Source organism: Diceros bicornis, chromosome 17 (genome assembly GCF_020826845.1).
Source record: "Diceros bicornis minor isolate mBicDic1 chromosome 17, mDicBic1.mat.cur, whole genome shotgun sequence".
In the NCBI taxonomy this organism is placed as follows: domain Eukaryota; kingdom Metazoa; phylum Chordata; class Mammalia; order Perissodactyla; family Rhinocerotidae; genus Diceros; species Diceros bicornis.
Window position 1 is genome coordinate 14,114,386 of NC_080756.1, and position 72,089 is coordinate 14,186,474.

The following is a 72,089-nucleotide window of genomic DNA, read 5'->3' on the forward strand; positions in this document are numbered from 1 at the left end:
TCTTTAATTCTGGACATTTTGATTATGATGTGTCTTGGTGTGGGCCTCTTTGGGTTTATCTTGTTTGGGGCTCTCTGTGCTTCCTGTACCTGGATGTCTGTTTCCTTCCTTAAGTTAGGGAAGTTTTCATCTATTATTTCTTGAAATAGATTCTCTGCCCCCTTGTCTCACTCTTCTCCTTCCAGGACACCTATAACACGGATGTTAGTGCGCTTGATGTTGTCCCAGAGGTCCCTTAGATTGTCCTCACTCTTTTTAATTCTTTTCTCTTTTACCTGTTCACCTTGGGTAATTTCTTCTAGTCTTTCTTCCAGCTCACAGATCCGTTCTTCTGGATCATCTACTCTGCTTTTGAGTCCCTCTAATGAATTTTTCATTTCCAGTATTGTATTCTTCATTTCTGATGGGTTCTTTTTTATATCTTCCATTTCTTTGTTGACATTCTCACTGAGTTCATCTATTCTTCTCCCCACATCAGTGAGCATCCTTAACACTCTTAGTTTGAACTCTCTGTCAGGTAGGTTGCTCATTTCTGTTTCACTTAGTTCCTTTTCTGTGGTTTTGTCCTGTTCCCTTACTTGGAATGTATTCTTTTGCCTCCTCATTTTGCCTCTTTCCCTGTGCTTGTGTCTACGTATTAGGTAGGGCAGCTACGTCTTCTGCTCTTGGATAGGTGACCTTATGTAAGTGATGCCTTAGGAGGCTTCCAGTGTGCTTCCCTCAGTTCTCAATGTTCCAGGGGTGGCCCCTATGTGGGCTACGTGTGTCCTTCTATTGTGGCCTGTTAGCTATCCCTGTAGGCTCCCAGGGAGGCTGAGTTATGCTCCTGGCCAGCTGTTGTAATGCTCAGCTGCTTGTAGTTGTTGTGGGCCCGTCAGTCTCTTTATCAGGCGTGGGGCGCCCCAGCACAGTTGGCTCTAAGTTCTAATACCACAGTTGTGTTGCAGTATTTCTTTTAACTGAGTAGGCCCCCAGCATGGCAGGTTGTTAGCCTCAGGGCCTTACAATTGCTGTAAGCCTCTAGCCTATTAGGTCTCTTTTCAGCTCTCTGAGGATTGCAGCTGGCTGGGGCTGGCCTCAGGCACAGGAGCTCCCAATTGTTTCAGGCTTTGGAAGGTGGGGCAAACCTCCTATGTGGGTCTTTGAGAAGCACAAGTCTTCTGCAGCTGACAAGCCCTGTTGCCCACAGGTCCACACACACAGTCAACATAGTCCTGCCCCGTGTGAGTGTCCCGACCTCCTCAAGCGGACCCAGTCTCTCCACGGCGGGAGCCCCACACACTCCGCCACCGCCCCACACTCTCCACCCGCTCCTTGTGCACACCCTGCCCCCTTCAAGTCGGCTCAGTTGCCAGGCTGCAGAGAATCCAGTCACCAATCTATGCAGGCCCACACGTTGCCTGAAGGCTTGTTGTTGGGTGGAGCCAGTCTCTAGGGTGGGCTGCCTGCCCTGTCTGAGCTGGATTAAATCCGTGTTCTAGCTGGTGGAGCAGACCCTGGGCTAGCCGGCCTCAGGAAGAACTTCAATGGCGTCTGTGTCAGCACGCTCACACCAGGCCACAACAATGGCCGCCGCCAATGTCCCAGTCCCTGGAGAGGTCTCACCCCTCACCGAGATGCACTCAGGGCCTATTAGGTGAGTCTCTTGTCACCAAAGCACTGTGCACCTTTCTTGTGATTTTAGGATGCTTTCTGGAACGGGTGAGTTTGTGTGCGGGCCCTTTAAGAGACAGTTTTAGTTTCTTTGTGAACCGGGTTTTCTGGGGGTGCTCCCCAATGTTTTAGTAGCAGGCAAAGTCAGATATTATGCCGCTGGTCTCGATTGTGCTGGGTCCACAAAATGCCCACATCGGGGGCGCTCCCCGGCTCAGGACCCCGCGCCTCCAGGGAGGGTGCGTACCTGTGAGCTGCTCCCGGCGGCCGTGAAGCTGGCGGCTTGTGAAGGCGGCGTTTTGCCTCTCCAGAAGGGAGTCTCTGCCTCTTCTACCCCAGTTAGGATTGTCCGTTGTTGCAGGAGTTCCTCTTATCCAGTTTTCAGTTCTGTCTCAGGGGTAATTTTTCCACGAGTAGTTGTAAATTGGCTGTGTTCACGGGAGGAGGTGAGTTCAGAGTCTGCCTACGCTGCCATCTTCAATTTTGCCTTCCCATAGCTGACATCTTTTTAAGCTAATGGCTGAGATCTCCCTCTCTCTCTTTGGTAGTTTCTGGTAATTTTTTTTTCTACTGTGATTTTATTTTCATTTTTTTGTTTACTTTTGTTAAGTATTAGATAAGACAAATTCCATGACATATTTCCATTATATTAACTTTTCCCCAAATTTTTGCTTTTGTTTTTAACATAAGCCATGGATGTCTATTTCATAAAGTGAAAAATAACATAAAATATCAATACATTTTTATATTTAGAATGTTCCAAATTATGACTCTTAGCAACCTACTGGGACTGACTACCCTACCAAGAACTCCACAAATAGATTCAAGGTAACAACAACTTAAATTTGAATAGGTGGTTGTGGGGTCTCAACTTCAACAGAAATAAAGACATTTTGGAAATTTGAGTACTTGCCTAGCGTAGTAATATCCTAAAGCATTGTAGAATGATGGTTCCTGTCCGAGGTACACATGGAACATCATCTGGTGTCTTCACATGCTTTGTACATGGTAATAATATTGAGTGGAATGATGCTTCTGAGGCATCTAAGGAAAAAGCTGTATTACACTGATCGTGGGAGAAAATTTTCAGAACTACAGAAAATATTGAAGTGTGTATAATATTTTTAATAGAAAGCCTTTTATGTAAAGCCATTGCTCTTTTGAAAATTTGAATTTCTTTGATGGCTAAGCTAGAGATTAGTGCTGACTGTCAATTTATTCCAAATTCATAGAGCTACCTATTAATTGATAGAGAAATGTATTTAAAAAGCCACATCTGAATCGTTAAGTTCCCCCAAATCCATATTTCTACCAAAACCTATGGTGAAGTGGAAGACAATGCCATAGAGTGGTTAAAACTATAGGCTTTAGTTCAAATCCCAGATTCTCAACCTTCTACTAGAGTCACATTAGAACAGTTACTTGACGTCTCTAAGGTTTACTTTTCTCTGTTCTAAAATGTGGACAATGGTAGTGTCTATCTTTTTTTCTTTCTTTTCTGTTTTTTTTTTTTTTTTGTGGGGAAGATTTGCCCTGAGCTAACATTTGTGCCAATATTCCTCTATTTTGTATGCAGGTCACTGCTACAGCATGGCTGCGAACAAGTGGTGTAGGTCCATGCCCTGGAACCTAACCCAGGCCGCCAAAGCAGAGCACGCCAAACCCAACCACTAGGCCAGGGGGCCAGCCCCCAGTAGTGTCTATCTTATAGGATACTTTTGAGCATTAAATGAGATAACAGGAGTAAAATATCAAAAAAGCCATTTCTTATTGTGTTAATAAATTATATCCATTATAATAATATGATAATGGTAAATTATATCCTTTTCAAGAAACAGGGGCTTAACTGGTCAGGATAGGTATTTAATTGATAGGGTTAGTATAACTGGGACTGTAAAAATGTTGGCCATTATACTTGAAATCTCTTTGCAGCAATGCCAACTTATTCCCATTCCTCTTATGTCCAGTGGCATCTTCAGCTATCTAGATCTGTGAAGATCAGATTAAGCCAATCAGAACACTTGGCAGCAGATTGTTAGGAGTGGGCTACCATCAACTCCATGTGCCCTGGATATCTCTGAGTATGTTGTGATAAGAAAGAAGAGTACTTGTTTTACGTCAAAGTTTAGGAAAGCTAGCCAAGACTTGATCTAGCCTTTACACAATAAGCATTTACAAATGAATTTGGGAAGGAATGTATCACTTTCTAAATGATCTCTTCCAAAAACAAGTCATATTCTTCTGAAACTGTTCATCTAAGCTGGCTTTATGTTGATACTTGGAAAACACTCCAAGTCATAGATAAGCAAAGGAATGAGATTACTGATTCTGCAGCTGGACTCTTTGAATGTTCAATTTCTAAATGTATAAGTTGGTGAGTTTTATCCCTCCTGTCACCACTGCAGATAAGAGTAAAAAAAAACAGCTTTACCTGCCTAGTATTCTCAGGATAATATCAGAGCAGTGCTAGGGTGAGTAGACAATAAAGTCAGTGAGGACTGATCTGTCACTCTTGGGCATTCATTCCTCTATCCTCTCTTTCTAAACCCCCAGAGGTTGTGGAATTTATGGATTACAAAACTAAACAGGTAGTCTTCTCGCAATGCTGCTTCATGCAAAGAGTTTAAAATAAAATTCAAAATTAAAAAAATAATTTTTTAATAAGCCAAATAAAGAATAGTTCTATTATGACTTGGCTTCTCTGGCCTGAGGATCATATTTGTCACTTCTTTTAACTCATTCAGAGGGTCACAAACCAAGCTTCTTCCCATACACATCACTAGACAGTATAGCTGAATCTTTTAATGAGTTCCACCCAGCTGAGGAAAATATCCACTGCAGGGGTAGGGGAGGCAAGATTACAGACCAGAAAATATACGATGCAAAGAAGAATTACCAGAACAGAAACATCAAGAATTTAAAATAAGTATAATTTTCTCAAAAAGATAAGAATGATACTGGCAAAATGAAGGACAAAACATTATAAAAATAACTATGAAAAAATACACTGAAAAACATAATAAATGAAATAAAGAATAAAATAGATGTGGCTAACACCAGGAGAGATAGAAACAAAACAAATATAGTGAGCTAAAAGATCAGATCTGATAAACTCCCATAAAGCAACAGAAAACAATAAAGGTATTAGATTAAATTGATAGTTAGGTAGATAGATAGATAGGCACCAAAAGATAAATGCACATTCCAGATTAAAGCTAGATAATAAGAGTTATAGGTGAAGAGAAGGGGACAAAAAAAGAAGGAAATAATAATATATTTCCTATAGTAGAAAAAGTTGGATATCTCTGAGTATGGTGAGAAAAGATAGATAAAGAAAATAGACACCTTAAGAAGTCAGATATGTAAATGGAGTGGTAAAATAAAAGAACACATTGGAAGACTTGCCACACAAAGAACAAATTTGGTAACACTTTTGAAAGAAATGCTTATATAAGAGGATAAATAAACCCAGAAGCATGATGCAAATAATATGAAACATAAAAATTATAATATAAATTATACTAATCACTATAAAGTATACTTTTATCTTTTTAAAAAGTAAGATTCAAAGAAGAATAAAGAAAGAAAATCTACATCCATAACCAGAAATAAAATTCTAGAACACACATACATTGTGGAGTCATGAAGAAATACCAAAGTAACATAAAAAAGATAATATATTTGTTGTGAATCAGAAAGAAACAGGAATGTATAATTTTAAGAAATAAGTTGAATCTTAAGTTAAGTTATTGCTCGTGAAAATAATATAGAATTTGTAACTTGTAAATCAACAAAATAAAATTATTCATGCATGTTGGGGCCGGCCCGGTGGCGCAAGCGGTTGAGTGCGCGCGCTCCGCTGCGGCGGCCCGGGGTTCGCTGGTTCGGATCCCGGGCGCGCACCGACGCACTGCTTGGCAAGCCATGCTGTGGCGGCGTCCCATATAAAGTGGAGGAAGATGGGCACAGATGTTAGCCCAGGGCCGTCTTCCTCAGCAAAAAAAGAGGAGGATTGGCGGATGTTAGCACAGGGCTGATCTCCTCACAAAAAAAAAAAAAAAAAAAAAAAAAAAAATTATTCATGCAATGAAAGATAAAAAAGTAATAACAATTAGAATAGATGAATATAGAATAAGATGGTAGAAATTTGTCCTACTATAATAGTAATTATAAAAAGACTATATCAGTGAATCCCATAATAAAAAAAAGACAAGTGGTAAAAAAAAAAAAAAAGGCGGTGAGTAGCTGAGGAGAACAGTAGCCAGGGGTTAGATGTGGATCATATGCTTTCAGGGCTCCATCAGGAAGCCCACCCAGGAGTGCTGGGGAAACCTCACCTACAGATCCTCCCAACTGATCTACAGGCACCCCCAGTGCTCCACAGGCCTCAACCACACTCGCTTCCACCCTGTGGCTTGCTCTCTGTCATTCCTCTGACAGTGCAGAAAGTGAACCTTTGCAAATGTCCGATGAGCATGTGCAGAAAGGTGGCCTACTCTATGGGACTGGAAGAAAGCACATAAGTGTGAACATTCAGTGCTGCCCTAGGGAGCGCAAACAAGAGAGGCTGTCAGCTTCCAGCCCGGCTTTGCAGGATCCAGAAAAGGAATACAATCTTAAAAACTTTCCCATAAGAGGGAAAGGAAAAGTGAAGCAGGCATATGCATAAAGAAAGATCTGACAGAGCCTCAGAATCCTTAACAGGGCAGAAGGAATGTATTTCTCTCCCCTAGAAAGTCAGTAAAGACTGCAGAAAGTGACTGCTTCTTCAAAGGTGGTGACACCAATGTGAGACTTCTAAGAACATGAAAAATTAGGAGACATGACACCAATAAAAGAATAATAATTTTCTAGTAGCGACTCCAAAGAAATGGAGCTCTGCAATTTGCCCAATAAGAATTCAAAATAGCTTTTAGGGAAGCTGAGTGAGCTACAAGAAAACACAAAAAGACAATTCAAAAAATCAGGAAAGCAATATGTGAACAAAATGAGAAGTTTAACAGGAAGATAGAAATCATAAAAAAGAAATTCTGGAGCTGAAGAATACAGTGAATAAAATGAAAAATACAATAGTGAACATCAACAGCAGACTGGACAAAACAGAACAAAGAATCTATGTAGTACAAGACAGATCATTTAAAATTATCCAGACGAGAAGAAAGAAAGAAGGATGACAAAGAGTGAAGAAAGCCTACATAAACTATGGGATACCATTAAGAGAAACAATGTATGCATTATTAGAGTCCCAGAGGAGAAAAGAGACAGAAAAGAGCAAAGGAGAAAAAGGTAGAAAGCTTATTCAAAGAACTAATGGCTGAGAACTTCCCAAATCTGGGGAGAGATTTGGACATTTGAATTCATGAAGCTCATAGGTCCCTTCCTAATTTCAACCCCAATCTTCCCCAAATCAAATAAAATCAAAGTCAAAGAGAGAATTTCCAAAGTAGCAAAAGAAAAAAATTCCTCACATATGAGAGAACCCCCATAAGGCTATCAGTAGATTTCTGAGCAAAAACCACGTAGGCCAGGAGACAGTAGGACCATATACTCAAAGTGTTAAAGAAAAAATTCCAACCAAGAATATTTCAATAAAGTTGTCCTTCAAAAATAAAGGAGAGAGGACATTCTCAAACAAAGAAAGCTGAGGGAGTTCATTACCACCATACTTGCCTTACAAGAAATGCTGAAAGTAATTCTTCAAATTGATATGAAAAGATACTAATTGGTAATAGAAAAACATATGCAAATATAATACACTAGTAAAGCAAGTATATAGTCAAACTCACAATACTCTAAATCTGTAATATGGTATTTTGTTAATCACTTAACTCTAGTATATAGATTTATGGACAAAATTATTAAAAATAACTGTAGCTACAAGAATTTGTTAGTGGATGCACAGTATAAAAAGAGCTAAATTGTGACATCAAAAGCATAAAATATAGGGAGAGGAATAAAAGGATAGTGTTTCTATGCTATCAAAGTTAAGTTGTTATCAGCTTAATAGACTGTTATATCTATAAGTTGTTTTATGTGAGCTTCATGTAAACAACAAAGCGAAAACCTACAGAAGATGCACAAAAAATAAAGAGAAGAGAATCAAAGCATACCGTCACAGAAAGCCATCGATTCCTCTACTCAAAGGAATAGAAAAGAGGGGAAGAAAAGAACAAAGGAACTACAAAACAGCCAGAAAACAATTAATAAGATGACACGAGTAAGTCCTTACATATCAAAAATTAATATATATGTTAACTATCAATGTTAAACATTGGACTTGAAGTATACTTTATACCAAATGGACTGAATGGACATACACAGATCATTCCTCCCAACAACAGCAAAACACACATTCTTCTCAAGCACACATGGAATATTCTATAGGATAAATTATACATTAGGTAATAAAAAAATCTTAGAAAATTTAAGAAGAGTTAAATCATATGAAATATCTTTTCTGACCAGAATGACATGAAACTAAAAATCAATAACAGGAGGAAAACTGGAAAATTCGCAAACACGTGGAAATTAAACTACAAATTCCTGAGCAACCAATGGATCAAAGAAGAAATTAAAAGGGAAATCAAAAAGTATCTTGAAACAAATGAAAATGGAAAAATAACATAGAAAAATATGGGATGTAGTAAAAGAAGTTCTAAGAGGAAACTTTCTGATTCTAGTGCCTACATTAAGAAAAAAGAGAAATCTCAAAAAATAATATAATTTTACACTTCAAGGAACTATAAAAAGAAAAATAAACTAAGCCCATTTTATCAGAAGGAAAGAAATAACAAATATTGCAACAGAAATAAATGAAATAGAGACCAGAAACAATAGAAAAGATAAAAAATGAGCTAGTTCTTAGAAAAGATAAACCTAATTGGTAAACCTTTAACTAGACTCACCAAGAAAAAAAGACAGAGGACTCAAATAAATAAAATTAGAAATGAAAGAGGAGACATTACAACTGATACCACAGAAATATAAAGGATCATAAGAGACTACTATGAACAACTATACCGACAAATTGGACAACCTATAAGAAATGGATAGACTCCTAGAAACATACAACCTTCCAAGACTGAATAATGAAGAAACAGGAAATCTGAACAGATCAATTACTAGAGAGGAGATTGAATCAGTAATCAACAACCTCCCGACAATCAAATGTCCAAGCCCAGATGGCTACACTGGTGAATGCTAAAAACATCCAAAGAAGAATTAATACCAATCCCTCTCCAAGCCTTCCAAATAATAGAAGAGAAGGAAACACTTCTAGACTCATTTTACGAGACCAGCAATACCCTGATACCAGACAAGGACAACACAAGAAAAGAAAATTACAGACCAATATCCCTGATGAACATAGATGCAAAAATCCTGAACAAAATATTACCAAATCGAAGTCAACAATACATTAAAAGGATCATACACCATGATCAAGTGGGGTTTATTCCAGGGATGCAAGGATGGTTCAATATCTGAAAATCAATCAATGTGACAAACCACATTAACAAAATGAAGGATAGAAATTATATGATCATCTCAATAGATGAAGAAAAAGAGTTTGACAAAATTCAACACCCATTTATGATAAAAACTCTCAAAAAAGTGGGTATAGAAGGAACGTACCTCAGCATAATAAATGGCTTGTATGACAAGCCCAAAGCTTTCATAATACTCAATGGTGAAAAGCAGCAAGTTTTTCCTCTAAGATCAGAAAAAAGACAAGAATGCCCACTCTCACCACTTTTATTCAATATAGTATGGGAAGTCCCAGCCAGAGAAACTAGGCAAGAAAAAGAAATTTAAAAAGGTGTCCAAATTGGAAAGGAAGAAGTAAAACTGTCACTATTTGCAGATGACATGATTTTATATAGAGATAATCCTATAGACTCCACCAAAAAACTATTAGAACTAATAAATTAATTAAGCATTGTTGCAGGAATATAAAATCAATGTACAGAAATCTGTTACATTCCATACACTAATAACAAACTATAGAAAGGGCAATTAAGAAAGCAATCCCATTTACAATTGTATCAAAAACAATAAAATACCTATAAATAAATTTAACCAAAGAGGTGAAAGACCTGTACACTGAAAACTATAAGACATTGATGAAAAAAATTGAGGAAGACACAGATAAATGGAAAAAAATCTGTGTTCGTGGATTGGAAGAATTAATACCGTTAAAATGTCCAGGGGCCGGCCCGGTGGTGTAGCTGTTAAGTGCACACATTCCTCTGCGGCGGCCCAGGGTTCACTGGTTCGGATCCTGGGCATGCACCGATGCACTGCTTGTCAAGCCATGATGTGGGGGTGTCCCATATAAAGTAGAGGAAGATGGGCACAGATGTTAGCCCAGAGCCAGTCTTCCTCAGCAAAAAGAGGAGGATTGACATCGGATGTTAGCTCAGGGCTGATCTTCCTCACACACACACAAAAAAAGTCCACACTATTCAAAGAAATCTACAGATTCAATGCAATCCCTATCAAAATTCCAATGGCATATTTCACATAAATAGAACAAACAATCCTAAAATTTTTACAGAACCACAAAAGATTCTGAATAGCCAAAGCAATCTTGAGAAAGAAGAAGAAAGCTGAAGGCATCACACGCCCTGATTTCAAACTGTATTACAAAGCAATAGTAATCAAAACAGTATGGCTTGGCATAAAAACAGACATGTAGTTCAATGGAAAAGAGTAATGAGTGCATAAATAAACCCATGCATATATAGTCAATTAATTTATGACAAAGGAGCCAAAAATATACAATGGGCTAAGTACAGTCTCTACAATAAATGATGATGGGAAAACTGGACAGACACATGCAAAAGAGTGAAACTGGATCACTATCTTACACCAAACACAAACATAAACTCAAAATGAATTAGAGACTTGAATGTAAGACATGAAACCATAAAACTCATAGAAGAAAACATAGGTAGTAAGCGTTATGACATAGATCTTGGCAATGATTTTTGGGATTTCACACCAAAAGCAAAGGCAACAAAAGCAAAAATAAACCAATGGGACTACATCAAACTAAAAAGCTTCTGCACAGCAAAGGAACAATCGACAAAATGAAAAGGGAACCTACTGAATGGGAGAAAATATTTGCAAATCATAAATCTGATAAGGGGTTAATATCCAAAATATATAGACAGCTCATATAACTCACTAGCAAAAAGCAAACAATCCAATTAAAAAATGGGCATAAGGGGGCTGGCCCCGTGGCTTAGTGGTTAAGGGCGCGCGCTCCGCTGCTGGCAGCCCGGGTTCGGATCCCAGACGCGCACCGACGCACCGCTTCTCCGGCCATGCTGAGGCCACGTCCCACATGCAGCAACTGGAAGGATGTGCAGCTATGACATACAACTATCTACTGGGGCTTTGGGCGAAAAATAAATAAGTAAAAATAAAAAATAAATAAATAAATAAATAAAAAATAGGCATAAGATCAGAGTAGACATTTTTCCAAAGAAGACATACAGATGGTAAACAGGTGTATGCAAAGATGTTCAATGTCACTAATCATCAAGGAAATGCAAAACAAAACCATGATGAGATATCACCTCACACCTGTTAGAATGGCTATTATCAAAAAGACAAATAACAAGTGTTAGCCAGGATGTGGAGAAAAGGGAACCCCTTGTGCACTGTTGGTGGGAATATAAATTGGTGCAGCCACTACGGAAAAGAGTATGGAGTTTCCTCAGAAAATTAAACACGAACTACCATACTATCCAGCAATTGCACCTCACATCTGGATATTCATTCGAAGAAAATGGAAACACTAACTCAAAAAGATATATGCACCCCCATGTACATTGCAGCATTAATGAGTATAGTCAATATATGGAAACAAGACAAGTCCATTGGTGAATGAATGGATAAAATAGATGTGATACATATATATATATACACATATAAATACACACACACACACACTGGAATATTATTCAGCCATAAAAAAGAATAGAATGTTGCCATTTGCAACAACATGGTTTGAATTTGAGATTATTACACTAAGTGAAATAAGTCAGATAGAGAAAGACAAATATCATACGATCTCACTTACATATGGAATCAAAAGAAAAAAAAGCACACAAGCTCGCAGATACAGAGAACAGATTGGTGGTTGCCTGAGGTGGGCAGTTGAGGGCAGGCCAAATTGGTGAAAGGAGTCAAAAGTTACACACTTTCAGTTATAAAATAAATGTCATGGGATGTAATGTACAGTATGTTGACTATAGTTATAATAGCGTAGGCATATTTGAAAGGTGCTAATAGAGTAGATCTTAAAAGTTCTCATCACAAGGGAAAAAAAATTCTGCAAATATGTAGTGTCACAGATATTAACTAGACTTATTGTGATCATTTCACAATATGTATACAAATATCAAATCACTATGTTGTACGCCTGAAAGTAGTATAAAGTTGTATGTCAACTATACTTCGATAAAAATAAAAGCTGAAGTGAGGCTCTTATACGCAACATAAGTCGAGTCTTGTTTTTTTTTTTTTTTAAATCCATTTAGCCCCTCTGTGCCTTTTGACTGTAAATTCAAACCATTTACAGTTAGGGTAATTATTGATATGTAAGGATTGCTGTTGTCATCTTACTAATTACCTTCTGGTTGTTTTGTATTTCTATTGTTTATTTTTCTTTCTGTTTCTGCTACCTTTGTAAATTTGTGATTTTCCATAATATTATGCTCTGCATCCCCTTTCTTTATTTTTTGTGAATCTACTCTGGATTTTGCTTTGTGGTTACCGCACGGCTTACATAAAATATCTTAGAGATAAAATAGTCCGTTTTAAGCTGACAGCAACTTAACTTCGATTGCATACAAGAGATCCATCCTTTTACTCCCCACTCTTATATTTTTGATGACACAATTTAGTTCTTTTCATGTTGTATATTCTTTGACAGATGATAATAGGCAGTTTCGTTGTTTGTTTTGGCTGAGGAAGATTCACCCTGAGCCAACATCTGTGCCAATTTTCCTCCACTTTATATGTGGGTCACCACCACAGCATGGCTGACCAGTGGTCCAGGTCCACGCCCAGGATCCAAACCCGTGAACCTGGGCCACCAAAGCGGAGTGTGCTGAAATTAACCACTACGCCACTGGGCTGGCCCCAAGTATAGTTATTTTTAATACTCCTTTCCTTTAACCTTTATAATACGGTTATTATATATATAACCTAATAACAGGATACACCATCCTATTTCAGAACTAGAGTTTTCTAAATTTGAGTGTATATTTAGCTTGACTAGAGTGTTGTATACTTTCACATGTTCTCATTTCCCTAATCAGTGTCTTTTCATTTTAGCTTGAAGAACTCCTTTCAGCATTTCTTGCAAGGCATATCTAGCAGTGATGAACATCCTCAGCTTTTGTTTGTCTGGGGAAGTCTTTATTTCTCCTTCATATAAGAAGGATAACTTTGCCAGATAGCGTATTCTTGACTGGCAATTTTTTCTTTCAATACTTTGAATATGTCATTCCACTCTCTCCTGGCCGGTAGGGTTTCTGCTGAGAAATCTGCTGATAGCATAATGGGGTTTCCTTTGTAGATGACAATGTTTTCTACTCTGGCTACTTTTAGAATTCTCTCCTTATCTTTGATTTTTGACCATTTCATTATAATGTGCCTTGGAAAAGGTCTTTTTGGGCTGAGATAATAAGGTGATCTATTAACTTGGTGAACTCAGACGTCTAATTCTCTCCCAAGGTTTGGAAAGTTCTTAGCTATTATTTCTTTAAATAAACTTTCTGTCCCCTTCTCCCACTCTTCTCCCTCTCTTCTCCTTCTGGAACTCCAATTATTCTGATATTTGTGCATTTGATTGAGTCCTAGAGATTACATAGGCTTTCTTCACTTTTTTCATTCTTTTTTCTCTGTTCCCGTCTATTTGAGTCATTTCCATTTTTTTTTTTATCTGAGTCACTTATTCTGCCTTCCACATGATCTGCCCTGATGCAGATGGTCTTTACTGCATTTTTCATTTCATTCATTGAATTCTTCAGCTCCTAAATTTCAGTTTGGTTCTTTTTTATGATTTCTATCTCTTTGATAAATTTCTCATTTTGTTTATGTGCTCTTTTCCTGATTTAATTGAATTGCCCATGTTTAGCTCATTGAGTTTCCTTAAAACAGATATTTTTAATCTTTTCCTGCTAGATCACGAGATTTCATGCCTTTGAGCTCAGTTATTGAGCTATTATTTTTATGTTTTTGTGTTGACATGTTTTCTTGATTCTTCACGTTCTTTGCAGTTTTGCATCAATGTTTTTACATTTGAAGTAGTAAACACTCCTCAAATTTTTACTAGTTGCCTTCAGGTGGGGTATATTTTTCATTGATCCTGTTATATTTGGAGTTGTCTCTGACCTAGTATTTATACACCTACATCATATTTCTTGCTCCCTACTGTGGCAAAATTCTTAAGCTTTTATGTCTTCTGTGGATCTTACAACTCACCCGGCAGGCTACTGGAAATCTGTCTCTTTTGTCTCTAGAAGATTGTGCTATAGCTCAAGTTTGTGTTTTCTCCTTTGCCCACAGATCCTAATCTGTTTTTCAGATGGCACTATGTTTACTGGACTGGCTCTTCTGCTGCTCTCAGAAGCATGCACAAAGAGCTGGCTGCAGGGTGTTGGGATGTTTAGGCTTAGTACTTGGGGTGTTGGAAGTGTCTATGGGGCCAGTGGGGAGATCCTTGGGTGAGGTTCTCTCAGAGGCTTGTGGGTGGACCACCTGCTGAAATCCTTCATGCTGTCAGCAGCAACCCCGTCCTTTTAATACCCTTTAATATTCTTATCTTCCTCTTTCCTGGTCTCCTCCCAGTCTCGGAGGTCTCACCTCAGTTCTCTGGGTGGGTTTCCCCAGCAGCATCCCACACAGCTGGGTAGTCAGGAACTCACTCACCGGTTTCCCTTCCCCTCATGGGAGGAGTCACTCCTTGATAATTCAGCCTTGAGCTGTGTTGACTTAGGAGAAGGGCGGGACAGGCAAAGCTCCTTTTCTCCTCTCCTGTGCATCCTAACTCGTATTTTTTGCATGTGCCAATAGTGCTGGAATCTCCCCATAGGAGAGGTGGAACTTGACATATTCCCTCCAGTCTGAGGGGGTTTACTGGCGTCAGCACTCTCCAGATTTTCGCTGGCGACGCTGGGAGGGGTTGGGGCGGTTTTGCTGCCTCCTCTGTTTCTGCGGCTCATATTGCAGTGTGTCTGCCTATTACTGGATAAAAAAATGGGTGAGTGACTTCTTCCGGATCCCTTGGCTTATGTTGCTGGATCCCATCACTCCCACAGAGGCACTTTTGTTCATGGATGCACAAAAAAGCAGGGAGTTCTTATACCACCACGACACTTACACCACTCCACGTGCCTTCAGTTATAAGATGAATAAGCTTGTGCATCTAATGTACAGCACTGTGACTATAGTTAATAATGCTGTTTTGTGTATTTGAAATTGGCTAAGAAAGTAGATCTTAAGCATTCTACCCACATACAGATAAAAAATGGCAACTATGTGAGGCGATGGATGGGTTCATTAACCTTATTGTCATAATGATTTCTCGTATAGGTATGTCAGATCATCATGGTGTATACTTTAAATATAAACAATTTTGTCAACTATACCTCGATAAAACTGAAAAAAGAAAAGGATTACAAGGAAATACTATGAACAACTCTACATATACAAATTTGATAACTTAAATGGTATGGACCAATTCTTCAAAAAACACAAAATACCACAGCTCACCAAAAATGAGATACATAATTTGAACAGCCTTATAAGTATTCAACATAGCATAGATGACAATTCTCCCCAAACTGACATACAAGTTTAATACAATTTCTATCAACTTCCCAGTAATATTTTTTACTTATATGAACAAAATTATTCTAAAATTTGTATACAGAAATAAAATATCAATAATAATATGAAATACCTCTCTAATTAATTAATAAATAAATAATAGTTAATATAATAATTCATTAATAATATTAATAAAATAATTCCACAGGCAGACATATATGCAATGAATTATCAGGAAGCATAAATACCAAATTATTATTTAATTATTAATTCAGAAATTAGGCTCACATTTGGGCATTGGTCATAAGTGGAAAACATTCTATATGGTAATTGGCTTTTGCAAAAATAATTTTTATTCAAGTTTTAATAAATTTTAAAATTTAAATCTTTTAATGATTAAAATTATTGAAAATAATTGGAATGTAAAGTACTGGATATAGTTATTGAATAATACAGTCAAGTACAATTAAGTAAAAAAAAATCAAAGATTAAAATTTGGAACAAGTGACTTTTCTGAATGCAAGGAAAGAGAGAGAATGGAGAGATGAGAAATAAAATTTTAGACATTAAAGATGGATCCATTAATTCTAATATCCAAATAGTGTGCTATACAGAGGAAGAAGAACAGTTAGGAAGACAAATTTCTGAACCGTACTGAGCAGTACCCTGAAAATAGTTGAGATTTTAAATTTTATGTTATATGTATTTTATTAAAATTATAGGAATAAAATAAGAAAATGTAAACAAAAATAAAAATATATTAAGATAACCACAAATGATACAAAGACATATATAAAATCCCTTGAAAATTCAAACAAATGAGCAATTTTGAAGGAAAACTATCATAGTCAATATTGAAATATTTAACTTTATTAGTAAAATAATCTGAAAATAAAATAGCATAACTCATTTTAAAAGTATAAAATATGGAGAGTAGATATAAAAAGTATTCAAGACCTATTCAGAGAAATATAAATTTTTTTCTGGAATGTAACATGAGATTCTACATCGAAAAAATAGCATAAACATGATTAAAGACCAACAAAAAAGTGGGGAAAATATTTTGCAACACGCATGACGATCAGGTTTTAATATATACAGAAGTGATGATGATAATGCCGACTTCTAGGAAATACTGTGAGTAGACAAAGATATTTGCACAAAAATGTATTTTGAGTCACAGCTGATAGTTGATTTATTTATTTTTTTTGAGGAAGATCAGCCCTGAGCTAACTCCATGCTAATCCTCCTCTTTTTGCTAAGGAAGACCGGCTCTGAGCTAACATCTATTGCCAATCCTCCTCCTTTTTTTTTTTCCCCAAAGCCCAAGTAGACAGTTGTATGTCACAGTTGCACATCCTTCTAGTGGGATTCGGCCTCAGCATGGCCAGAGAAGCAGTGCGTCAGTGCGCGCTCGGGATCCGCACCCGGGCTGCCAGTAGCAGAGCATGCGCACTTAACCGCTAAGCCACGGGGCCAGCCCTGATAGTTGATTTAAAAAGAAATAATGTAAGTTTAAAGTAAAAGTTGTAGAGTCATATAATCAGTTTGAAGTGGTCATTTTCTTATAGTAGTGAAAAATTTTTTAAAAATCACGATGTTTCAACAGTTAGCATTGATTTCAAATTATGATGGAATGATTCAAAAAAAATATTTCCTCAAATGATGCACATTCATAATTATTGATATAAAAAGAAGTTTAAGTTTTTAATCATTGGGGTAATTTGAAAAACAGCATGAAATGATGTCTTTGTATTTGTGAATATACCAATTAATATGAATTTATTTACATAGGAAATTTCTGGAAGAGTATATGTGAAATATTAAGAGTGGGTTATAAAATTAAGTTTAATTTTTCTATTTTTATCTTATTTTTATTTTTATTTATAATAAATAGCAAATACTTAGGGTAAAAATATGAACAGGAGGAGAAAAGAGACAATTGTATTCTGTTAGCTGTCAGCAGCTATAGATGTTACTAAACAAAACGAAGAAAAAGAAGGCTTAGTTGTTATCATTGGCTTTTATTTTGTGTAAAAGGGCTGTGTTGAATGTCATTGTGGAATCTTCTGTTCTCTGAGGACACGTTCCCACTGCTGTGTTTCAGACCTTTGCCAAAAGATTTATTAATGATTTTGGACCTAATTCCCCTAGAATTTGTGTTTATTCACTTTGTTTCGTGATTGGTGCATAAAACAAACATAAAACAAAACAGTCCTGTTATTGTCAGAAATTCTCATTTTGTCTAGGGAGGTCCAAATATCATGTCTAACCCAACTAGAGAGAGCTCCTGATGGTCCCCCAGACCTCGAGGAGCAATTACCTTTCAAAATCACAAACATGTTGGTAGGAAATTCTTGACCATGCATTAGAAATAAAATGATCAGATACATCAGTGCCATCCGAGAGCTGCCTATGAGGTGAGCATGGGTCCATGGGTAAGAATGACTTGAAGTCTACATTCAAGCCTATGCAGACAGAATCCTCTTGATCCTTCTGTCCCTCAGAATGCTCAGGGAATAACAACCAACTGAAACCACTATGTCTGTAGTCTTTGAGAGACGTAGAACATTATTTTCTCTTAGAAACAGTTTTATATGTTTCATCAAAACTAAAGAGATGTGAATAGTTAATTGAATTGTAGTTAAAAGAAACAAGAGTTTATAATTTTCAATTGATTGAAGACTTTGATAGTGCTGGGTTTGTGCATGAATAAATATCACATCACCTAAAAATAAGTGAAATGAATATTTCTAGAAACAGCCTTGAATTGAAGATTATCTGCTGATATAATTAAAATGCCTGCAAGCTTTAAAATGTTCAGTTCTCTAAGAAGCAAAGAGGTAAACAGAAATCAGTCAAATAATAGTGTCAATTTATTTTTCAAGATATTTAGGAGTAAGGACATGACCTAGGCCAGGCAGAAGATGGCGGCATAAGCAGACTCTGAACTCACCTCCTCCCGCGGACACAGCCAATTTACAGCTACTTGTGGAAAAATTACCCCTGAGACAGAACTGAAAACTGGATAAGAGGAACTCCTGCAACAAAGGACAGTCCTATTTGAGGTGGAAGAGGCAGAAACTCCCTTCTGGAGAAAAAAACGCCGCCTTCACCAGCCACAGCGCCTCACGGCTGCGGGAGCAGCCCACAGGTACGCAGCCCTCCCTGGAGGAGCTGGGCCCTGAGACGGGGAGCGCCCCCACTGGGGGCATTTTGTGGACCCAGCACAATCCAGACAGGCATAATATCTGACTTTGCCTGCTACTGAAACACTGGGGAGTACCCCGAGAAAAGCTGGGTTACAAAGAAATCAAAACCGGCTCTTAAAGGGCCCATGCACAAATTCACCCATCTCAGAAAGCAACCTAAAATCACCAGAAAGAAAGGTACATAGTGCAATGGTGCAAAGAGACTCACTTGATAGGCCCTGAGTGCATCTCGGTGAGAGGTGAGACATCTCCAAGGACTGGGACATTGGCGGCAGCCATTGTTGTGGCCCAGTGTGGGCGTGCTGACACAGACGCCATTGGAGTTCTCCCTGGGGCCTGCTAGCCCAGGTCTGCCCCACCCACAAGAGCACGGATTTACTCTAGCTCAGCCAGGGCAGGCAGCCCACCCTAGAGACTGGCCCCAACCAACAACAAGCCCTCAGAAAACTTGTGAGCCTGCATAGGTTGGTGAATGGATTCTCTGCAGCCTGGCAACTGAGCCCACTTCAGAGGGGCAGGGTGTGCACAAGGAGCTGGTGGAGAGTGTGGGGCAGTGGTGGAGTGTGTGGGGCTCCTGCTGTGGAGAGACTGGGTCCACTTCGGGAGGTTGGGGCGTGCACGTGGGCCAGGACTGTGTTGACTGTGTGTGTGGACCTGTGGGTGGCAGGGCTTGTGAGCTGCAGAAGACTTGTGCTTCTCAAAGACCCACATAGGGGCTTTGCCCCACCTTCCAAAGCCTGAAACATTTGGGTGCTCCCGTGCCTGATGCCAGCCCCACCCAGCTGCAATCCTCAGAGAGCTGACAAGAGACCTAAGGCTGGAGGCTTATAGCAATTATAAGGCCCTGAGCCTAACAACCTGCCACGCTGGGGGCCTACTCACTTAAAAGAAATACTGCAACAAAAATGTAGTATTAGAACTTGCAGCCAACTGTGTTGGGGCTCACCACACCTAATAAAGAGACTGAAGGGCCCACAACAACTACAAGCAGCTGAGCATTACAACAGCTGGCCAGAAGCATAACTCGGCCTCCCTGGGCACCTACAGGGAGAGCAGACAGGCCACAACAGAAGGACACATGGAGCCCACATAGGGGTCACCCCTGGAACATTGAGAACTGAGGTAAGCACACTACAGGTCTCCTAAGGCATCACTTATATAAGGTAACCTATCCAAGAGCAAGAGATGTAGCTGACCTACCTAATAGGTAGACAGAAGCACAGAGAAAGAGGCAAAAGAATACATTCCAAATAAGGGAACAGGGAAAAACCCCAGAAAAGGAACTAAGTGAAACAGAAGTGAGCAACCTACCTGACAGAGAGTTCAAACAAAGAGTGTTAAGGATGCTCACTGATCTGGGGAGAAGAATAGATGAACTCAGTGAGAATGTCAACAAAGAAATGGAAGATATAAAAAAGAACCCATCAGAAATGAAGAATACTATACTGGAAATGAAAATTCACTAGAGGGACTCAAAAGCAGAGTAGAGCATACAGAAGAATGGATCTGCGAGCTGGACGAAAGACTAGAAGAAATTACCCAAGCTGAACAGGTAAAAGAGAAAAGAATTAAAAAGAGTGAGGACAGTCTAAGGGACCTCTGGGACAACATCAAGCACACTAACATCCGTGTTATAGGTGTCCTGGAAGGAGAAGAGTGAGACAAAGGGGCAGAGAATCTATTTCAAGAAATAATAGATGAAAGCTTCCCTAACCTAAGGAAGGAAACAGACATCCAGGTACAGGAAGCACAGAGAGCTCCAAACAAGATAAACCCAAAGAGGCCCACACCAAGACACATCATAATCAAAATGTCCAGAATTAAAGATAAAGAGAGAATCCTAAAAGCCGCAAGAGAAAGACAAGTTACATACAAAGGAAACCCCATAAGGCTATCAGCTGACTTCTCAGCAGAAACCTTACAGGCTAGAAGAGAGTGGCATGATATATTTAAAGTGCTGAAAGGAAAATACTTACAGCCAAGAATACTCTACCCAGCAAGGTTTTCATTCAAAATGGAAGGAGAGATCAAAAATTTCCCAGACAAGCAATAATTAAAGGAGTATGTCACCAAGAAACCAGTGCTACAAGAAATGTTAAAGAGCCTGATTTAAGGGGAAAAGAGAAGACCAAAAATGGGAAAAATTATCTATTTCCATGATAAGAGGGTAATGGATACAAATGTACAAAAATGAGGTTAGATATGATATCAAAAACATAAAATGAGGGACGAGGGGAGTTAAAGAGTAGAGCTTTCAGACAGAGGTCAAACTAAAGAGACCATCAATTCTGTATAGAAGGAGAAAGGAACAGAGAAGGACTACTAAAACACCGAGCAAAAAAAAAAGTTAAAAAATCGCAGTAAGTACATACTTATCAATAGCTACTTTAAACATCAATGGACTAAATGCTCCAGTTTAAAGGCATAGGGTGGCTGATTGGATAAAACAACAAGACCCATATATATGCTGCATACAAGAGACACACTTCAGACCTAAAGACACTCACAAACTGAAAGTGAAGGGATGGGAAAAGATTCTCCACGCAAATCACAATGAAAAGAAAGCTGAGGTAGCAGTACTCATATCAGACAAAATAGACTTTCAAACAAAAACTGTAAAAAGAGACAAAGAATGGCATTACATAATGATCAAGGGAACAATCCAACAGGAGGATATAACACTTGTAAATATCTATGCACCCAATGTAGGTGCCCACTGTCACCACTCCAATTTAACATAGTACTGGAAGTCCTAGCCAGAGCAATCAGGCAAGAGAAAGAAATAAAAGGTATCCAAATTGGAAAGGAAGAAGTGAAACTCTCACTATTTGCAGATGACATGATTTTATATATAGAAAACCCTAAAGAATCCACCAGAAAACTTTTAGCAGTAATAAACGAATACAGTAATGTTGTAGGATACAAAATCAACACACAAAAATCAGTTGCATTTCTATACACTAACAACGAAGTAGCAGAAAGAGAAATTAAGAATACAATCCCATTAACACTTGCAACAAAAAGAATAAAATACCTAGGAATAAACTTAACCAAAGAGGTGAAAGATCCATACACCGAAAACTATAAAACATTGCTGAAAGAAATTGAAGAAGACACAAAGAAATGGAAAGATATTCTGTGCTCTTGGATTGGAAGAATTAACATAGTTAAGATGTCCATACTTCCTATATAATCTATAGATTCAATGCAATCCCTATCAAAGTTCCAACAACATTTTTCACAGAAATAGAACAAAGACTCCTAAAATTTACATGGAAAAAAAAAAGACCCCGAATAGCTAAAGGAATCCTGAGAAAAAAGAACAAAGCTGGAGGTATCACACTCCCTGATTTCAAAATATACTACAAAGCTATAGTAACCAAAACAGCATGGTACTGGCACAAAAACAGACACACAGATCAATGGAATAGAATCGAAAGCCCAGAAATAAACCCACACATCTATGGACAGCTAATCTTTTTTTTTTTTTTTTTTTGTGAGGAGATCAGCCCTGAGCTAACATCCGCCAATCCTCCTCTTTTTTTGCTGAGGAAGACGGCCCTGGGCTAACATCGGTGCCCATCTTCCTCCACTTTATATGGAACGCCGCCACAGCATGGCTTACCAAGCAGTACTTCGGTGCGCACCCGGGATCCGAACCAGCGAACCCCGGGCTGCCGCAGCGGAGCGCGCGCACTTAACCGCTTGCGCCACCGGGCCGGCCCCTGGAGAGCTAATCTTTGATGAAGGAGTCAAGAACATACAATGGAGAAAAGAATGTCTCTTCAACAAATGGTGTTGGGAAAACTGGATAGCCACATACAAAAAATGAAAGTAGACCCTTACCTTACACCATGCACAAAAATTAGCTCCAAATGGATTAAAGACTTGAATGTAAAACCTGAAACTATGAAACTTCTAGAAGAAAACACAGGCAGTACGCTCTTCAACATCGGTCTTAGCAACATATTTTCAAACACCACATCTGACCGGGCAAGAGAAACAATAGAAAAAATAAACAAATGGGACTACATCCAACTAAAAAGCTTCTGCACAGAAAAGGAAACCATCAACAAAACGAAAAGACAACCTAACAATTGGGAGAAGATATTTGCAGACCATACGTCTGATAAGGGGTTAATCTCCAAAATATATAAAGAATTCATGCATCTTAACAACAAAAAAACTACCAACCCAATTTAAAAATGGGCAAAAGACCTGAACAGACATTTCTCCAAAGAAGATATACAGATGGCCAACAGACACATGAAAAGATGTTCAAGATCATTAACTATCAGGGAAATGCAAATCAAAACTACAATGAGATATCACCTCACGCCCGTCAGAATGGCTATAATTAACGAGACAGGAAACAACATGTGTTGGAGAGGATGTAGAGAGAAGGGAACTCTCAAACACTGCTGGTGGGTGTGCAAACTGGTGCAGCCACTATGGAAAACAGTATGGAGATTTCTCAAAAAATCAAGGATAGAACTACCATATGATCCAGCCATCCCACTGCTGGGTATTTATCCAAAGAACTTGAAAACACCAATGCGTAAAGATACATGCACCCCTGTGTTCATTGCAGCGTTATTCACAATAGCCAAGACTTGGAAGCAACCTAAGTGCTCATCAAGGGACGAATGGATGAAGAAGCTGTGGTATATACACAATGGAATACTACTCAGCCATAAGAAACGATGAAGTCCAGCCATTTGTGACAACATGGATGGACATTGAGGGTATTATGCAAAGTGAAATATGTCAGAGGGAGAAAGTCAAATACCGTATGATTTCCTTCATTAAGTAGTAGATATTAACAACAAAAACAAACACATAGAGACAGAGATTGGATTGGTGTTTACCAGAGGGGAAGGGGGGAGGGAGGAGGGCGATAGGAATAATTTGGCACATGGTTGTGGTGTTGGGTTGTAATTAGTATTTGGGGGTGAACATGATGTAATCTATGCATAAATAGAAGTACAATGATGTACACCTGAAATTTATACAATGTTATAAACCAATGTTACTGCAATAAACAAAAAATTAAAAAAAATAAAAAAGGACATGACCTAAAGTTTCCAGAGTTGTGGAAGGCACCAATTAGATGTCTCAAGATTGAAGAAAAGAAAGGTAGGTCGGCTGTATACGTAATTCTTTTCTATATCTTGAGTTTATTATTCTGTTTATTTTTGTTGCTTAAGCTGTTGTTAATATTCATTTGATTTATTGTTACTTGTGTGATGCTGATATTCTTGGGAGTGCCCTAAGCTCATCTTAAAACATTAAACGAGGGTCAGTCTGCCATCTCTCTAATGGAGCTTTTAAACTCTGGGAGATTTACTATGGGATGGGCCCATGCTAAGTTGAGAGTATCACCCACTTCTGCAGGAAAGGCACATTTTAAAGCAATCCAGTGCAACCTTCACATAGCCTGTTAATTGGAATTTTTAGAAGAAACTATGTGTTTGGTTTTGCTGTTGTTGTTTATTGATGGTCTTGACCAAGCAGTGGAGAATAAAACCATTTCCGCAAATGCTAGTGTAGTTAGTTGGTGTTGGCTGAGGAACAACCACAGAGTAGCTGTTGGTCAGAATCCAGAATGTAAGAGTCCTGAATCTCTGGTGTTCATATGTCTCTGACAGGCGTACTGAGGGAGCACGAGGAGAAACTATGAAAGGGAAGCTACTTCTCTGCCAAGCACAGTGAGAAGTCAGGTGACACTTTTTGCCTTCATGCTGGTATTTCTTATGTGCTGAGTATGTGGTCAGGTTATGGTGTGATTTCAGAGCCACTCAGAACATTTCCTCCACCAAATACAAAAGCCAGCAGGAATATCCTCAATTAGAGTCAGGGATAGAGCAAAAGGAAGAGGTGTCAGAGTTGTTTGAAAATTGAGCTCACAAAATAAGCAATATAACTTGATCTAGATATGTGGGTAGATATTATCTTGAATTAACTCTGTATCTCAGACTCTTTCAGCTCTGTCGTTATTACATTAAACAATATTAAAATTCTGTTTCCAACAAAATTTTTACATCCTTTATTAAGCATAGTTTGTCAAAACACATAGAAAGGTCTTGGCATGGTTTGGGAGCCTCAGAAAGACTCCTCTGAAGAGTATAACAGACCTGTGTATGTCAGAATCAGGAAATGGATGGAGTTAGGAGGAGGGAAAAACAAGACAATGCATGAAAACACTTTCCAGATAGGTAGTCCCTGTGGGCTTACTACCTCAATACCTGTTTCTCATTAGGATGTGTTTTTAGAGCCACTCTCCACAACTCCAGCACCAGCAAACTAACAAACAAACTTCCTGATGTTGTAGTCAGGAAAACAGCAAATTTAAGTGAAAGTACCTGCAATCTCAATAGAATTTCAAGATAGGGCTAAACCAGGAAACAATATAGCTTGATCTCAAACGTTAATATAGGGCAATAAATGTTGGCATGTGGTTTTAGTATGGCAAACAAGGAGTAAGACAAGGGTTAACAGAGACGCAGACGATGAGGCATTCCATTTTGAATATGTGAGCTTAGAAAGAGTGTGACATTGCCAGGTGCCGATTTCTAACACTCAAAGTGATCACATCAAAAATTCATGTTTTGAAATGATCAAATTTTAATGCTAAATTCAGGTCATGGGATTGAAACAATCCCCAAGGAAAACAGAGAAGCAGAGAAGAGGAGTTAGGAATGAAGTGTGAGGAATATCAATGTTAAAAAGATGAGTAGGGAAAGAGATGTTTATAAAGGAGAAAACAGAGGGGCAAAACCAACACCAGAAGGGTGGATATTATGCAGACAATCTTTCTAGAACGTCCTAAGAAGAAAGAGTGATTGACAGTGCCAAAGGCAACAAGAATTGCAAATAAAATGGCTACACTACCATAAACTCAAAGAAATAACAGGTAAACTTGCCAAGAGTAGTTTCAGTGGAGTAGTGTGTTCTGAAGCCACATCAGGAGCAGTTGATGAGTAGGTTGGAAGTCAGGAATTGGAGAAAATTATTAGAAGTTAAAGACAGAAGTCACAGTGCAGGACATACTTAATGCTTATAGAGCAGATTATAACATCAATGACTTGATAACAAGGAGTCTAGGTGTTTCAGGGAGACAAATATCAGACTGAATTAAAAAATATTAAGGATAATATCCTTCAGTTCTGTACAGAACATTTTCTCCCTTATTAGTGAATTTGGTGTATACCAAAATGTTCTCTGTGTCCTGCACCAAAGTGGACAATCAGTGAAAATCAGATAAAGGCATGAACAATTTAAGAAAGTCATGGGGAAGATCTAGGAAAGGATTGCTTATACAGGGATGTCCTTTGTAGATTAATTATAACCTTGGTCGTGGCAGCGGAACAGAGTCTTCAACTGCTGTGGCAGATGGATATAGAAACATCTTGTTTCATAACCACCCTTCATATGTTTTCAATTTACCCAGGGAAAAAAGCTTCAAACAGATAATGAAACAGAGTAACATTTCACTTAGTGACAAGGGAAAAATTCTTAGATAAACAGGACACCCTAAAGTTTATGATTTCCTTGCTCCCAGGGGTACAATCATGCTATGACTAAATCTATCCCGAAGTGTATATTAAAAGGCTAGCATACATTTTAAAATATCAGGGAAAACTTATGTTTTATTTGGGCTATATTTTTTAGAGAATGCCTAAAAAATTTAATGCTTTTTCAAATACAGATCATGACCATTTGGTAGACTAGAAAATCAATTTGGTGATATTTGCATATATTTTTAATGAGATAAATTAGAGTAGAAAACATCAGAGAGCAGGCATTTAAGAGTTAGTATCTCATTGAAATTTTTGTTTCACATCTATTTGAATAAGTTTTGTGTCGGGGGGGGGTGTGAGGGGTGTCCTAATGTGTACACTGGATTGCAATATAAAACGTATTTCTTACCATATGTTGTTGCTAAAAATGTTTGAAAGCCAGATTTCAAACCTATCAAATGATATGTCAATAGTGCTGTAAGTATGAGCTATTTGGAAATATTCATTTCAAGTAAACAAAATACATATAAAATACACTGCTTGGCTTTTCTAAAAATCCATTGTAAAACATTTTTTCCACCCTCTTCCGGGATCTTATCTCACTCAGGTTTATCGCAAATTGGACAGAAGTTAGGACCCAGGAATGAGAAATCATACCTCACTAACACGTTTCATCCTCTTGGGATTGACAGATGACCCTCAACTGCAGATTCTGATTTTTATATTTCTACTTATCACCTACATGTTGAGTGTAACTGGGAACCTGACCATCATCATCCTCACATTAGTAGATTCTCACCTTAAAACCGCCATGTACTTTTTTCTCCAAAATTTTTCCTTCTTAGAAATCTCATTCACTTTTGCCTCCGTTCCTAGATTCTTGTACAGCATATCAGCAGGTGACAGGACTATTACCTATAATGCTTGTGCATGCCAACTGTTTTTTACAGATCTCTTTGGAGTAACAGAATTTTTTCTCCTGGCCACCATGTCCTTTGATCGATATGTAGCCATCTGCAAACCCCTGCATTACATGACCATCATGAATGACAGGGTCTGCCAAAGGCTTCTCTTCTGCTGTTGGATGACCACTTTGTTGATCTTATTCCCACCTCTTACTTTGGGACTAGATCTGGAATTCTGTGACTCTAACACCATTGACCACTTTTTCTGTGATGCTAATCCTATCCTGAAGATCTCATGCTCAGATACATGGTTCATTGAGCAGACGGTTATTGTTGGCTCTGTGTTGGTCTTTGTCATGACTCTCCTGTGTGTGGTTTTCTCCTACATGTATATCATCAGAACAATTCTAAGATTCCCCTCTGCTCAGCAAAGGACAAAAGCCTTTTCCACCTGTTCTTCCCACATGATTGTGGTTTCTATCACCTATGCCAGCTGCATCTCTGTCTATATCAATCCTTCAGCAAAAGATGAAATGGCCATTAATAAGAGAGTATCAATACTCACTCCTTCCATTTCCCCCATGTTAAACCCATTAATATATACCCTGAGGAACAAACAAGTGAAATAAGCCTTTAATGTCTTAGTCAAAAGATTTATGCTGCTCTCAAAGAGCTAGGAGAATGTTGAAGTCAGGATTCCTGAGCATATTTTCTTGTTTCTATCCTATTTTGTCTCTTCCTCATCTAGATTTGTAGTAACCATGATAAGTCACCCCTTATGACTCTTATGAACCAACCTCTTTGAGAATGATAACCTTTACGAGGGAAAAATGAGAATAATTTTTTCAGGAAATCTAAGCATGACATTTATCTCAATCTTTCCTTACCAATGCTGCAAGGATTGAGAGATTTAACATAAAATATTGGTGCAACAGTGTACATCCTTTCTCCAAAAAAAAAAAAATCCTACTCAAATAAGAAGAGAAATAACATTTAAAACAATCAATACTTTTTCTGAGTGTAACAAGGAAAAAAATTTCAAAATACCAAAATATATTTTAAGATAAAGAGTAAGTAAAAAGATTTAGGATTACAAAAGAGCATTTACTAACGAAGACTCTTTAAAATCAAAAGATTCACATATTTTATTGAATGGATCCAATATAAAAATTATTTAAAAATTGCCAAAAGGGACATGACTAAGTTAAAAATGAAGAGAAAAATGCACTTGTAATTTCTGTTGAAGAATTAAAGCCTGCATTGAAATTATATAAAACAGATTGATACTGATGTGCCAACTGAAATGTTCAATCTTGAATGTAGAGTATTTAAACTAAACAAACAGAAGGCAGCAAGGCCAAGGAAACGAATATGGGAAGAAGAGTGAAAAATAAATAACCAGCAAGCTGAATATACAGAAGATGCAGAGAAGAGAAATAGAATATAATATGAATACTAATATGAAGAAATTATTTGCTTTTTTAAAATGAAAACCATAGTCATTTTAAGAATCCAAATATGCACCTAATGATATCTTACAAAGGAAGATCAGCATTACTTACTTCTCAAATTCTTCAACAACTTCCACTTCCATGGTCCAATATTAAAACTTTTTTGATCTTTCTTCTCTTCCTTCAGGCCACTGCTCACATCACAGCGCCTGTAGACAGGAATTTCTCCCTCATTTTTCAACTACCCAACACCCAGGGTCCTCCACTTTAAATGACTTTCCCACAAGGAATCTTTTGCTGACCTCTTCTTACTCCACCACCAACAGCACTGCCCAGCCTGGGTCAGTCCTCCTCATCCACACTGTGTCATCACTTACCTGCTGATCCCATTACTCTTATCTGCTGCAATTTCTTGTTCACTCGGCCTTATTCTACTCTGGATGGTAGATGCCTTGGGGAATGTCTGTCTTGTATGCCAAATTCTAAATGTTTTATGTCTGACACCTAGACAAATATTAGTTACATAATAGATAATCTTCCAACATGGTGATGTGATACTTAGGACAAAGCAAAATGAAAACTTTTATATGAAGATAAAAATACAAAAGTAACATGATATTAATCTGTGAACAAAAGGTAAAAGAAAGGCATGGCTAATAGTAACTGTCCTGTCAAAATATTTATTCTTAAATTTCTGAATGAAATAGTCAGAATGAAAGCCAAAATTTATTGAAAATTTATAATACTAATAAACCGGAAAATAACTCTACAAGTTGTATTTATAGTCATAATTTACCCTAGAGAAATGTGGAGAAATCAAATATTAGAAAAGCGATCTATTGCTAGTAAGTGGTAGAACTAGGATTCAAAGCTAGTTTTCTGATTTTGAAAGGAATGATCTGTTCAAGCAAATGTATCTGCTTCTCCAGAGGCATCAAAATGATTTCAAAGAACATCCCAAGAAATACCTACCAGTGCTAAAATTGTGCAAGGTTTATATCAAAACAATGTGCAAAGATCAGAGTAAAATGTAATGCATTTTTGCACATATATATATTCATAATAAATGATATTATTTATTATAATTGGAATGTATACTATAAAAATATGAGATTAAATTTTTAAATATCAGATTACCAATATATTAAAAAAACAAGCAAGTAGAAATGGAAAAAGAAGTAAAAGCAAGGGAGGAGGAAAAAGGAAAAAATGGCCTTGTCATCTGGCTCTTCAACATCTTTGAGACAAGCCTGCCTCCAGGCATTTTTCTTGGTGTAAATCATCTGTTCCATGACAGAGCCTCCTAATGTGAGCCCATTAAGTCCAAATCTTAGGGTGCTTGAGAGAGAGGTTCTCCAAGTTCAGTCCCCATCTAGGAGCAAAAATGTTCCCCTTCCAAATTTCAACCAGGGAAAAGCATTTGAGAAGGTATCTTCTCCTGTGGCTATGGTTTAACTTCAGATTTCTAAAATATTTATCTTCTTTGATTCTACCATAACCTATGCTACTCATCCATCAGCTTAATCTAGGAGATACATATACACGTATACACATCCGTACTTTGGTTAAGATTTAATCTTTGCTTTTTTCTTTATGTGGGAGCTCCTTAGCCTACCTACACCATTAAGATGAAGGGTGTAGAGTTCAACTTCTGAATATCAAGTCCTCAGTGATATCAATTTAGATTTCTGCTGTCACACCACTGATTTCTGACTTCTTTAACCAAAGGTGGGAAATCGTTTTCTACACAAGCCTTGTTTATCCCTTAGGCTCACAGCTTGGTCACCTATGTAAATTGTATCCATGATATTAGTTTTCTAAACCATAACACGACTGCTAGTTGGTATTATTTAATCACACATTTCCTCAATACGAGTTCCAAACAAATTGAGAATTTGGCATAGGAGTCAGATGAGTGTGAATAGTTGCTTCATTCATGATAAATATACATTGAAGAATATGGCTAAGATGAGAGAATTTCCTTAATCTGGCCTGATTTACCTGCCAAGTTAGACATCAAACATTTCTGAAGTCTTTAGGCCAGTACACTATGCCCTAGTGAGCTAACTCAATGGTATATGGAGAGAAGAGGGCAGCAGGCTTGCCTTGCAGTGGCCAGTCATGAGCAGTGATTTTTTCCCAATTTCAACAAGCAGATAAATTTTGTAGAAAATTATTTAGTAATCTAGGTTTTTAAATGATTCACAAATGGGAGTTTTTAAACAGTCACAAAAGGAGACAAGATACAATAATTAACAGACATGTACACTCCATCTGGCTTCTATAATTATGAACATATTAAAGTTGTTTTTCTCTATCACTCCCCAATCTTTTGTTTTTTGGCTGACATTTCACCTTACAGCATTTCTCCCATAAATACATTGCATTTCACCCACAAGTTTACCAGTAGGCATATCTAATTGATAAGAAAGTTTTAGTTTACCCACCATCATGCTATTATATCACATATCAATATTATCAATAAATCATAATAGATTCCACATTCAGTGTGCATTCATATTTTCCTGGTTCACATAAACACGTTTTGTTTTTTGTTTTTAGTTTTTTCACAATTAATGTGTTTGAATCAAAATCCAAACAAAATTCACACGTCATATTTGGTTGTGATGTTACTTACAACATTTTTGAACTCCCTTACAGTCTTTTCATTGTTTTTTTCTTGCATTTAATGATTGAGAAATTAGGTCATTTGTAGTGTATAATGTCCTTGATTTTTTAACTGATTGCTTCCTTATGGGATCACTTAACTTGTCTCTCTATCACCCGATTTCCTTTTATCTGTTCATTATATTTAATGATTGATTAGATTTACATTCATATGTTAGGAGAGACAGTTGATAGGTGAGGCTGTATGCTTTCTATTGCATCCCGTCATGAGCCTTATCTTGTCTGCTTGAGCTACTTTTAGTGATGCACAGATTGATCAGTATGTTCAGGTCATGTCAGCCTGACATCTCTATTATAATAGAGATTATAAAATCGATATTTCACCAGTGGTTTTTAGCACATACTAATGCATTGTCTAGTTGCATTATTATGTTGAAGTCCAAACCATTGTTTTCTTTCCTATTTCTGTGAATTCACAACTTTTTTGATAAACTATTTGATTATCTGAAATACAGTGTATATAGGTAAACAGGATAAATATTTGGTTCCTTCCATACCTTGTCAGTGTTCTAAGGTAGTAATTTGATGTCATGGGAACTTCACTGGTGATCAATCAATTTTCTTTTATAATGCTATGCACTAATGGGTTTTTATATATTTGATGTGTTTCAGTCAGTTACAGTTGTTATTAAATTTTTATGCTCAAATTTCTCATTTTAGGACAGATAGTAGGATCCAGATTGGTTGCTACGTCCTCATATGATTTTTTACTTCTTTTCCTTCTGGCACAATAGGACGTTCCAGGCTCAGTTTGTAAGTTTGCTACCCCTAAGCTGGAAACATCTCTTTCTCCAAAAGGCCCTGGTTCCTCTCAGTGGGAAATAGTATTCAGAAACTACTCTTTGCTGCCAGAAGTGCTTACAATCTAACGTGAATAAAAAGGGCCTTAATTAGTGCCAAGGAATTTACACCATTTATTTCTACAGGTTTAGTTTCTGCCCTTAGAATGGACTCAGAAAATGGACTCTCTCGATAGTTCTACTTATAAACAAATGGCTCAATATACTAAATATACATGCAAAATTGAATAGCTGCTGTATTTTCAATAAATTTCTAGAATATGTCCATCGTTTAATAACTCATATAAGGTTTAGACTACTTTAGGTATAAGTATTCTACTTCTATGTAGTATTTATATCACAATTTATTTGCAGAATTAATCAACTGCCTGCGAATACACAGCAATATTGGAATCACTACCAGAGCACAAATACTTCTTCATCTTGCATTATAATACTACCCCCACTATCACTGTATGTAGAAATGTTCATGTGACAATCAACCCTTCAGATCTACTTGCTATAAAGTGCATATTTGTCTTAGCCTTCCTAGTTTTAAACATAGCCTTGGGTAGCTATTTTTTCATCAAATCATGTCTTAATCTCTAAGAAAAACATAAGAATTAGTATCTTCTCTATTCTCATGATGATTTTAGTAACCAATCTTTGAATAATTTTAGGAAGAAGCAAAGTATGTTAGCTTTTTCTCAGAGCAGCTGGGTATAAACACACTAAACTTTAGAGCTCTGATTTTGACAAGAATTCTACAATATGTGAAATGTGTAGATTCTCATGGAAAATATTTTGCACCTCATCTTTGTTATTGACCAAGATACAGGGTTATAGTATGGAACATTTTCAGACTCGAGTCACCATAAGTACTTTCATTTTTGCTCTATTATTAAAGTCAAATTAGTTGAACTCACATAATAGGTTTCCAAGAGACTGAACACAATCTGAGAACTATTCTTCCCTTCTCTCAGATACTCCTATAGATCAATTCAAAATTCCAAAGAGGTATATAGAAGATTATGCCATAAAAGCAAATAATAGAAATTAAAAAGCAAGGAATCATGTATTTTATATAAGCCAAAGTTCTACTGCATTTTAGAGGAAATTCAATATCCTATCTCTTGCAGAGACTCTGAATTTGACCTCTGGCATTCCTTTGATTTTTCCTTCAATAAATTGTAAACATCACTATTTATCTTAGAGAATTTGCATTTATGTATTAGCATTATCTTTCCCACATTTCTTTTGTTCAATAGCCATATTTTACATTAAAATCAGCTTGGTTAACAAACAGAAAAATATCCTACTGCTTCCACTGACTTTGGGGATTTAGCCTGTATCACTATAATTACCAGTAACATCACCAAAGGCTCAATTACCTGGAACAGAAGAGTCAAGTGCACTTTAACATTAAATGGGAAAAGATTATTACATTCAAATAAGGAATGCTTTAGATAGAGAAAATAGCTTTATTTAATCAGCAAAATTTTGTGAAAGAGAAAGAATATACCTGAGGCTTTGAAGTAAGGTAATGAAATAATTTCTTACATTATAATTGAATTCACTGGCATATGTACACATTATCTCTTTCAGAAATTCAAAACTTTAGAATTTTAATTAAAAAATTTACAATTGTGGTCAGATAGAAATTGTTTACATTTTTCTTATTCATCACATAAGCAAGGATCAAGATTTATTCTTATCTCACTGAATGAAAAAGTAATATGTAAAGTATTATGAATTTTATCTTACTTTGACTGACTTTATAATTTGTGCAGTCTGCTCACACATAAAAAATGATGCTTATGAAACAAAATATTCCCAAGAGCATAATGTTCTATGTATTATCATTGAACTATTTTATTGGCTAAATAAATGGTTTGGTGATTTCTTTCAAATAGTCATTTTTGTCTTAAAAATATGACTCCACCTACAAAAATTCCATTTATATACCAAGTTCTGGAAAGGCATCTAACATGCAAGCTCATACAGAGCCTCACTGAAAATATTTCTTTCATACAAGATGATCTGTGAAAGATATCACATTTAAAATTCTGCATTTGTGAAATCAATAAAACAACAGGTTTGTAGAATAGAATTTTGAGCCAGAAAGGATGGCAGGTAAGGAGGCCCAAAATGGGCTGAAATTACTAACATAATCTGAAAATATGTACAGAATAAGATAAAGTGAACCAAGATGAAAAGGGCAACATTTTTATGTATTTTTCTCTTCATACTTTTCAGAATTTTCTCATTTGTGTGAAGCAAATAAATGTTTCAGTACTATGTCCTGAAAGGCCTGTTTCACTTGCTGGTTCCTCAGGGTATAAATGAAAGGATTCAATAAGGGAGCAACCGAGGTATTGAGCACAGCGACTCCTTTGCGTAAAGTCCCTCTATCATTTGCTGATGGTTTTATGTACATGAAGATGCAGCTACCATAAGAGATGGAAACGACAATCATGTGGGAGGAACAGGTAGAAAAGGCTTTGGTCCTTTGCTGAGCAGAAGGAAATTTGAGAATTGTCTTGATGATGTAGCCATAAGAGAGAATCACTAACATCAGTGTGACCATTAGTGTCACCACTGCCAAGAAAAAAGACATTACCTCTAGGAAATGATTATCTGAACAAGAGATCTGCAGAATGGGAGAATAATCACAAATAAAATGATCAATGACATTGGAAGCACAGAATTCCAACTTGAAAGCCAAGACCATTGGAGGAAAGATAATCAGAAATCCAGTTACCCAAGAGCCAAGTACTAATTGATAGCAAGCTCTCTTGCTCATGATGGTCGTGTAATGCAGAGGTTTACATATAGCCACATAATGGTCATAGGACATAGCAGCTAGAAGGTAAAATTCAGTTACTCCAAATAAGATAACAAAAAATAAGTGAGTCATACAATTCATATGGGAAATAGTTCGGTCCTTTATCACAAGGCTCACCAGGAAACTTGGAATAGAAGCAGTTGTGAATGAGATTTCTAAAAATGAGAAATTCCTGAGGAAGAAGTACATTGGTGTCTTAAGGTGGGGATCCAGCAGAGTGAGAATGATGATGGTTAAGTTTCCTGTCACACTCAGCATGTAGGTAAACCACAGAAAGAGGAAAATTACAACCTGAAACTCAGGGTCATCTGTCAAGCCCAAAAGAGTGAACTCTGTCTGCATTGAATGGTTCCTCATTTCTCTCTTACGGGTTTGATCAAAGCTGGACAAGAGTTTAAAAAAAAAAAAAGAATGTCAGTATTAGCTACTAGAGTCAATAACAAAGAATAAAGGAGAGAGAGAAGCTTACGTTCATTGATCATCGACACTGCGTCAGGCATTATGCTTGGAGATTTGCCTAAGTTTTCTTATTAATATCTCCAACCACCCTCTTTGAGTAGAGTATTGCTATCCCTACTCTTTAGAGAAGACAATTGAGTCTCAGATTAAAGAGTTTTTCTAGGGTATACATATAAATCCCTCTGTCTAACAGAAAACTGGTGAGTCTTTAACAAAGACAAATGCCCAAGACACAACCCAGACAATCCATTTGAACACCTTGGGTGAGATCTAGGCATTTGTATTTCTACAAAGTGTACATGTTCATAGCCAAATGGAGAAGAACTGTGTTAGTAATTCAGTTGGCAATTGAATTCAAAGCCTGTTAAATATTACTCCTTTCCTTTTTAACTTTACCATACCAAATACCCATTACAAAGTCTCAGCCTTAAATACAAGGATAGATTTCAGAATGTTAGTGAATCACTTAAATTCTATGGAAATTGTGTCTGAGGAGGGCACACATACTTTTTTCTTTAAGAAAGAGCACATGACACAATATGTTTAAGACACACTATGATATATATCATTGTTTCATGAATGGCAACAATAAGAACATAATTCAAAACCCATCCCAATTTGGTAATAAATCAGAAAATTATAGATGGGCCCTAAAAATCATAGAATGTAGTCACAGCATCTTAGAGCTAAAAGAGATTTCATAGATCATTTTTCCAATCATGTACATAAAGCTAAAATCCTCTCTACAAAATTAAGGAAGGTATCTATCCAATTTTACTTTTAAAGATTGCAAGTATGAGAGTTGATGCACTTTAAGAATAACAAAAACTTTAAAACTAAATAAATATATGTGAAAGGGAGAAATCGTTCTACAAATTCAAAAACATAGAAACTCTTTGCAACCACTTTTTAAGTAGTGGTTTTCAACTCTCTACACACATTTTAGAAATCAGCTACACTGTTTGTAAGGCCTATATCAAGAGCTTTGTTTCTTCTTCAGAATGTTTTGTTAGCCACATTGTAGACCAGTTGAATTAGTTCCATATGGAGTTGATGAAGAGCATGATCCTTAAGAAGCAAAAAAAAAAAAAAAAAAAAAGCACAAAACACAAGTAAGTCAAAAATTGCATTTTGTCTTCCTTAGAATTATCATTACTTGTGAAACTTTGGACTGTTGGTGATGACACTCTTTCCTAATATGGTCCACTGTTCAGTTGTCTTTTAAAATCTGCCATACATTAAAATTTCTACCATTTTATGTTTTATTTCTTTTTCTCGATTCCCATTTCAAAACTTATGCCTGCCTGGAAAAACTATGTATTGCTTCCTTAATAATTTTCTCTCAGTTTGATTTTAAAAAATAAAACTTGACCTAGCCCAGAGAGTATATCAGAATATCACAGTTATTTCTGGAATCAAATGAGAAAGAACTTAGAGTAATTCATAATATCTTCCGTGCCTACAACTGCTTCATGTTTGTTGACTGATAAATGAAAATAGCGTATTCTTTCTCACATCTATTTTCTTGTAATCAGCATCTTCTTAACTCCTATTTTTCATTAAGAAATGGAAAAATATCTCTCTAGGAAGATGTAATCAGGCAAAAAATAATTGGTAACTGAAATGTGGCAAACTGATGGCTATAGAGTGAAGATTTCTTTCTTTCCAGAGATCATTTCACTAGTCTCCTTTTCTCAACTTATCCATTGCTACATTCAACTTATATAAGTAATCAAAAAAAGCCAATGGACAGATTTAAGTGTATTTTATGAATAGGTAACCTTTATACATTTTATATTTATATACAAAAAAAGATGTAAAATGATTAGCCAAAAAGAAAAAATCAAATAACTATTTATAAATATCTGCCTTTGATTTCCATAAAAATTACTTTAATTTACAATCAAAAATAAAGGTTCCACACTCTAAAGCACTTACCATAATTCCTGTATTTTCTTCCAGGATGTGAAAAGGGAGAAAAAAAGAACTAGTAATGAATTATGAAGATGTTCAAATTCTAGACAATATTATTTCAGCAAAAAATTGAAAGAAAGATGACTTTTAACTTGCAGCTCAATGCAAAAAGATGGAATGTACTCTGTGCTTCCGTAAATTTTCCACCTCCCACCTCACCCTAATATGTAAGTTTGAATTTAGACCAAAGTTCTGGACTTAGGTAGTGGAAACTACTACACTTTGTTTTTTCCCAGAAATACTACATTCTCTAGCATTTACTGTGAATAAGTCCCAGTGATATCATATCTATTGTTAATACAAGTAAAATATATTCTTATATTCTTTACAATTCAAAATGAAAATAGAAAAAATCCAGGAATATCTGAGAAAGTGTAATCAGATCCTCCAAGTAGGGAGATATTTCATTATTAATGTCACACACTAAAAATGTGAGCAGTCTTTTATCATTTAATTAGTTACATACTCAAGGGATTCCATTGAGTAGGGAAAAGGAACAAAACAACATAAAGAAAACTTTCTCCTAAGATTAATGATCAGAAGACACTAATGATATACGATAAAACCAACTTATATAACACATTGTAATAGAATGTGAAGGGTCAGTATACTTAAGGAGAACTGAGGCTATTAAAAATCTGTAAAAGTGTGAATAAGAGCAATTCTTGGGTCATGATCACATTCATTTTATTATTCAATCATTACCTTTAATATTTCAGGTTAGAATTGTAAAATTCCATTAGATTTACCACATTTAACAACATCTTTCATTCAGAAAATCCTTGCTGAGATGGGTGAAAAACTACTCATTTCATCACGCATTGTGGCATGCTCCAAGCTAATTGACTACTCAGTACATAAAGTCCAACAGAAGGATAGCAGGATCTCAAGAACCAAAAGAAACATCACTGAATAAGATGAGATATGAGGATACATGATGACATGAAAGTTGTATCCAAAAATATAAAAGAGAGGACACTTTTAGTGGCATAAGAAATTAAGGAATGATGACAGTCAGACATTAGTAACTTTAAGGTATGTCTCTCAAATAATTTAAAAAGTAAAAATATTAACAGAAAGGATGTCCTAACCCTTGACTTACCACATATGAAAGAAATAGAAAACCTGCGAAGTGGAAAAAAAATGAAGCATAATCCTAGTAACATACCTTAACACAGCATGCCAAAGGCTGGATATTTACATGGACAGTGAGGCCATCAGGAGACAGAAATGAGAAGGAGGCCCATGGTGCTACTGACTCCTGGTTGGAAACTTCTGCCAGGAAAATAGCAGAGCTCTTTTTCATATTGATGACATTCTTCCAGACATGGTTTCTGATAATTCCTCGTATGACCCACTATGAAATAAAACTCCATTACATGATTACCTGTAGCTCTGAATTATTCCTGACTGTAAGCTTCTTGTCATGATAAAGAAAAGATTTGCTAGGGGCCAGCCGGGTGGCTTAGCAGTTAAGTGCGCACGCTGTGCTAACAGCGGCTCAGGTTCCAATCTGGGCGCGCACTGACGCACCGCTTCTCTGGCCATGCTGAGGCCACGTCCCACATACAGCAACTAGAAGGATGTGCAACTATGACATACAACTGTCTACTGGGGCTTTGGGGGAAAAAAAAGAGGAGGATTGGCAATAGATGTTAGCTCAGAGCCGGTCTTCCTCAGCAAAAAGAGGAGGATTAGCACGGATGTTAGCTCAAGGCTGATCTTCCTCACAAAAATAAAAAAGAAAAGATTTGCTAAATCCAAACTTCAGATTCTCCCATTAACTGAGCCAGGGAGATTTGAACTTTAGTTAGAACTATAACAATTCTAAAAAAAGACATCTTAATCCTCAATAATGAATAACCCAGCCATTCTTTGGAAAACGTGAGAAAAAAATGAAATCTTCATTATGTTATAGTGAAAAGTAAGGAAACATCTGAGAAGTAAGAGCAAATATTCTTTTATGAAATTGAAGTCTTATAAAGAATAATAAAAACATTAGGAAATGAACAATTTGTGTTCAAAAGTTACAAGAGGGCATTTCAGCTGTGAATTAAAAGCAGAATTGCTTTGTACTTTGTTCAGTTTTATTTTTTTCCAGACTTATTCAGATACATATAATTTACATATAAAATTGTGCAAATTTTAGGTGTACAAGGCAGATTTGATACACATTTATTGTAAAATACCACCTTAGTGTTAGCTAACACCTCCATCATGTCACGTAATTAGTTTCTTTTTTTAATGTGAGATCATTTAAGATCTACTCTCTTAGCAACTTTCTAGAATATAATACAGTACTATTAACTATAACCACCACGTTGTGCATTATATTCACATAAATTATTTGTCTTATAACTGGAAGTTTGGACCCTTTGACCAACATGTCTTTATTTCTCCCAACTCACAGTCCCTGCTACCCACCAGTCTACTCTATCTCTATGAGATTGACTTTCTTAGATTCCACATATAAGAGATACCACAAAGTATTTGTCATTCTCCATCTCTCTTATCTCACTTAGCATAATGCCCTCAAGGTCCATCCATGTCGTTTCAAGTGGCAGGATTTCCTTCTTTCTCATGGCTGAGTAATATTCCATTATGTATGTAAGTGTATACATATATATCTTCTCCTTTATCTACTCATCTATAGGTGGACACTTAGGTTGTTTCCATATCTTGGCTATTGTGGATAATAGCCACAATGCAATGCAATGAACATGAGGATGCAGATATTTCTTCAAGATCCTGATTTCATTTCCTTTAGATACATACCCGGAAGTGGGATTGACGAATCATATAGTAGTTCTCTTTTTAATTTTTTGAGGAAACTCCATACTATTTTCCCTAGTGGCTGCACCAATTTATATCCCTACCAAAACTACACAAGAGTTCCCTTTCTTCATAATCTCACCAACACTTATCTCTTGTCTTTTTGATAATAGCCCTTGTAATAGGTGTGAAGTGATATCTCACTGTGGTTTTGATTTGCGTTTCCCTGATAGTGATGTTGAGCAGCTTTTCATGTACCTGTTGGCATTTGTATGTCTTCTTTGGCAAACTGTCTGTTCAGGTCCTCTGCCCATTTTTTAATCAGGTTGTTTGTTTTCTGCTATTGAGTTGTGTGAGTTCTTTACATATTTTTGATTTTAATCTCTCATCACCTAACATCTCAAAGATTTGCAAATATTTTCTCCCATTCTGTACGCTGCCTTTTCATTTTGTGGATTGTTTCTTTTGCTGTGCACAGGATTTTAGTTTGATGTAGTCTCACTTGTTTATTTTTGCTTTTGTTACCTGTGCTTTTGGTGTGATATCCAGGAAATTGCTGCCAAGTCTAATGTCAAGGAGCTTTTTCCCTATGTGTTTTCTAGGAGTTTTACATTTCAAGTCTTAAGTGTAAGTCTTAAATTCATTTCAAGTTAATTCCTGTGAGAGGTATGAGTTAAAGGTCCAATTTCTTTCTTCTGCAAGTGGTTATTCAGTTTTCCCAGCACCATTTATTGAAGAGACCATCATTTCCCACTGAGCATTTTTTGCTCCCTTGCCAAATATTAGTTGAGCGTATATGCAAGTATTTATTTCTGGGCTTTTGATTCTATTCCATTGGTGTATGGTCAATTTTTATGGCAGTACCATACTCTTTTGATTACTATAACTTTGTAGTAGAATTCAAAATCAGGAAGTGTGATACTTCAAGCTTTGTTCTTCTTTCTGCGAATTGCTTTGGCTATTTGGAGTCTTTTTTGGCTGTATTCAAATTTTAGGATTGTTTTTTCTATTTCTGTGAAAAATGCCATTCAATTTTTTATTGGGACTGAATTGAATGTATGAATGGCTTTGGGCAGTATGGACATCCAACAATGCTAATTATTCCAGTCCATGAATGCAGGATATCTTGCCACTTGTTTGAGTCTTAAATTTTTTTCATCAAAGTCTTGTAGTGTTCAGTGTATTGATCTTTTTCCTCTTTGGGTAAATTTATCCCTAAGTATTTTATTTTTTTGAGCTATCGTAATTTTTTTAAATTTCCTTTTCAGATAATTTATTTTTAGTGCATAAAAACACAACGGATTTTTTATCCTGCAACTTTATTGAATTTTTAATTAGTTCTAATATTTTTTGGTGAAGTCTTTAGGATTTTCTGTATATAAGATCATGTCATCTGAATCAAAGACAATTTTACTTCTTCCTTTCTGGTTGGATTCCTTTTGCTTCTTTTTCTTACCTGATTCCTCTAGATAGGACTTTAAGTACTATTTTCAACAGGAGTGATGAGATTGGGCACCCTTGTCTTGTCTCTGCTCTTAGAGGAAAAGCCTTAAATCTTTCACCATTTAATATGATGTTAGCTGTGTTTTTGTCATATATGGCCTTTATGATGTTGAGGTATGTTCCATCTACCCAGTATGTTGACTGACTTGTCATGAAAGGATGTTGTATGTTATCATTTTCTTTTTCTGCATATATTGAGATGATGGCATGATTTTTGTCTTTCATTCTTTTAAAGTGGTATGGCATATTTATTGACTTGTGTATTTTGAATCACTCTTACAATCTAGGGACGCAAAACTCTCTGTCTTGGATATTTGACAATTTAATTATAATGTGTCTTTGTGTAGCACTTTCAGGGTCAACCTATTGTCATCTTTTCAGTATCATGAATCTGGACGTCAATTTCTCATCCAGTATTTGGAAGGTTTTCAACCATTATTGCTTTAAATAGACTTTCTGTCCCTTTTTCTAGTCTCCTTCTGTGAGACTAGAAATTTTTATAGTATACATTATAAAATAACACATATTTTACTTTTATGGTGTTCCTTAAGTCCCATAGTCTTTCTTCAATCCTTTTCATTTTTTTTCTTTTTGTTCCTCTGCTTGGATTATTTCAAATGATCTGTCTTGGAGTTCACTAATTTTTCTTCTGCTTGGTTTAGATTGCTGTTGAAACTTTTTATTGAATACAATTTATATCAAAATCTCAGCAAGATCTTTTTACATATATGGACAAAATTATTCTAAAATTTGTATCGAGAAGTAAAATAATGTAATAATAATATGAAATGCCTCTCTAATTTATTGATCAATAATAATTAATTAATATAAAAATTAAGTAATAGTATTAATAAAAGAAATAATTCCACAGGCAGACATATATGCAATGAATTATCAGGGAAGGTAAATGCCAAATTATTATTTAATTATCCACTCAGAAATGAGGTTCACATTTGGGCATTGGTCATAAGCGGAAAACTTATTCTATGTGGTAATTGACTTTTACAAAAAATAATTTTTATTCGTTTTAATAAATTTTAAAATTTAAATCTTATAAGGATTGAGAATATTAAAAATAATTGGAATTTAAAGCACTAAATATAGTGATTGAATAATATAGTCAAATATAATCAAGTAAAAAAGATCAAAGATCAAAATTTGGAACAAGTAACTTTTCTGAACGCAAAGAAAGAGAGAGTAGAGAAATGAGAAGTAAAATTTGAGCCATTAAAAATGGATCCGTTAGGGGCTAGCCTGGTGGCACAGTGGTTAAGTGCATGCACTCTGCTTCTGCAGCCCGGGATTTGCAGGTTCAGATCCTGGGAAGGCACTGAGGCACCGCTTGTCAAGCCATGCCATGGCGGCATCTCATAAAAAGTAGAGGAAGATGGGCATGGATGTTAGCCCAGGGCCAATCTTCCTCAGCAAAAAAAGAGGAAGATTGGTGTCGGATGTTAGCTCAAGGCTGATCTTCCTCACCAAAAAAAAAAAAAAAAAATAGATCCATTAATTCTAATATCCTAATAGTGTGCTATACAGAGAAACAAGAATAGTTGGAAAGAGTAATTTCATGAAATTATAAAACAAAGTTTTGCTGGTGATCAATAAGGTTTTAATCACTGAATAAGAATCAGGATAAAAAATAGAAATGATTAAACACAGTATACTAATTTTAAGAATAGCATAAATAAATAGAAAAATCCTAAACTGTTCCCAGGAATGATAATCTATCAGTGTACAAAAATATAAAAACAGGCACCTCTTTGGAAGTCCTAGATAAAAGAGGATGAAATTATTCCAGCAAAATCATTTCTATTAGAAAATTATCCACCTGTGTAAGAATCGCTCAAGTGTGAGAGCAAAACCAATACAATTTAAGAAATGAAAACACTCAGAAAGTTTAACTTTTATGATAACTGAAAAATTACTACATGGTATACTCCAGCAATAAAGGAAAATGCATTAATCCAAGGTAGGGAAATATCTATAGGGTAGCAGCAGTAGGGTAGTTGCAAAGATGAATAACACTTATTCTTAGATCTGAAATGATATTGACAATAAAAAGAAAAGCAATTACCATCTCAAAATAAAACACTAGACTAGACATTAGTACAGTGTACAATGGTCCAAAACAAAATGAATAGGGAAAATATCAGGCTGAGAGACTTGTCCTATAGGGAATAAGGGTCTAGATATCAACTATTCCTAGATATTACAAGAAAAAACAGAATTAAATATGTGTGCTAAGTATTAAGGGTAATATACAACAATATAAATGTACTTAACATTACTGAACAATACCCTTAAAATAGTTGAGATGGTAAATTTTATGTTATATGTATTTTATTAGAATTATAAAAATTAAAATAAGAAAGTATAAACAAAACCAAAAACAGATTAAGGTAACCACAAATGATACAAAGACATAGACAAATCTCCTTGGAAAAAAGTCAAAGAGAATGAGAAATTTTGAAAAACAACTATTATAGTCAATATTGAAATATTTAACTTAGTTATTAAATAAAATATTTTTAAAGTAAAACAGAATAACACATTTTAAAAGTATAAAATATGGAGAATAATTATGAAAATTATACGACACCTATTCAAAAGAATATAACCTTTTTTCTGGAATGTAACATGCGATTCTACGTCAGTATAATAGCATAAAAACGATTAAAGACCAACAAAAAAGTGGGAAAAATATTTGCAACACACATAAAAATCAAGTTGTTAATATACATAGAAGTAACAGCAATAATGCCCACTTCTAGGAAATACTGTAAGTAGACAAAGATATTTGTACAAAAATGCATTTTGCATCACAGCTGATAGTTGGTTTAAAAAGAAACAAGGTAAATTTATAATAAAAGTTGTAGAATCATATAGTTACTTTGCAGTAGTCGTTTTCTTATAATAGTGAAATATTTTTTAGAAATCACAAACAAGTTTTCAACTGTTAGGATTGATTTCAAATTATGATGGAATGATTCAAAAATAAATATTACATATTTCTCCAAATGATGATGCACATTTGTAATTATTAAGGCAAAAAGAAGTTTGAGTTTTGAATCATCAGGGTAATTTAAAAAACAACATGAAGCAATGTCTTCATATTCGTGAGTATATTAATCAATATGAATATACTTACATAAAATGTTATGGAAGGTATATGTGAAATATTAAGGGTGGTTAATACAATAAAGTTTATCTTTTCTATTTTCATTGTCTTAATTTCAGTTTTGTTTAAAATAAATAGCAGTTACTAAAGATAAAAATATGTCACAGGAGGAGAAAATAGGTAATTTGTATTCTGTTAGCTATTAGTAGCTATAGATATTGTTAAAGAAAAGGAAGAAAAAGTAGGCTTAATTGTTATCATTTGGCTTTTTTTTGTTTGTAAAAGTCCTGTTGAATGTCAGTGTGTAATCTTCAGTTCTCTGAGGACATTGTCCCCACTGCTGTATGTTTCAGTATCTTTGCCAAAATATTACACAAACTATTAATTAGTAACTTTGGAACCTAATTCCCCTAGGACTTGTGTTTATTCACTTGGTTTCATGTTTGACACATAAAACAAACATCAATCCTATTATTGTCAGAAACTCTCATTTTGTCTAGGAAGGTCCAAATATCATGTCTATCCAAATTAGAGAGAGCTCCTGATATTCCTTCAGACCTTGGAGTAGCAATTATCTTTCAAAATCACACAAATACTTTGGTAGGAAAGTCTTGACCACATGTTAGAAATGAAATGATCAGATAGATCAATGCCATCCCAGAGCTGCCTGTGAGGTGAGTATGGGTCCATGGGTAAGAATGACTTGAAGTCTACGTTCAAGCCTATGCAAACATAGTCTTCTTCGTCCTTCTATCCCACAGGATGCTCAGGGGTAAATAATCAACTGAAACCACCATGTCTGTGGTCTTTGAGAAACTTACAACATTATTTTCTCTTAGAAACGGTTGGATATGTTTTACCAAAATTAGAGAGATGTGAATAATTCATCGAATTCTGGTAAAAAGAAACAAGAGTTCATAATTTTCAATTGATTGAAGGCTTTGATAAGGCTAGGTTTGTGCATCAATAAATAGCATATCACTTAAAAATAGGTGAAATGAATGACTTCTAAATGCAGACCTTAATGGGAAATTATCTGCTGATAATAATTAAGATCCTTGCACTCTTTAAAGTGTTCAGTTCTCTAAAAGACAAAGAAGTAACCAGAAATCAGTCAAACAATTGTGTCAATTTATTTTTCAATATATTTAGGAGCAAGGAGGTGTCCTAAAGTTTCCAAAGTTGTGTAAAGGCACCAACTAGATGTCTCAAAATTGAAGAAAAAAGAGGTAGGTGGGCTGTATATGTAATTTTTTTTGTATATCTTCAGTCTATTATTCTGTTTAATTATTTTAGTTACTTAATCTATTGTTAATATTCCTTTGATTTATTGTTACTTGTGTGATGCTCATGTTCTTGAGCGTGCCCTCAGCTCATCCTAAAACATTAAACCAGGGTCAGTCCTCCAACTCTCTAATGGAGCCTGTAAACTCTGGGAGATTCACTATGGGAAATGGGCACATGGTATGTACAGAGTATCTCCCACTTCTGCAGGAAAAGAATAGTTTAAAGCAATCAAGAGAAACCTTTGCATAGTAATTTAATTGGAATTTTTAAAGGAAATTATATGTTTTTTTTTTCTTCAATTTATTGATGGCCTTGAACAAGCAGTGGAGAATGAAACCATTTCAGCAGATGTTAGTGTAGTTAGTTGGTGTTGGCTGAGGAACAACCACAGAGTAGCTGTTGGTCCAAATCCAGAATGTAAGAGTCCTGAATCTCCGGTGTTCACATGTCTCTGGCAGGTGTACTGAGGGAGCATGAGTAGAAACTATGAAGGGGAAGCTACTTCTCTGCCAAGCACAGTGAGAAGCCAGGTCACACTTTTTGCCTTCATGCACGTATTTCATGTGCTGAGTAGGTGGTCAGGTTATGGTGTGATTTCAGAGCCACTCAGAACATTTCCTCCCCCAAATGTAAAAGCCAAAAAGAATCCCCTCAATTAGAGTCAGGGATATGGCAAAAGGAAGAGGTGTCAGAGTAGTTTGAAATTGAGTCCACATGATAAACGATATAACTTGATCTAGGTCTGTGGGTAAATATTATCTTGAATTAACTCTATGTCTCAGGATCCTTCAGCTCTGTGGATATTACATTAAACAAGATTAAAATCCTAGTTCCAACAAAATTTTTACAACCTTTTGTTAAACATAGAGTGTGCCAAAACGCATGGAAATGTCTTGGTGTGGTTGTGGAGATTCAGAAAGGCTCCTCTGAAGAGTCTAAAGACTGCACAGAGGAAGGAATCAGTAAGAGGCAGGTATAGGTCAGAATCAGCAAATTGATAGAGTTAGGAGGAGGGCAAAACAGAAATAATTACATGAAAACACTTTCCAGACAGGTAGTCAGGTAACATGACCACCACAATACCTGTCACTCACTAAGGTGTGTTTTTAGAGCCACTGTCCACAACTCCACCACCAGCAAACAAACTAAGAAAACTCCCTGATGTTGGAGTCAGGGAAACAGCAAAATTAAGTGAAAGTACCTGCAATTTCAAAGAGTTTCAAGATGGGACTAAACCATAAACAATGTAGCTTAATCTCAATTGTTTATGATATAGTTTCTGAACACATCACTCCACTGAACTGGTCTTAATAAGTTTACCTTTGATTTCTTTAAGTTTAATTGAGGTATACCCACTTTATTGACCTTGCTGTAGCATTTGGGACTGTCAATCATTCATTTCTTCTTACACTGTTCTAGACATATTTGAATGCTATCTACCCTCCTGGTTTTGTTTTGCCCCTCTGATTTCTCTTTATAACCATCTCTTTCCCTACTCATCTTTATAACATTGATATTTCTGACTTCATCCCTAACTCCTCTTCTCCGCTTCTCTTTGTTTTGGCTGAGTGTTGCATTAAATCTCAAGACTTCAATTTATCATTTTAAATTCGATAATTTCAAAATGTTCAAAGTACTTCTAAACATGATCTCTGTGAATTTCACAAAGTCATAGAAAATACTTAGGGGATGATTTTTTGTAGGGAAAATTGTCCCTTGTGGATTAATTACAGGTTTAGTTATAGGAATGGAACAGTGTCCTAACTGCTTTGACAGATAGATATAGAGATATCTTGTTGTGTCTTAACCACCTCCGTGTGTACTCAAATTATCCAGGAAAAAAAGCTTCAAGCCAATAATGACTGAGTATAAGTTCAGTTAGTGAAAGGGGGAAAAATTCTTGGAAAATAAAGGATGCCCTCAAGTTTATGATCACGTTGCTCTCAGGAGTAATTACAATGCTATGAGCAAATTTATTACAACGTGTAATTTTTTTAAATGTCACAAAGAAATTCTATCATATTTGGCCTATATTATTGAAACAATTCTTTAAAAACCAAATTTTTGATCAAACCATAGGTCATGATCATTTAACCAGTTTGATGATATTTACACTTATTTATTTATTATTTTCTTTTAACATAGTTTTTTTTCCTGCTAAGGAAGATTCACCTGAGCTAACATCTGCTACCAATCTTTCTCTTTTTGTATGTGATCTGCCGCCACAGCATGGCCACTGACAGATGAGTGGTGTAGTTCCACACCCGGGAACAGAACCTGAGCTGCCAAAGCGAAGCGTGCCAAACTTAACCACTAGGCCACTGGGGTTGGCCCTGCATTTATTTTTAATGAGATAAATTAGAGTAGAAACCATCAGGGAGTAGGGTATACAAATATTTTTTTTAAATTTTTGCTTCAGATATATGAAAATGTGTATTTGTATGTGTATGTGTATTTGTGTGTGTGCATGTACACTGGACTAAAACATAAAATATCTCTTACCACACATTGGGTCAAAATGTTTGAAGGTTAAGCTTTAGACCCTATTAAATGACATGTCAGCAGAGCTAAGAGCATAAATTATTTTAAAATATTCATTATCAATTAAAACAAGTATAAACATGTAAAATACATTACTTGCATTTTTTTTAAAAAATCCATTGTAACACATTTTTCCCACTCTTTTCTCAGATCTTACCTCTCTTAGTTTTGCATTCAGATGAGGCAGAAGTCAGGACCCAAGAATGAGAAACCATACATCACTAACCAGATTCATCCTCCTGGGATTGACAGATAACCCTCAACTGCAGATTCTGATTTTTGTATTTCTACTTATCACCTACATGTTGAGTGTAATTGGAAACCTGACCATAATCTTCCTCATTTTAGTAGATTCACATCTTAAAACTGCCATGTACTATTTTCTCCAAAATTTTTCCTTCTTAGAAATCTCATTCACTTCTGCCTGCATTCCTAGATACTTGTACAGCATATCAACGGGTGACAGGACTATTACCTATAATGCTTGTGCATGCCAGCTGTTTTTTGCATACATGTTTGGAATGACAGAATTTTTTCTCCTGGCCGCCATGTCCTTTGATCGATATGTAGCCATCTGCAAACCCCTGCCTTACATGACCATCATGAACCACAGGGTCTGCCAACGGCTTCTCTTCTGCTGTTGGATGACCACTTTGTTGATCTTATTCCTCTTACTTTGGGACTAGACCTGGAATTCTGTGACTCTAACGCCATTGACCACTTTGGCTGTGATGCTAATCCTATCCTGAAGATTTCATGCTCAGATACATGGTTCATTGAGCAGACGGTTATTGTTGGCTCTGTGTTGGTCTTTGTCATGACTCTCCTGTGTGTGGTTTTCTCCTACACGTATATCATCAGAACAATTCTAAGATTCCCCTCTGCTCAGCAAAGGACAAAAGCCTTTTCCACCTGTTCTTCCCACATGATTGTGGTTTCTATCACCTATGCCAGCTGCATCTTTGTCTATATCAAACGTTCAGCAAAAGATGAAGTAGCCATTAATAAGGGAGTATCAATACTCACTACTTCCATCTCCCCCATGTTAAACCCATTCATTTATACTCTGAGGAACAAACAAGTGAAACAAGCCTTTAATGGTTTAGTCAAAAGATTTATACTGCTCTCAAAGAGCTAGGAGAATTTTGAAGTCGGGATCCCTAAGCATATTTTCTTGAGTTTCTGTCACATTTTGTTTCTTCCTGATCTAGATTTGGCCTTCCATTCAGTACTGATCCTGATCAAGTCATCTCTTGCATCTCCTCATGAGGACCAACGTCTTTGAGAATGATAGCCTTTATGAAGACAAATGAGAATAATTGTTTCGGGAAATCTAACTGAGACCTCACTCAATCTTTCCTTACTAATGCTGAAAGGATTTAGAGATTTATCATAAAATGTTGGTGCAATAGTGTACATCACTTTTTCAAACCAAACTACCCAAATGAGGAGAGAAATAATATTCTTAAAAAATCAATACTTTTTCTGAGTGTAACAAGGAAAAAATTTTCAAAATCCCAAAATATATTTTAAAATAAGGAATAAGTATGAATACTTAGGATTTCAAAAAAGCATTTATTCATGAAAAAACTGTAAATCACGAGATTCATATATTTTATCACTGGATGGAATCCAATATAAAGGTTATTTAAAAATTGCTAAAAGGGATATGAATTAAGGTGAAATGAAGAGAGAAAAACAATGGCAATTCCTATTAAAGAATTAAAATCCTCATTGAAATTATATAAAACAGAATTGATGATGATCTACCAATTGAAATATTAAATTCTGAATGTAGAGAATTTAAACTAAGCAAAGAGATAGCTGCAAGTCCAAGGAGACTAATAGGGTGTGAAGAGTGATAAATAAATAACCAGCAAGCCAACTATACAGGAGATGGAGAAAAGAGAAACAGAGTGTAATATGGATACTAATATCAATGAAACGATTTGCTTTTTTAAAATGAAAAATTTAGTCATTTTGACAGTCTAAAATATACAATCAGTGATATCCCTCAAAGAAAGAGCTGCATTTAATTACCTATTAAATTCTTCACCAACTTCCACTTCTATGATCAACATCCTAAAATTTCCCTTGACCCTTCTTTTTTTCAGGCCACTGCTCACATCATGCTCCATGTAGGCAGAAATTACTCCCTCATTTCAACTACTCAATCCTCAACATCCTCTAGTTTAAATGACATTCCCACAAGGAATCTTTTGCTGACCTCATCTTACTCCACCACCAACAGGACCTCCCAGTCTGGGTCAGTCCTCCTCATCCACACTGTGTCATCACTTACCTGCTGATCCCATTACTCTTACCTGCTGCAATTTCCTATTCACTCATCCTTATTCTACTCTAGATGGTGGATGCCTTGGGGAATGTCTGTCATGTATGTCAAATTCTTGAATACTTTATGCCTGGCACATAGATTAGTATTAGTTACATATAGATAATCTTCCAACATGGTGATTTGATACTTAGGACAATGCAAAATGAGAATATTTATGTGAAGATAAAAAATGCAAAAGTAACATTTGACAGTAATCTATCAACAAAAGATAAAAGAAAGGCATGGCTAATAGTACCCCTCCCATCAACATATTTATGCTTAAATTTCTGAGTGAAATAGAATGAAAGCCAAAACTTATTGAAAATGTATGGTACTGATAAACTTGATAATAAATCCTACAAGTTATATTTATAGTCATAATTTACCTTTGGAGAAATGGAAGTTTAGCAAAATGAACTATTATTATCAAGTGGTAGAACTAGGATTCAAAATGAGTATATTGAATTTGAAAGGATATGTATATTTAATTATATGTAACTATTTCTCCAGAGGCATCAAGATGATTTCAAGGAACATCCCAAAAAATACCTACCAGTACTAAATTCAAGCAAGATTTTTTATCATAAACAATGTACAAAGAAAAAAGTAAAATTTTATGCACTTACACACATTTACATTAATACAATGTTGATAAAAATATCAATTATTATTATTGTGTAATATACTATAAAAAACCATAAGATTAATTTTTTTAAATCAGATTACCAGTATATAGTTTTAAAGAACAAGTAGAAATCCAAAAAGAAATAGCAGCAAGAGAAGAGTATATAATTAAAAAAAGACTGTATAATCTGAGATCTTAAGCCTCATTGAGAAAAGCCCGGCTCCAAGTGTTGTTTTGGTGTCACTCTTCTGTTCTCCTATGCCAGAGCCTCCTGAGGTGAGTCCATTAAGACACTAGAGATTCAATCATGGTGTTGCAAGCAGCCAGATTTCTTTCTTTTTTATGGTTGAATAATAATCCATTGTGTGTGTGTGTGTGTGTGTGTGTGTGTGTGTGTGTATGTATATACACATTTTCTTTATCCATTCGTCCATCAATGGACACTTAGGTTGTTTCCATATCTTAGCTATTGTAAATAATGCTGAAATGAACATGGGAGTGCATTTATCTTTTTGAGTTAATGTTTTTATTTTCTTTGGATATATACCCAGAAGTGGGATTGCGGCTTCATATGGTAGTTTTCTTTTTAATTTTTTGAGGAATTGCCATAGTTTTCCATAGTGATGGTAACAATTTACATTCCCACTAATAGGATACAAGAGTTTTGTTCTCTCCACATCCTTGCCAGCACTTGCTATCTCTCATCATTTTGATAATAGCCATTCTAATAAGTGTGAGAAGATATCACATTGTGGCTTTGATTTGCATTTTCCTGATGATTAGTGACATTGAGCACCTTTTTTTGTATCTACTGGCTGTTTGAATACGTGTGTGTGTGTGTGTATGTGTGTGTGTATATATACTTATGCTTCATCTAACAACAGCAGAATACACATTATTCTCGAGCACACATGGAATATTCACCAAGATAGACCACATTCTGGGCCACAAAATACATACTAACAAATTTAAAAGAATAGAAATCATACAATGTCTGCTCTCAGATCACAATGGAATTAAACTGGAAATCAGTAACAGAAAGATAACGGGAAAATTTAAAATCTCAAAATCTCAGACAACACATGGGTCAAAAAAGAAATTCAAGAGAAATTTTAAAATATTATGAACGAAATGAAAATAAAAGTACAATTTATCACAATTTGTGTGGTACAGCAAAAGCAGTGCTTAGAGGGAAATTTATATCATTGAATGCATATATTACAAAAGAAGAAAGATCCAAAATCAATATCTAAGTTTCCACCGTAGGAATAATACAAAAATAAGAGCAAATTGAATCCAAAGTAAGCAGAAGAAAAGAAATAATAAGAATTAGAGGGGAAAAATCAATGAAATTGAGAACAGGAAATCAGTAGAGAAAATTAATGAAAGCAAAAGCTGGTTCTTTGAAAAAAATCAATAAAATCGATTAGTCTCTATCAGGCTAACTGAAAAAAAAAAGAGAGACACAAATTACTAATATCAGAAATGAAAGAGGGGACATCACTACAGATCCCATGGAAATTAAAAAGCATAATAAAGGAATACCATGAACGACTCGATGTCCACAAATTTAATAACATAGAGTCAAAGGACCAATTCCTTGAAAAACACAATCAGACAAAACTCACATAAGAAACAACAGATGATCTGAATAGGCCTATACCTTTAAGGAGGTTGAATCAATAATTAATAACCTTCCAAAACTGAAAGAACTATGCCAAGATAGATTCACTGGTGAATTAAACTAAATATTTAAGGAAGAAATTTTACATATTCTCTACAATCTCTTTCACAGGATACAAGCAGAATTAATACTTCCTAAGTCATTCTATGAGGACAGTATTACCCTAATACCAACACCAGACAAACATATTATAAGAAAAGCAAACTATAGACCAATATCTCTCATGAACATAGATCCAAAAATCCTCAAAAAAATATTATCAAATCAAATCTAATTCAGAAATGTATAAACAGAATTATACACCACAACCAAGTAGCATTTATCCCAGGTATGCAAGACTGGTTCACCATTCAAAAAAATCAATTGTGGCCAGCCCAGTGGCATAGTGGTTAAGTGTGCACTCTCCTCTTTGGCGGCCCAGGGTTCGCAGGTTTGGATCCTGGGTGTGCACTGATGCACTCCTTGTCAAGCCATGTTGTGGCTTCCTCTATAAAGTAGAGGAAGATGGGCACGGATGTTAGCCCAGGGCCAATCTTTCTCAGGAAAAAGAGGAGGATTGGCATCAGATGTTAGCTCAGGGCTAATCATCCTCAAAAAAAAGAAAAAAAATCAATTAATGTAATCTATCACATCAACAGACTAAAAAAGAAAAAACACATGATTATATCAATAAATGCATAAAAAGCATTTGACAAAATCCTTCACTCATTCATGATAAAAACCCTCAGTAAACTAGGAATAGAGGGGAACATTTTCAACTGGATAACGACTATCTACAAAAAACCTACAGCTAATGTTATACTTAATAGTAAGCAACTCAAATCTTTTCCACTAAAAAAGGTACAAGGTACAAAGTAAGGATGTCCCCTTTCATCATTCCTTTTACTGTTTTTTTTTTGCTCAGGAAGATTAGCCCTAAGCTACCATCTGTGCCCATCTTCCTCCATTTTGTATGTGGGATGCCACCACAGCATGGCTTGATGGGTGCTGCCTAGGTCTGCACCCAGGATCTGGAACCTGCGAACCACAGGCTGCAAAGGGCAGCATGCAAATTTCACCACTATGCCACCACTGGGCCGGCCTCTCATCATTCCTTTCTACGTTGTACTTGAAGTCCTTGCTGATGCAATAAGGCAAGAAAAGGAAATAAAAGGTATACAGATTGGGAAAGTAGAGTTAGAACTGTCTTTGTTCACAGATAACATGATCATCTATGTAGAAAATACTAAGGAAACGATATAAAAAAAAAGTCTGGTGCTAATACAGGATTATAGCAAGTTTGTAGGATACAAGGTTAATACACAAAAGTCAATTCCTTTTCTATACACCAGCGATAAACAAGGGAATTTGAAACTAAAAACACAATATCATTTACATTAGCATCCCCAAAAGTGAAATACTTAGGTATAAATCTAACATAATCTATATAAGACCTATATGAGGAAAATTAAAAACTCTGATGAACGAAATCAAAGAACTAAATAAATGGAGAGATATTCCATGTTCAAGGATAACAAGACTCAATTGTCAACATGTAGGTCTTCCCAACTTGATCTATAGATGTATTCCCAATCAAAATTATGGATATTGACACACTGATTCTAAAGCTTACATGGAAAGTCAAAAGACCCAGAATCATCAACAGAATATTAAAGAAGAAGAACAAAGTTGAAGGACTGATGCTACCCAACTTCATGACTTACTATAAAGCTGCAGCAATGGACACAGTGTGGTATTCATGAAAGAAGAGACACTGGAACAGAATAGAAAGCCCAGAAATAAACTCCCATAAATATAGTCAGCTGATCTTTGACGAAGGACCAAAAACAATACAATGGAGCAAATATAGTCTTTTAAACAAATTGACTTTCATGTGCAAAAAAAGAATCTAGACACAGACCTTACACCCTTCACAAAAATTAACTCAAAAGAGATCATAGACTTAAATGTAAAAGGCAAAACTGTAAAACTCCAAGAAGATAACATAGAAGAAACCCTAGATGACCTTGGGTATGGCTATGCCTTTCTAGATACAACACTAAAGGCACAATACATGGAAGAAATAATTCATAAGCTGGAATTCATTGAAATTAATTTTTTTTCTTTGCAAAGGACATTTTCAAGAGAATTAGAAGACAATTCGCATAAAATATTTGCTAAAGATGTCAATAAAGGACTGTTATCCAAAATATACAAAGAATTCTTAAAACTCAAACTAAAAAAACCTGATTAAAAAATAAGTCAAAGGTCTTAACAGACGTCTCACCAAGGAAGATATATAGATGGCAAATAAGCATATGAAAAGATGTTTTATGTCATATGTCATGAAGGAAATGCAAATTTAAACAACAATGAGATACCACTACACATTAGAATGGCCAAAATCCAAAACACTGAGAACAACAAATGCTGGTGAGGATATAGAGCAACAGGAACTCTCATACATTGTTTTGGGAATACAACATGGCACAGCAACTTTGGAAGACAGTTTAGCAGCTTCTTACGAAATTAAACACACTCTTACAATATAATCCAGCAACTGCACTCCTTGGTATTTACCCAAAGGAGCTGAAAACATGTTCACACAAAAACCTGCATACAGATGTTTATAGTGGCATTGTTCATAATTGTGAAAATTTGAACACAACCAAGATGCCCTTCAGTAGGTGAATGGATAACTAAACTGTGGCACATCAAGACAATGAAATATTATTCAGTGCTAAAAAGAGAATACACAAATTACAACTATATGCCACAACATGGATGAATCTCACAAATACAATGTTGAATAAAAGAAGATAAACACTGTCTGATTCAATTTATATAATGAATTTATATTATCCATTTATAAAATGAATTATGTTGTTGAAAACCATTTAAAGCAGGTTAACACAACCATTAAAGTTAGGATTATTGTCACCATTTGACAAGTATTCCTGGGTATTAATGGGGATCCTGTGGTGACATTCTGTCTCTTGATCTGGTTTTAGTTACATGGATGTGCTTGCTGTATAAAAATTTATTAAGCTGTACATTTAGGATTATGCATTCTTCATTTAATACGCTATACCTCAAAACAGTTCATTAAAAATGACAGTAATGACCTTTCCTCAACTGAAATTCATTAAGAAGTGTATGTCAACGATTTTATCAAAATTTTAAGGATGGAAAAACAGCAATCTTACATAGATTCTTCTAGATAATAAAAAATAAAATTATTTGTACAATATTCAGCTAATACTATAGAAGCAGCTTAACCTTCATATCAAAACCTATGAAGGATAATACAAGGAAGAAATAGTGTAGGAAAATCTCACACGTGGTCACATATGAGCAGCAGAAGGGAAATTGTTCAAAAAAGGCAGCAGCAATAGCAAAGAAAAAAATTTATTGAAGGTCTCTGAGCAGTAATAAGTCTTAGCAAAACTGGAAACATTTCCAGGGACCAGGTAATTTTATTCCAGTGCTTAAATGAGAAACTCTTAATGTTACCAAAAGTAGTTCATAGTCTACCTGAAAAACATTAAGTGGGAGGGGTAAGAGTGAAAACTCAGACCAGGTTGCACCAGGAGAGCATCAAGTCTAGAGGGATGAGGCTGACTCTGGTCTCATTTTATCAGGAGTGATGAAAATCTAAGCTAGAATTGTCCATTGTCAGACTTGCTTGTGAAAGGGTGTGTGTACGAGTCTGAGCGTGTGTGTGTGTATCTGAGTGTGTGGATATGAGTGGGATGAATGTAGGTGAAATGTGAGAGTGAAGACAGAAATACACACGTACCTCCTCACTAGCTTAATGCTCTTCAAATTGTGCTTTCCTCAAGGGCCTGTCATAAAGAACTGTCAGATTGTCATATGACGTATTTTTCCATCTTCTCTAACTATAAGCAGAGGATGAGTGCAGTCAGTTTTGAAATCTGGATTTCAGGTCATTATAATTGATATATAGAAAGGTAATCAACAAACATTTCTGATATGTGGTTATTCTGAAGGAACATGAAGTTAGAATTTTTCTGCCATAGTCACTTTACCCTTCGTAAGACCAGCCATAAAGGTCAATTGAGGAGAGTGTTACTACTTAAGAGACAAAATATGAAGGGTAGCGGAAAAGATACTTCCACCCCAAAATACCACTAGTGGCAGAAATAACATAGTACTCACATAGGAAATTGTCTTCTAGTGAACGTGGTCTTGTTACCCACCTGCTTTTTAAATCCTTTCTGCCACTTTCAGGATTAGTGGAGGGGGGTGATATTTGTTTGGCAGAGTGACATGCATTCAATCTCTTTTTGAACCTCAACTACCCCTGTCCATGGGCAGCCTCTGTGCTAAATGAAGATTGAATGTGGTTTGTTCCAATCATAACTAAGGTCAAAGTGTCTGAAAAATATGAAAGAATGCACTAAATATGGAGTCAATGAAGGAAAAGAACTGAATCTCAATGATTCTTATAGCTCTCAAAGTGACAATGACAGTATGTAGCTTTGCATAGCTCAAGTAGTCAAGGTCTATCTGTTAATGTTAATTGAAAACACTATTTTTAGGAGGAAGGTGGTAAAATTTATTCTTTATTTAATGAAATTGTTTCATATTTTAATTGATCCAAACAAACGCTATTTAAAAAGTAACTTTTACACTATGAGGACAATCAAAAAGAGAATGTGATATGATTGCAGGGTGACAAATATCAAAGCAAAGGAACCTTATAGGCAAATGGCTGCCACCCTACGTTTAGCTGCAATATTAAAAGTAATGTTGATGTAACAAGTTTTATGAATTAAATTAAGATTATATTAATTATTTAACACACTAAATTAATGAGCATTCAAATGCTAAGATGATTTACTTCACAAGTCATTTCTATCAAAATTAGAGATTAAGAGTCTTTACAAGAAGAAGCAGACAATAATTTCAGAGCTGAGGAATTTAGGAGAGAGGGCAGGGGTGGAAATGACAACGGTCAGTTGAAGATATAAGGTATTCTAATGTGGTAGGAAGAAAGGAAGGAAGGAAGAAAAGGAGGGAGGGAGAGAAGGAGAGGGGAAATTTCGGAATGTAGAAATGTATATGACCTATCACTTAGTTTGGCCTGTCAAAGTCTTCCTTGTGTGGTCTCACAGTACTTAGCAAGATACCATCTCTCCAGGAAACCATTTCTCCCGTATGCAGCGGAGTGTTAGCCTGTTCCATAATCTTGACTTTCAAGCCTGTATAATGAATGTCCTTTATTAACTTGGCTTATGGTGACAGGTGACACTACCAACTTTAGTAGAAAGAAAAGAGCCTAGAGAAACTGAGTGAACTTAGGAAAATATAAATATCAACTAGCACCACCAAGAGCGATTGCTAAGGAATAAAGATGGAATAATCATTGCCCCCAACCCAAAGTTGAGTTTTCTCTGTTGTCTCATATTACTATGTCACTGAGCGTGCATGAAAATGAAATATTATCTCCCACTAGTAGCCTGCAGTTCCTTAAGGGAAATGTGTTCATGGTTGGATCTGCAGTCTCTGATATTACGCTCGGAAAACAATAGGTGCTCATTAAGTATTTATTTGAATGAAGGAATGTTGATTATTTACTTGAGCAATAGAGAGGCACAGAATAACCTAATTTATTTTTGGTTCTCAATTGGGAACACACACATTGGATACAATTGGGGCAGGTAAGGTTTCCCTACAAACCTCTGATTAGGCCTAAATTGCTCAAGAATGATTAGTTCCCCCTAATAAAATACAAAGACAGTTTATGGGGCAATATATTCTGTTTTTAAGTACCGGTATCCCCTTTGAGAATGCATTTACCAGTTCTCTTTTACAGGATGGTGAGTAGCTGCTTAACAATATGAATCCAACTTAATGCAAGTTCTGATATGAAGGAGAGGTGATCTTCCTGAGTAACCTCCACCCATCCACCTAATGGGATTCTTGAGAAAACACGAACTACTGGAGTGCAGGGAGGCATAAAACTGATGAGAAGTGCTAAAGTAGACAATGGTAAATGCCAAAGAGAAAGTAGCGTTCTTCAATATTTATTCACAGAAAAATTGGTTCATATGGATCTGTTTCTTCCTGGATGTTGCTCGGGCAAGTCACATATTTCAAGAACTCAGGAACATGAGCAGGAGGGTTAGGGAACTGGCTGAAAAATTAGTGGGAGAAGATGATTTGAGGAGGAAAGCAGCAGAAATTGTTGAAAGAAGAGGTCGCTAAGATTGGTCTGAGGCACATTCTAAAAAGCCTGACTGCTGATAGGAAGAACACAGAGACTGATCAGGCTGGCAAAGAGCACTTAACAGAGTTCATACCTTCTGGGCTCTGTCCACGACCCAAGCACCCTGACAAGACTAAATCAGCTTTACACAGTTTTCAGGAAAATCTTCCTTGTACCATTTCAGGAAACCTTCTGCTTAGCAATGCATTTACTAGCTTACAAATGCTTTGATTTGCTTAAATACAGGAAAGACAAATCAAAGATACACCTTTGTGTTTTAAACTTTTTATACCTAGTTTGAGATAATTTAAATGGCAAAGAGCTGAGCTAATCCTCTGAAATGATTTTGCTTCTGTTAAAATACAATCAGAGATCAGCATAAAGCACTACTTGACAGATTCCACTCTGTTATAAAAGTGAAGTATTTCAGTACCTTGGGAAAAAGCAAAGAAAGATATTGGAAAATAAAAGTCAAAAATAATATAATAATCTACAGATTTGAGACAAATAAGAGCCATTTCCTAAAGCGATAATATTGACAATATGCATATGAAACCAAACGCGTGATAGAAGTTTATCTGTTGACATATTTGTAAATATTATTTATAATTCTACAATCTAAATGTCAGATGCACTATGTTAATACTGCTTGTATCTTTCATTCAGGTTCCAGTGCTAGCTTTTATGATACTTCTCTCTTCAGGTTGAATCACTCTTAACTTGGCACAAGGCAGTGATGAGAAATTACACAGCAATAACAACATTCATCCTGCTGGGACTGACAGATGACCAAAAACTATAAGTTCTACAACTATTTTTCTTTCTCACCTACATGTTGAGTGTGGCTGGGAACCTCATTATTCTCACCTTCACACTTTTGAATTCCCATCTTACAACTCCTATATCTTTTCCTCCAAAATTTCTCTTAGAAATCTCATTCACCATTGTCTATATTCCCAGATTCCTGTATATTATGACAACTGGAGATAATACTGTTACCTATAATGCTTGTACCACCCAATTATTTTTTGTTGTCCTCTTTGGAGCCACAGAATTTTTTCTCCTTGCCACCATGTCCTATGACCAGTATATGGACATTTGTAACCCCTGCATTACACAACCATCATGAACAACAGAGTCTGCACTACTCTCATTCTCTGCTGTTGGTTTGCTGGCCTGTTAATTAACATCCCACCTCCTTGCCTGGGACTCCAGCTGGAATTCTGTGACTCGAATGTGATCGATCATTTTGGCTGTGATGCATCTCCTATTTTACAGATAACCTGCTCAGACAACGTTATAGAAAAAATAGTTTGGAGGGTTGTTGTGCTAATATTGATTATCACCATACTGAGTGTGGCTCTCTCCTACACAAACATCATCAAGGCCATTCTAAAATTCCCTTCTGTCTAACAAGAGAGAAAACTTTGTCTAACTTTTCTTCTCACTTTGTTGTGGTTTCCATAACCTATGGCAGATGCATCTTCATCTACCTTAAACTTTCAGGGAAGGAAGGAGTGGCCATTAATAAGGTCATGCCGATGCTCACTACTTCAATTACTCCTTTGCTTAATCCATTTATTTATACCCTTCAAAACAAACAAGGGGTAGAAGCCTTCAAAGACACAATAAAATGGATTGCACTTCTCATAAAGAAGTAAGATGCTATTGATGTTTGAGGCAAAGTTAAATTTAAATCTGAATAACTCATGAGCAACTTTCATGAATTTGTCAAATATATGATTTCTTCCTATTCCATACATTTGTCAAGCTAACCTTCCTTCAAAAAGCAAAATCAAGTTATTTAGTTCTCCTTTTTGCTATTTTACATAAAAAGTTTCCTTCAATTAATGCATGTACCTGAGACTAGATTTTCAAAATACGCAATGTCATAAACAGAAATGAAAATAAATGAAATTACACCTCTAGCCATATGGCCTCCTCATGACGTGTATTCTAAATTCCTAGGGGAGTGATGTCAACAAGATTGTGACATAGATAATTTCTGACTCAGTCTCCTTCACACGAAGCCCAAATATCAACTATCTAGACACCATTAGAATAGACACCCTTGTGAAAATCCCAGAAACTGGGATTGTGACTGAGGAACCCTCCAGATCATGGATACCCAGAATGACTGCATTAGAAGGGTAGAAGAGTGATTTCACTTTGACCACATTGCTCCTCCAACACACTGTCATAGCACTGCACCAAGAGGGGCCCCCTGGAGGCTTCCAGGGGGAAAAAGAGAGCTCCAGGTGGACATCAAGCTTCATCAACATTGCAGAACACTTCCTGGGAGGCCTACTTGAGTCTCACTTCATGAGGATTACTGGGGGAATCTGTGGGACTAGACCACCAGGGATCAGATAGAGATGGAGAAGGTGAAGGGGCTTATAGCAACCAGTGTCCAGATCTTGGAGGATGCTGTTCCTGATAGCAGTGCTGCCTGAGCAGAGATCCCAGCCAGCAGCTCTGTCCATCTGCAGAGCTGAATCAGTGGCATCCTCTGGCCAGAGCCCAGTTGGCAGTTCTGCCTGATTTGTGTTCTTGGCCAATGGGGTGTACCAGCTATGGAGCCCATTTTACATTCCTTCATGGGCAGGAAAGCAAGTTCAATGCCCACCCAACTGCTGACCATAAGCTCCAGTCCCGCCTCCATGGGAAGCATGACCATAGGTAGCATGGTGCACATCCTATAACTCACCAGCAAGGAAGCAAATTCATAGCCCAACCCAACGACTGAGCATGGCCTTTAGTCTCAGCCCATAGGGAAACTGGTTGCAGAAGCCTGGCAGCCATGGATCCTGTCCTATAGCCGTGCTTAGACAGGACCCAAGCCAGCAGCACTGCCCGATTGTTGAACATAGCCTCTGGCCCACATAAGCAGGGAGCCTCAATGGAGACCTTGGGTAGCCTCAGAGCCCAACCTACAGTACTCCCCAGCCATGGAGCCCATCCTAGAACCCCACCTAGCAGAAGATCCCAGTCTTTGGCCCTGCCTGATTACTGAACACAGCCTGCAGACACACCCAGGCAGAGAGCACAACCAGTGACCCCGCCCAGTCTCAGAGCACAGTCTCTAGCCCCACCCAGACGTGTGGCACAGTGGGAAGTCTTCTCCAACCCGAGAGCTCAGTCAACACCCTCCCAAAACAGCAGAGCAGAGCCAACAACCTACCCAGTTGGGAATCCCAGCATGTAGCCCAGCCCAAATTCAGGCTCAGGCTATGGCCCTACCCAATCATGAAGTGCAACCTGAGGCCCCATCTCACAACAAAGCCCTGCCTGGAGCCCAGCCTGAACATGGGCTCCAGCCAGCAGCACCAACCAGTTGGGGAGCACAGTAAGAAGCCTCACCCATCCAAGAGCATTTCCTGAGCCCAGCCCACAAATCTGCTCAATCATGGAGTCTAATCAGCAGCATTGTCCTGCCTGGGAACATAGCAGGCATTGCTCACCAGAGGTGATTGCAGAGCACAACTAGTGGCCCCATCTGACTTTGAAGCACAGCCAGCAGTCCCAACCAACAGAAAGGCTACCCAATGGCCTCACTTGACTGTGGAGCCCAGCCACCAGGCCCACTAAACCGTAGAGCACAGGTAGAGACATACCTGCTCCTGCTCAGAGCATAGACAGTGGCCTGACCCAACTAGAGGCCCTGATAGCAAGCCCCGCTTGCCCATACCAAAACCAGCTGACCTGTCCATAACCCCAGGCTGGGCTGACCGGTAAAAGTCTTTCTCTAACAAACCGAACCGGTAAAGTCTGGAAGATGAAACAACTTCCTCAAATGTGCAGCTGCCAATGCAAGTATCATAAAGAATCAGGGAAATGTGACACTATCAAAGGAAAGTAATAAATGTCCAATAACTGACCTTAAAGAAATGGAGATATTTCTGACAAAGAATTCAGAATAATCCTATTAATGAAGTTCAGTGAACTACAAGAACACACAGACAGACAGCTAAATAAAATTAGGAAAATAATGCTTGAACATAATGATTAAGAACAAAGAAATAGAAACCATAAAAAAAATTAAATCCTAGAGCTGAAGAATACAATAACAAAACTGAAAAATTCACTGCTTCAACAGAAGACTAAACCAAGCAGAATAAATATCAGTGAACTCAAAGACAGATCATTTGAAATAATCCAGGCAGAGGAACAAAAAGAAAAATAATGAAAGAAAGTGAAGAAAGACTGGGATTTGTGGAACATCATCAAATAGAAAAATACATGCATTACAGAAATCCTAGGAGACTAGAAAGAGAAAGGGATAGAAAGACCATTTAAAACAGTAATGGTTGAAAATCTTCCAAATATGGTAAGGAAAATGGATATCCAGATTCATGATACTGAAAGGATGACCAATAGGTTACACCTGAAACGGCTACACAAAGACACATTATAATTAAATTATTAAATCTCAAATACAGACAATTTTGCATCCCTGACATGCAAGGATGGTTCAACATACACAAGTCAATAAATATGATACACTGCCTTAATAGAATGAAGACAAAAATCACATTATCCTCTCAACACATGCATAAAAAGAAATTGACAAAATACAACATCCTTTCATGACAAAAACCGTCAACAAATTGGGTAGAAGGAACATACCTCACCATTATAGAGGCCATATATGACAAGCAAACAGCTAACATCATACTCAGGGGTGAAAGGTTTAAAGCTTTTCCTCTAAGTTCAGAGACAGGGCAAGGGAGCCCAATCTCATTGCTCCCATTCAAAACAGTACTTAAAGTCTTAGCCACAGCAATTAGTCAAGAAAAAGAAATAAAAGGAATCCAATTAGAAAGGAAGAAGTAAAACTACCTTTGATTCAGATGACATGATCTTATATATAGAAAGTCCTAAAGACGTCACCAAAAAACAATTAGAACCAATTAAAAAAATCAGTAAAGTTGCACAATATGAAATCAACATATAGAAATCAGATGTGTTTTTATACACTAAAAATAAATTATCTGAAAAAGGAATAAAAAACAATCCAATTTACAACAGCATTAAAAACAATAAAATACTTAGGGATAAATTTAACCAAAGAGGAAAAAGATCTGTACAGTGAAAACTGCAAGACTTTGATGAAAGAAATTTAAGAAGACACAAACAAGTTGAAGGATATCCTGTGTTCATGGATTGGAAGAATTAATATTGTTGAATGTTCCTACTGCCCAAACCCATCCATATATTCAATTAAATCCCATATAAAATTCCAATGGAATTTTTCACCTGAAATAGGAAAAACAATCCTAAATTTGAACAGAACCACAACAGACCCCAAATAGCCAAAGTAATCCTGAGAAAGAAGAACCAAGCTTGAAGCATCACACTTCCTGATTTCAAATTCCACTACAAAGTTATAGTCATCAAAAGAGTATGCTACTGCCATAAAAATTGACCATACACCAATGGAACTGAATCAAATACCCAGAAATAAATACTTGCATATATGGTCATCTAATATTTGACAAGGGAGCCAAAAATACTCAATGGAAGAGGTAGTCTCTTCAATAAATGGGTGCTGGGAAAGCACATATTCTTTGCATGTAGAAGAATGAAATTAGACCTTTATCTTATACCTCTCACAGAAATTAACTTGAAGTGTATTTAAGACTTAAACTTAAGACCTGAAATGTAAAACTCCTAGAACAAACATAGGGATAAAGCTCCTTGACGTTAGACTTGGCAGCGATTTCCTGGAAAGGACACTAAAAGCACAGGGAACAAAAGCAAAAATAAACAAGTGGCACTACATCAAACTAAAAACCTGTGCACAGCAAAAGAAACAAACCACAAAATGAAAAGGAAACCTACAAAATGGGAGAAAATATTTTCAAATCATATATCTGATAAGAAGTTAATACCCAAAATATGTGAAGAGCTCATATAACGCTATAGCAGAAAACAAACAACCTGATTAAAAATGGGCAGAGGCACTGAATAGACAGTTCGCCAAAGAAGACATACAAATGGCCAACAGGTACCTGAAAAGCTGCTCAACATCACTAATCACCAGGGAAATGCAAATCAAAACCACAATGAGATATCACTTCACAACTATTAGAATGGCTGTTATCAAAGAGACAAGAGATAAATGTTGGTGAGATTGTGAAGAAAGGGAACACTTGTGCACCGTTGGTAGGGACATAAACTGATGCAGTCATTATGGAAAACAGTATAGAGTTTCCTGAAAAAGTTAAAAAGAGAATTACTATATGATCTATTAATTCCACTTCTGGGGATATATCCAAATGAATTTAAATCAGGATCTTGAAATATCTGCATCCTCATGTTCTTTGCAGTATTATTCATGATAGACAAGATATGGAAACAACTATGTGTCCATCTACAGGTGAATGGATAAAGGACATGTGATATATATGTGTGTATGTGTGTTTATATACATACATAATGGACTATTATTCAGTCATGAGAAAGAAGGAAATCCTGCCATTTGAGGCAACATGGATGATACTTGTGGGCATTAAGTTAAGTGATATAAGTACGATGGAGAAAGACAAATACTTTATTATATCACTTGTAAGTGGAATCTAAGAAGGCCAAACTCAGAGAGAGAGAGTAGAATGATGGTTAGCAGGGACTGGAGGTTGGGAGAAATAAAGAGATGTTGGTCAAAGGGTACAAATGTCTAGTTATAAGATAAATAAGTTCTCGGGATCTAATGTACAGTATGGTGATTACAGTTAATAATACTGTATTATATACTAGAGAGTTGCTAAGAGAGTATATCTTAACTGATCTCACCACAAAAAGAGAAATGGTAATTATGTGACATGATGGTAGTGTTAGCTAACACTATGGCGGTAATCATTTTGCAATATATGAGTATCCAATCATATCATAAAGCTTAAACTTACAAAATTTTGTATGTCAATTATACGTACCTCAATAAGTCTGGAAAAAAATAAAGCTTAACAAAGAGCAAAGCATTTTACTGCCCACCTCCTACTGCCCCTCCACCATGGACATCAAAATTTGTTCAGAGAGGAGGGAATAGAAAATCTTTTGTTTAGAGTTTCTAAAAGGTAATAAATGCTAATATTTCAAAGGCAACCACAAAAAGGATTTTATGCCTTAAGTTCTATGCTATCCTTATGAAGTTCATATTTTCCCTTTCCTGGTTTGTGCTTTTATTTCCTAGCCTCAAGGCCCTCTTGTATCCTTTGACCACAAATTACTCATTTCCTAATGTTTTTCTTATTCCTTACAATAATTCAATTTCATAAAAGAATATTTTCTCCCGCTTCTCAGATATTCCCTTTCTTTTCAACTCTGACATAATTAATATTCCATTTTTTTCATGTTTTCCACAAAATGGCTAGGTTACTCATTATTGAGGATTAAAGATACCTTTTTTTAGAATTGTTATAGTTCTAACTAAAGTTCAAACCTCTCTGGCTGGGTTAATGGGAGAACTTGAAGTTTGGATTTATCAAATGTTTTCTTTATCCTGGCAAGAATCCTACAGTCAGGAGTAATTCAGAGCTCCAGGTAATCATGTAATGGAGTTTTATTTCATACTTTGTTATACTAGGGATTATCAGAAACAATGCCATTTATCTGCCTGAAAGAATGCCATCCTTATGAAAGAGAGCTCTGCTATTTTCTTGGCAGAACTTTCCAACCAGGAGTCAGTAGCACCATGGGCCTCCTTCTCATTTCTGTTTCCTGATGGCCTCACTGTCCATGTAAATATCCAGCCTTTGCCATGCCGTGTTAAGGCATGTTACTGGGATTATGGTCCATTTGTTTTCCGCTTCACAGGTTTTCTATTTCTTTCATATGTAGTAAATCAAGGATTAGGACATCCTTTCTTTTAATATCTGTATTTTTTAACATATTTGAGAGAAATACCTTCAAGTTACTGATGTCTGACTGTCATCCTTCCTTAATTTCTTATGCCACTAAAAGTATCCTCTGTTTTACACTTTTTGGATACAACTCTCATATCATCATTTATCCCCACATCTTATTTCATTCAGTCATGTTTCTTTTGGGCCTTGAGATCTTGTTGTCCTTGTGCTGGACTTGAGCCACTGAGGTAATTAATTCCCAAATCAATTTGCTTGGAGCATGCCACAACACATGATAAAACGAGTAGCTTTTCAACCATCTCAGCAAGGATTTTCTGATTGAAAGGTTCTGTTAAATGTGGTAAATCTCATGGAATTTTTTACTTCTAACCTGAAATATTAAAGGTATTTACTGAATAATAAAATGAATGTGATCATGACCTACCAATTACTGTTGTTCACTCTCTTACAGATTTTTAATAATCTCACTTCTCCCTAGGGATATTGCCCCTTCACATTCTATTACAATATGCTGTACAAGTTGGTTTTATTTTATATCATCAGTGTCTTCTGATCATTAATCCTATGGGAAAGATTTCCATTATGTTGTTTTGTTTCTTTTTCCTCCTGGATGAAATCCCTTGAGGATGTAACAATTTAAATAGTGCAACAATGCTTTTAGCGTGTAAAATTAACAATAGAATATATCTGTACTTGGAAGATCTGATTACACTTTCTCAGATATTCCTGTATTTTTTCTATCTCCATTTCTAAATGTAAAAAAATACAAGAATATATTTCACTTGTATTAATAATGGATATGATTTGGATTTGGACATATTCACAGTAAACGCTAGAGAATTTATCATTTCTGGGATAAAACCAAATATAGTAGTTTCTACCATCTAAGTCCAGAACTTTGGTCTAAATTCAAACTTACATGCAAGGGTGAAGTGGGAGGTGGAAAATTTATGGAAGCACAGAGTACACTCCATCTTTTTTCATTGAGTTGCAATTTAAAAGTCATTTTCCTTCCAATTTTTGGCTGAAATAATATTATCTAGACTTTGAGTACATTCATAATTCAGTACTAGCTCCTTTTTTCTCCCTTTTCACATCCTAGAAGAAAATACAGGAAAATACAGGAACTATGGTAAGTGCTTTATAGTTTGGATCTTTAATTTTGTTTGTAAATTATGGTCATTTTTGTGGACATCAAAGACAGATATTTATAAATAGTTGTTTGATTTTTTCTTTTTGGTTAATCATTTTATATCTTTTTTTGATACAGAAACATAAAATGTATAAATGGTACCTATTCATAAAATACACATAAATCTGTGCATTGTTTTTTTAATTATATAAATTTAACATAGCAATGGAAAAGTTAAGAAAAGACCAATAAAATGATCTCCAGAAAAAAACAAATTTTCACTCTGTGATCATTATTTTGCCACATTTTAGTTATCAATTTCTTTTTGCCTGATTACTTCTTCCTAGAGACATATTTGTCCATTAATTAATTAAAAAAATAGGAGTTATGAAGATGCTGATTACAAGAGATTAGATGTGAAAAAGAATACATTCTTTTCATTTAGCAGACAATAAACACAAAGCAACTTTAGACACAGAAGATATGAATTACTCTAAATCCTTTCTCACTTGACTCTGGAAATCCCTGTGACATTCAGACAAATTGAATGGAGTAGGTCAAATTTTATTTTTTAAAATCCATCTAGGAGAAAACTATTAAGAAAGCAATACATAATAGTTCTGGACAGGCATAGATTTTGACATGGGAACAGAGAAAAATTAATGAAACACAAAATGTTTAGAATTTTAGCTATATGGTAGATTTTAAAAGACTGCTAAAGAATCAATCATGTTGGGAAAGAGAGTCATCACCAGCTGTCCAAAGTTTCACAGATAAAGATAATTATAAAGAAGAGAAAATGCATTGTTTGACTTCTCTGTGTTTTGGGTTTTTTTTTGTTTGTTTGTTTGTTTTGTCTCTTAGGGATCATGTTAATTGTGAACTTCATATGGAAATAGTACTACTGGTCCACAATCTGGCTAACAAAACATTCTGAAGAAGAAGAAGAAAACTTCTTGACACAGATCTTACAAACAATGTAGCTGATTTCTAAAATGTGTTTAGAGAGTTAAAAAATCACTATTTAAAATGTGGTTACAAGAGTTTGTATGTTTTTGAATTTATAGAATGAATCTCCCATTACTTTATATTTATTTATGTTCTAAAGTTTTTCTTATTCCTAAAAGCTTTTATTATCATAATTGCAATTTTTAAAAGTAAAAGCTGGATAAATAAATTTGTAGAGAAGATTTATTTTTATGTACAAGATTGGAAAAACGATCTATAAAATCTCTTTTAGCTCTTAGATGCTGTGACTACATTCTATGATTTTTAGGTCCTATCTACAATTTTCTGATTTGTCACCCAATTGGCATGGATTTTGAATTATGTTCTTATTATGTTTCCATTCATTAAGCAATGATATATATTGTAGTGAGTCTTAAACATATTGTGTGTCATGTGCTCTTTCTTTAAAGAAAAGTATATATGTGTCCTCCTCACACACAATTTTCATAGAATTTAAGTAAATTCACTGACCTTCTGATATCTATCCATGTACTCAAGGCTAAGATTTTTTAATGATAAAGTTAAAAAGAGCAAAGGAGTGGGGGCCGTCCCGGTGGTGCAAGCGGTTAAGTGCGCACACTCCACTGCGGCAGCCCAGGGTTCGGCTGGCTCGGATCCCAGGCGCGCACCAACGCACTGCTTGTCAAGCCATGCTGTGGCGGTGTCCCATATAAAGCAGAGGAAGAAGGGCATGAATGTTAGCCCAGGGCCAGTCTTCCTTTAGCAAAAAGGAGGAGGATTGGCAGATGTTAGCTCAGGGCCGATCTTCCTCACAAAAACAAAAGAGCAAAAGGATAATATTTAAAAGACTTTGGGTTCAATTTCCAACTGAATTGCTAACACGGTACTTCTCCATTTGGCTATGAACTTGTACACTTTGTAGAAATATAAATGCCTGGATCTCATCCAAGGTGTTCAAATGGATTGTCAGGATTGTGTCTTGGGCATTTATCTTTGTTAAAGACTGACCACGATTCTATTAGATATATACTCCAGACAAACTCTTTAATCTCAGCCTCAATTGTCTTCTCTAAAAAGTGGAGATGGCAATATTCCAGTCAAAGAGGGTGGTTGGAGATATTAATAAGAAAACTTATGTAAATATCCAAACATTATACCTATCACAGTGTCGATGATCAATGAATGTAAGCTTCTCTCTCTCCTTATTCTTACTTATTGACTCTAGTAGCTAATACTGACATTCCTTTTTTTTTTTCAAACTCTCATTCAGCTTTTAAAAATCCATAAGAGAGAAATGAGGAACCATTCAATGCAGACAGAGTTCATTCTTTTGGGTCTGACAGATGACCCTGGGTTGCAGGTTGTAATTTTCCTCTTTCTATTTTTTACCTACATGCTGAGTGTGACAGGTACTTAACCATCATCATTCTCACTCTGCTGGATTCCCACCTTAAGACACCAATGTACTTCTTCCTCAGGAATTTCTCCTTTTTAGAAATCTCATTCACAACGGTTTGTATTCCAAGGTTCCTGGTGAGCCTTGTGACAAGGGACAGAACTATTTCCTATATGAGTTGTATGACTCAGTTATTTTTTTTTATCTTTTTGGGAGTAACTGACTTTTACCTTCTGGCTGCTATGTCCTATGACCGTTATGTGGCTATATGTAAACCTCTGCATTACACCACCATCATGAGCAACAGTGTTTGCTACCAACTAGTGCTCAGCCCTTGGGTAGCTGGATTTCTGACTATCTTTCCTCCAATGATCTTGGGACTCAAGTTGGAATTCTGTGCTTCCAATGTCATTGATCATTTTATTTGTGATTATTCTCCCATTCTGCAGATCTCTTGTTCAGATACACATTTCCTAGAGGTAATGTCTCTTTTCTTGGCAGTGGTGACACTAATGGTCACACTGATGTTAGTGATTCTCTCCTATGGCTACATCATCAAGACAATTCTCAAATTTCCTTCTGCTCAGCAAAGGACCAAAGCCTTTTCTACCTGTTCCTCCCACATGATTGTAATTTCCATCTCTTATGGTAGCTGCATCTTCATGTACATAAAACCATCAGCAAATGATAGAGGGACTTTAAGCAAAGGAGTCGCTGTGCTCAATACCTCAGTTGCTCCCTTATTGAATCCCTTCATTTATACCCTGAGGAACAAGCAAGTAAAACAGGCCTTTAAAGACATGGTCCAGAAACATTTCTCTGCTTCAAACAAGTGAGAAAATCTGAAAAAGTACGAAGGGAAAAATGAATTAAAGTGTTTCCCTTTTAGTCCTGGTTTACTTTGTCTTATTCTGTACATATTTTCAGAGTATATTAGTAATTTTAGGCCATTTTGGGCCTCCTTCCATGCTATCATTTTTGGCTCGAAATTCTATTCTGCAAATCTGTTCTTTTATCGATTTGAGAAATGCAGAATTTTAAATGTGATGTTTTTCACAGATCATATTGTATGAAAGAAATGTTTTAAATGAGGCTCTGTATGAGCTCACATGTCAGATGCTTTTCCAGATCTTGGCATATAAATGGAATGTTTGTAGCTGGCATCATAATTTTAGGACAAAATTGACTATTTGAAGAAATCACAAAATCAATTATTTAGTCAAGAAAATAGTTCCATGATAATAGATAGAGAATTACACTCTTGGGAATATTATGTTTCATAAGCGTCATTTTTTATGTGTGAGTAGACTGCAGAAATTA

The 72,089-nt window shown here is 36.1% G+C and overlaps 2 protein-coding genes and 2 pseudogenes across 2 annotated transcripts; 3 read left to right on the top strand and 1 right to left on the bottom strand.

The window, feature by feature from the left end:
- The first annotated feature begins 26,873 nt into the window (after positions 1-26,873).
- LOC131415980 (olfactory receptor 6C2-like) lies at positions 26,874-27,764 on the top strand. The gene has a single exon (XM_058558043.1). It carries the CDS (start codon positions 26,874-26,876, stop codon positions 27,762-27,764), a length of 891 nt encoding a protein of 296 aa, XP_058414026.1.
- A 6,552-nt stretch (positions 27,765-34,316) lies between these two features.
- LOC131415960 (olfactory receptor 6C6-like) lies at positions 34,317-35,255 on the bottom strand. Its single transcript, XM_058558027.1, has one exon. The coding sequence runs from the start codon at positions 35,253-35,255 to the stop codon at positions 34,317-34,319; it is 939 nt and encodes a 312-aa protein (XP_058414010.1).
- A 13,503-nt stretch (positions 35,256-48,758) lies between these two features.
- LOC131415976 (olfactory receptor 6C2-like) lies at positions 48,759-49,693 on the top strand (annotated as a pseudogene).
- A 20,974-nt stretch (positions 49,694-70,667) lies between these two features.
- On the top strand, positions 70,668-71,605 carry LOC131415959 (olfactory receptor 6C70-like; annotated as a pseudogene).
- Positions 71,606-72,089: the final 484 nt, after the last annotated feature.

Coding starts and splice junctions, on each gene's coding strand:
- LOC131415980 (XM_058558043.1), top strand. CDS start 26,874: ATGAGAAATCATACCTCACTAACACGTTTCATCCTCTTGGGATTGACA.
- LOC131415960 (XM_058558027.1), bottom strand. CDS start 35,255: ATGAGGAACCATTCAATGCAGACAGAGTTCACTCTTTTGGGCTTGACA.